Below are 67,779 nucleotides of genomic sequence, written 5' to 3' on the forward strand. Positions count from 1 at the left end.
CTATGGGAGCTGACGCTTTTCATAATAAGATGTATTTCGGGAACCCAACAACCCCTGGGAAATTGGCTACTGCTCCATACAGCTCCAATTGGAGCAGTGGTCAGTTTTCCGAAAGGGTAATGCACCTTTACTGTGTTTCTTTTCTGACTTGGACTCGAACTAGCAACCTCCAGATCCAAGACTCAACCACGATAACCTCTACACTATTGTCAAAAGTCCCTACCACATTATTTAAGAGGAAAAAGAATAAATTGAGATGGAGAGGGAGAGAGAGAGAGATGAGATGAAGAATCCTCTCAGATTTAGTTGTTTTGGTGGATGTGATACTATTACTAAAACTCCCTAATGCAAAAAAAGAAGAGAAGCCCGAAAGAGAAAGAGTAGATAATACAGAACAGTTTTAGTGGATGTGCCAAGAGTTCCATCTATCCTCAAATTTTCGAATACTCATCTTACTCCTTCAATCGAAAGAAAAATACTACGTGCCTTGAATATTACATTTTCACGATACCCAAGACTTATCGCACATTGCATAACTACACCTTCAACACTTTTTATTGAAGGCGTTACATGACATACCTAAATATCTTTTCTACTTGGTAAAATTGACACATCCACTAACCAGTGGAAAAAAAAACTTGTGTGCTTTCCAACTAAAAGCATTGGATTCATAACTAAGGTTTGAATTTCTTTATTTAATTAACCTTTTATTTTTTAATTAATTTATTATTTTTATATAAATTTCCTTTAGAGATGAGGTATTCATTTCTTTTCTAAAGAAATGTGCACCTATAGGTACAATGTATACCTAGGTATGTAGCTGAAGTTTGGTAAACAATGACTCGTAATTTAAAGGCACAAATTAGTTCCCATGTCAGGATGTTTAAATTTGCTGTATCGACAGTTCTACTTTGTCACATTTTTCCGAAATGAATGCCATATTATGAGTTGTTTTAGAGTCATATTTTGCCCAAATGAGTGCCATGGTATGTAGCTGAAGTTTGGTAAACAATGACTCGTAATTTAAAGGCACAAATTAGTTCCCATGTCAGGATGTTTAAATTTGCTGTATCAACAGTTTTACTTTGTCATATTTTTCCGAAATGAATGCCATATTATCAGTTGTTTTAGAGTCATATTTTGCCCAAATGAGTGCCACATTTTACCTGACTTTACCTGTCCCTAATGATCTAAGTTTTAAACGACGGACTTCGATCTATGTATATGCAAAGGGGTCCAGGAAAAATGTTGCGGCTCCACAGGGTAGTAAATACCGCTCTGCATTAGCTTCACCAAAAGATGTTGCCTCCATTTTGTGTAGTTTCCACCCGGTTTTCAGAATGACCCTCCCACCAGCTGGATTTTAACCTGAAAGTTTCTATTATCAACCTAACTATTTTATGTATAGCTAAATTTACTCTCACATGTTACCTACAAAAGAAACGACCACACTCCTTCGCTTTATTATACGTATTTTATTAAACCTATACTCATAGTATTAGGTATAGCCTGAGAGGTTAAGTTAAACCTACCCAACTACTACAACTACCTCCTTAATGAAAATATCCAAACCCGATACGATCCGAAAAGTTACCAAAGAGACCTACCTGTGAGTTCCAAGTATTTATTTTTTCTTCTGGGTCTCTGCCCCTATCTACCAATTGAATTTTGAATAACATTATTTATTCAGACCAGAATCATAAAGTCAACATTTTTATTACTTCTAAATGGACGATGTTCTCTAGAGACTTCATTTTGAATATTTTAGAAGAGAGACCCATTACATCAGGAGACTGACTCTACACTTAAACACATCTCGTAAAATAATTTAATTGTATAAAATATTTAATCTCGAAGAATAAAAGTAAATAAACATTCTGGAATGGTTTCTTTAACTTAAATGCAGATGACAAGATATTCGTTTTAGGTTTTGTGTGTGGATGGAAGGACATATAAAAACAGGATGGGCAGTTTCTATTGGTTCTCTCACCATTTGGTATCTTGATCTGACTAGGCCCATTACACATTATATGGCCTTGCTTTTGGGAAGAAGGAACCGAGGGAACATTTAAGATTAATGATAAGCATCACACATGGTCTCAGTGGGACAACAAATTAGAACATTTTTAGAGTAGATATACCCTTTGCCGTAGATCCTGATGAGATAGGTAAACATTGAAAATTTTGAAAGTAAAAAATGTACCTACCTACTTTGTACTTGTAGCCCCCCTTTTTCTATCCGTTGGGGCTACTTTTCAAGATTACCTCAATTCACTGACTTTTAGACTAAATTAAAATTAAAAGTACCTACAAAGACCCTTATTTTCTTAAATCTCTCAAAGTCCCAATAGAACGTGGTGACCTATGTAAGCTGCCTACTCACAAATACAAATTCAATACCTAAATATTAGGTAATTTCTACTTTCAAATTCGTAATAGATACCTATCACAATTGGTTTTTGTAGGGGAAATTAAGAAAAATTGATCCCAGAATCTGTATAAAAAATGCTAGGTAAAGCCTCCAGCTAATCTTTAATCTAATTAAGAGTTTATCGTTGAATAAAATTATTTCAATAATAAAGAATATAGAAAGAAAAATGAAAGCCTCAAATCAAAATGCCTGGCCCCTCCGGTCCCTGGTAGAGTCTGATATGATCATTAAGAAACAACTAATAAAGAGAGCCATACAAGTTTTCAATTTTATGGTGAACCCTCCTCTTGTATGCAGGTGTGTTCAGGAGACCACATGCCTTGATGTTCTTGGACCAGCTGGTAATATATATTGTTCTATAAAACTTAATTTTCTACTCTTGCCCAATTTACTCGTGCTTTGGCAGAGGTCGATTTACATACAAGAATCGTACGACCAATCCACTGTTTGTGTAGGAAAGAAAAAAAATACCAAACTGAATAGGTAGGTTCTTATTGTATAACTTGGATGTTTGTTTGTTTGTTTTTTTTTTTTTTTTTTTTTTTTATAAAAAGGTTGGTTTTTTTTTTTTAAATTTGTTGTTTTTTTTTTTTTTTTTTTTTTTTTTTTTTTTTTTTTTTTTTTTTTCTCTGCTTCTTTTTTGGCATTACCAGGAACACCAGAGACATTTGCCAGAGGTAGTGGTTTTTCGTCGAATTCGAGTTTTTTTTTGTTAACTCTTTCAGGGAGTCAGAGTCATAGTGACTTTGGACACCGAAAAATAGAATAATGATGATTCTGAAAATTGATATTTTATTCTTCTTTTCAATTTGATAAAACTTCAGAAAATAATAATAATAATAATAATAATAAATGACTAAAAACCTTCTAGAATCCAAAGGGAATGCTGAATATGGCCCTGACTTTAGCTCTAGTCTTTTTAGAGGCTTCCTATATTATGAAACACCAATACAAACAAAGCTCTTAATAAATGAAAAACATCTATCAAAATGTCTGAAAGTTTTAAAAAATAAAAGCCGTTAACACTATTATCAGTAATGGTGAGCATACATTAATATATCAAATTTTATGTTCAGCCTTAATCAAAGGAATTGGGCAAACACGGGTAGGTGAGTTAAAATGGGTACCTATTTTCACATTATTATTTCCAAAAGTCCAATTATCTAGATACCTTTATACGTCAAAACAATACAAAAAGTTTTGAACAATAAATGCCTTTAGGTAGAATTTTTTCAAGAGGTTTGATAGAGAGAACTGTAACTGCCAAGGTCTTATCGTCCCAAAAGCGAGGTGAGAAGGAAGACAGGAGAAAGCCAGCCGTTCCGAGAACGAACCTAATCTGTTTAGGATAAAATCCGCTCCGGGCGGGAATCGAACCCGCAATCTATTAAAAAGCTTAAATAATGGATAAAAATTCTCCTAAATGGTCAACTCCGGACGTAGGAATTTCGTAAGAAAAGACCCCCATTTCAATGTATACGTAATGGAAACCAGCAAAATATCGTTCGCGGTTCCCCGAGTAAAAGTGCCGGTTTTGTCCAACTTTCCCCTAACTGCTTAATAGAAAGAGGAATAGCAGGGCGATAATTTATAAATGGCCAACGCCTATACAAAATGAAAGCATCAGGGAATTTCACAATAATGTAGAGACACAGGTAAACAAAAGCTTATTGTATGTATGATGTTGTAAAACGAACAAAATAATAACGGAGGAAAACATGGTGAAGTGATGGTGATTTAAAAACTAATATAGAAAATAAGTTGGGAAAGCTCTCCAGGACGAACATTCAAAGGAATATCTCAACTTTGAGCTTAAAATTACTTCATTTTTAAAGTTTCTCGCCCTAGTTTTCACTTCTAGAGCTTTTTTAAATTTACTTTGCGTTAAACCTTTTAGAGTCTCTTCTCGGTTTTTTGCCAGTATCGTCCCAGCCATCACGAATTGGAAAATCTGGTTGATGAAATTTCCATGTAAACCCGGTTTCCATTGGTATAGGTACTTGGATTTATACCAGTCAGACAGCAATAAAAAGGTTTCGGAATTTCAACCCGATACCACCAACATAATGATAATTGAAGTCAATAAATTATTAGGGTTTTATTAATTGATCAGTTAATTAATTAATTACGCGCGTAGAACAAAATGTACCCAACAATGAATAATGACTTATTATCAATATCAATAGTTTCCAATTTAAAACTTGTCTGATTGGAGGTAGGTCTGATTTCTGATTATAACTTGGTGTTCTGATTTCTAATCTATGTTTATAGGGTATCTACCTTTTTTTTTATTTTAGAAACTGTAAAGATTTGTTACGATCATTAGGGAACAGAACAGAATACCAGAGAAATATTCGATTTGTCTGTGTTGAAACGGTAGTGGTTCGTTATTTTGTGAACGAGAGGAGAAAAAAGTCACGATTTTTGGGCTCTGTGCTTGGGGGTGTGCGAGAATCACTTGAAGCGTTGCAAGGACAATTGAGTAGCTTCATAGTGAGACCCTATCAGTGGCGGCCTTAAGTCATTGCAGAAATAAAGAGGAAGTCATCTTAAAACGGAGTAGAAAGCTGTAAGTGCACCTCACAAAAGTCACCAAGCACAAACTCGAAGAAAACTTCGACCTTGCAGGGAATTGAACCCGAACCTCCCGCGTGCAAGGCCAGTGTGCTGACGACTAAGGCACGCCAGGTTGCTTCCATTTAGGTATAATTGAGGTAGGTCATTATAATACTTATACAGCAGTTAATCATAATCGAGTAATTACCTTGGTATCTTAAGAAACAAATTGAGCAGGCTTTTAGCCAAAAGCGAATAATCAGAGCTGATAATGATGATTATGTTCAGAACTTTGAAAGTTTCCTCGTAATGATGTTCACTAAAGTTGCGTCTTGCTCTGGTACAATTAATTAATTATAAAGACATATTAGTCGACGACTAATGGTGTCTTGCAGATAGAATTTAAGTTTCCTGGAACTTTATTGACATTACAATCACTTTATAAGCTATGCTACTGTTTCTGCGATAATTCTCTTGCTCATTAGATAATTATCAGATTTATCTAAAAGTATCTCGCTCAAGTTGCTCATCACTGTAATTTCTGTTCTGTTCATAGTTTACTTAAGTACTTACCTACTTAGTAGGTACTTTCATATTAAGTACTCATCATATCTAATCTATCATCCTCTAGGAAGAAGAAGAAGAAGAAGAAGAAGAAGAAGAAGAAGAAGAAGAAGAAGAAGAAGAAGAAGAAGAAAAAGAAAAAGAAGAAGAATTATTAATGGAAGTGTCTTTTTTCCGTCAATGACGTTCTTTGTATCTCCTTCATATTTTAGTTACTTATTTAATTTACTAATCATTTTTTCTTTACTTTTGGCCTTGAAATCCATGAAGTGTTGAGCGTGAAAATGAGCTAGTAAAATTGAGCCCTAAAGACCGCACAGGGACATAGTGCGGGATCAGGGATGATACAGTAGATAATATTATGAGGGATGAGGGTTACAAAAACAGCATATGCTGTGCCTTACCGTTCTGTGGTGGCGAAGGGATGTTCCTGTTATCATTTTGTATCCCCTCCCTGTAACAGCTGCGTGCCATTTTATCAGCCAATGTAGTTTCAACAACGTAATGGATCCTCTACTTTTCATCAGCATTCAGGAATAAATACAGGATGTTACAGTTTTTCTTCCTTCTTTTCTACTTTTTTTATGCTTATTTAATTTGAATTTTCATATTGGGGATTTTTTTCATATCAGTGTTTCTCGGTCTGTATACCTATTCTTTTTCTTTTCTTGTGGTAATATTAAGCTCGTGATCAGAAACCGAGTAAACTTCACAAGCTACATTTTTTTCTCTTTTTTTTATTAATAAAATCAGTGATAATATTGAATATGGAATCTCAATATGATTTATTTAGAAAGATTGAGCTAGGACTGACTTCTGGTAGAAATTCAATCTTTCATTGATATACCTATAAAGAGGGTAAAATTAAAATGGTGAAGATTGCCAAGCTTTTGCCAAGTTCATATGAATTTGTGAAAAAGACCCAATTACTGAATTGAATATGGAACATTCATGTGAGTTCTTACCTATTAATTTCGATATCTTCAGTAAAAATGTAATACCTACCTACAAATTCGGGTGGAATTATAATAATAATAATAATAATAATAATAATAATAATATAAAAAATAGTATTAATGATGATATTTTTTACATAAGAAAAAACACAGAAAATCTTCTCATTGCTTTCGTGTTTCAAAATTTAGGGATTCAATTGTTGAGAATTTTTATACCTTGATTCAGTCCAAATTGAGCAAAATGGTGTTGACATTTAGAAAACATTGAGGAATTCATTGTAAAAACACCGAAATGATCTCATTAGCGGTCCATTTCTCAGCGTATGTTGTCGGTGTTGGCAAAAATTTGGTAGTTTAGATTCAATTTCAACAAGACTAGCTAACCTCCCATTTACTAACTTAAAGGTGTGTCCAAAGTCCATACATCGTCGACTGCATCGATCGACGAGGTGAATCTATGTTGTCAAAGCTGTGTACGGTTTCAGTCGACACCGTCGACTATATGTGTCTACACAGCTTAATGTTGGATTGATGTTGACTTCTGCGCAAGCGTACAGACTTGAACAATGTCCAAAAGTTGACCAACATGGAGTTAACATGAGACTGTTGTCCCGCGGAGGTATGCTTTTCTGTCGCTAAATTCTATTTAGCTTGATCAGTAGGGCTGATATGAGAGAGATAAAGTACATACTAGCCTTAAAAGGAAGTTATCCACGAAAGCCATTTTTTTACCCTAGATCACATAGGTTAAGCTACGTCGAGTAAGGCGGCTAATAGAATGGGCCGCGTAACACCGAATGAGTATAATAATTTAAATAATAATAATAATAAAATCAAGTTATCAATACGTAAGGTAAAAGATATAACAGATATCTATGTAGGCAGGCAGAAAACATGTCTATTTGTTTGCTTCACACGTCATGCGATTTACTAACTCACCAGCAGTATCTGAGAGAAGTGGATATAATTAGTATTTATCGAAGGTAATCATAAGTACTCATAAACGTACAAGTAGAAGATTTGTAATGTCTTAATCGAGACGTACAATTGAATTTGATCAGTTCCAACAGCTTAGAACAACCTGTCCCCCAACCTGTTCTGAAACCTCAGAGGTAGCATGCGGTTTGCCTTCGTTAAACTTATGAATCCAAATTGGATTTTATAAGTACTTTTTGAGTAAATTACTAGTATTTTTATTTATAAATATCTACCTTTTTTAGATTTTTTGAAGTAATTTACTAGAGTTCTATTTTATAAGTTGGTATCTACATTTTATGATCTTTCTATAAGTACTTATTAAGTAAATTCCAACTTTAAGTAAATAACTGGTTGGCTAAATGTCCATCACTACACCACTGGAGTGCAGAGTGACTTATAAATGTTTTTACCCCTACACACGACCTAATATTAATGACAATGCTGAAAAATATTGACAATAATATTGATCATTGACAGAGCTTTTGTTTTGATATGAGTATTGGCAAGACGATTGACATATTGCTAGATTAGTACTGTCAAGATATTGATCGCGTGCGGGGGTTCATCTTGGAAATTAATCCATCACTTACCTAGGTTATGCTTTTGGTTGGAAATCTCGTACAAGTTACTTACTAAGTTTTATCTTCTTGTTTGAGAATTTGACCACAATCATAGTACCGTCAAACGGGGCTATTTGGACATAGTACTGATCGCGTGCGGGGGTTCATCTTGGAAATTAATCCATCACTTACCTAGGTTATGCTTTTGGTTGGAAATCTCGTACAAGTTACTTACAAAGTTTTATCTTCTTGTTTGAGAATTTGACCACAGTCATAGTATACCGTCAAACGGGGCTATTCGGACATAGTAGCCAACTGTAAGAACTCTTGGTCCGGTAAAGGGGTTTTCTAGTCCTATAGATCCTTTCTATACTTTTTGGTCCTATATTATCAGCATTTTTCTTGCGTAGGGTCGTGGGTTCTTTTTGTATCCTGTGTTTCATTTGTACACCCTAGCTCACAAGTGAATTTTTTTGCGAAATCGAGTTATGTGTTAAAATGGGTTAATTTTTACGAAGTATCCTTTGTTCTCTGTGTTTATAAACCTTTCATTAACCCATTTTAACACATAACTCGATTTCGCAAAAATGTCACTTGTACCCTTTGTGAACTAGGGTGTACATTTGTTGTACCTACCTTTCTGAATTTTAAGTTTTCTGTAAAAGTGATGCATCTCATGCAGCCCGACAAGTAGGTTACCTCTATTTTAATATTTAGACATTTATTTTATTTTAATTCTTCATTAATTGACAGAACAATACCCCGTAGTACATGCATTTTCTCTATCTTAGTTCAACTGAGTAAAACTAAAGCTTTATCTAAGAACTAATGAAGATTTAAAAGCTCCTCCTAATGGCGTTGGTATTGTTATTAATGTTGTTATTATAGCAACGAGTAAAATGTTTGTAATAAATAGTTCTAAAAAAATTACTTACGTAGGAATAGAAACGAGTATAAAATTGACTAAAAAGATAAGAAAATAGGTGCATCTGACATTAGCTGCCCCCTGGTTGAGACTCTGGATACGCCCTTGCCTACATTATCATTATTATCATAATTATTATCATTTCCCCCTCTCCCAAGAATTTCATTTCGAAACTAATGCTCTCATTATGAAGACATGAGTTTCAAACTATAAGAAAAGATTATTAAGTACAATGAATCATCTAGGTAGGTTCGTATCTCTGAACGTTAAACAAGTTATGAGCCAAGTTCAGCATTCAGTGTGAGAGACTGAGAGCTCAGAGCAAGCATTGAACTAAGCAATTCTGGTGTATAGAGATTTATAAGATGGGATTGGGGCTTCAGACCACCCAAGTTGTTGAAGGCGGTGTTGTAAACTGAAACACCAGGGAGTTTTTTTTTTTTTTTTTTACTTTATATATATACGATTAGAGAATCAGTTGATGGTACCACCATTTACAAACATTCTTTAAAGAACCACTGCGGGCTATTTATGGTGTACTAGCCATTATCGTTTTAACTTATATTTTTTTTTATCCTCCCCATGATACCTATAATACAGAATACAGGTACACTACATGATGTACACAACACCAGAGCGTAGAAGTAAGTGTATTTTGTTGTGTAGAATATAGGTAGATAGATACATACTATATTTTCGTTTGGACCTCCTTGGTTTTTATCAGTGGTGGTGTGGAAAGTCCGGCTGATTTACTACTCTCAGGGATCAAATATCTGGCATTCGTATTTTCAGCTTGAAAACTCAAGTACTTTCTATTGATTGTAGAAACTCTAGAGATGACTGAAATGAGACATCATTAGAAGGTTATAGAAGGTCAGTGATTCAATTAGTAATGACTTCTGCCAAAGTGATTTTCAAGGTAAATATCAAAATCTCTACCAAGAGAGGTCTGACAGTTTGAAAACCTCACAATCCGCGTCTAACTTTTTATTCTTCACCTGAACCAAGGTAAATATCAAAATCTCTACCAAGAGAGGTCTGACAGTTTGAAAACCTCACAATCCGCGTCTAACTTTTTATTCTTCACCTGAATAAAATGGAGTACAATTTTCACGTTGGACCTTTAGAACCAATCATTCGAACTCATCAACTTTCTCGGGACGAAGTTTGTTGATTCTGGGTGGCCTAATTAATGTTTTATCGACCAGGCAGGTTACGATAAGAGTTTGCTGGTATAGGTGTATTTATCTCAAGTTCTTGAGATAAAGATTGGCCAGGTGGCAGAAACTGTGTAAATTTATTCATTTTTTTGTGTGCTATGCCAAAGACTTGTCACAACTTCAGTAGGTATCTCTACTGAACTGAAAACTACTAGCTCCTTCTGTTGCTTTGTTTATATCGTCGGCTTAGGGCTAGGTAGTCCCATTACGTTGTTGTATTTGACATGTCGCTACTCAATGGTCCTAGTAAGGTTGATTTCTCTAATTTGGGCTGTGTCTCGGGAATTGAACCCAGGACCCCCGGCGTGAAAGTCTAGTCAGTCTACACATAAGTGAGTTTGCTATAGGCGGTAGAAACTACCTCAGATATGACTTTGTCTGTTGATTTTTTTTTTTTTTTTTTTTTTTGTCTATAGGGGGGAGAAACCCCCCCAAAAATGGCTTTTTTTTTTTTTTTTTTTTTTTTTTTTTTTTTTTTTAATAATAAAATTGTTGATTATTCTCACATTATCATTTCATCCTGCAATCATCTTCAAATGAAAAATCTCCTATTATATCACTTTTATTAATTAAAAGTATCTTCATTGTTACCAAGCCATCTTCCGGAATGATTACAACTGCGGATAAAATGTCTTCCGGGGAAGGTATAGGTATCAAAATATGTCGGGGCACTAATGAACCCCATTTAGGAACCCCTACAATATAAGGTGCAAGGATATGTATTTGACAGTGAATCCTTAAAGTATTTGATAGTGAATTCATAAAGTGATACAATTGGCTACCAACTTGGGGCGGATGCCTATTTGTCGTTAAAAGCTAATGATTGACAATATTGACATAGTTTGGTAGATGTTAGAAAATAAAATAACAAACCCAAACATATCTCAAACAAACACGTAAAGTAAAACAGCTCCTATACATACCTGTAGGTTTCTTGTATGGTTTTTAAAAATTGGCCTTTGATCCGGTAATTGGTAGGTATAAGGCTTTATTCATGAATAAAATACCCAATAAAAAACATTTTTTAAATAAATGTTGACTTTAATTTTTATTGATTCAAAGTGCCTACCTACTGCGTGTATGCAAGTACCTCCAATGCCTCATATTACTGCATATAAACTTACACGGGCTCCCGGTACATAAATACTTACCTTTACCAGATCTACGAGTATACATTACTCAACAGACTCTTAGACTTGTATGTTGGTCTTGCTTGACAAATGAAACTGTGTACACATTCTAGTGATCTAGTGTAAACACTAAATCTTGGTAGCTCTTTATAGTGTCAGCCTGAAAGTTAGAGACAGGATTAAATTTCACATTTACTCACGTGGAATAAATTGTTATTGTTTAGTGCTTGTGTACTTAATTTTGTCCTCAGCAAATTGCCACTACCCATGGTTTTGTCGGCGCGGCGTAGCATTTTTATCAGTTTTTTTTTCCAGTCAAACTCTAGTCTGTGGTAAGATATTGACTTTGCTAACAGAGAAGACGGGGCAGATAGCAGTTCAGTCTCTTAATTTTAATAAAAAAAGTCTCTGTAGTTTGGCAATTTTCGCGATGTGTTTTAAATAAAAATAAAACGCCTAACTTTAAGAAGAAAAAAGTCCGTGTTATCATACCTACCACTCCTGACTTTTGGGGTTTCAGGATAGGTAGGTATGAAATAAAATTATTATTTCTTGTGTCCACTCCACAGGATATTAAAAAAAAATCTCCGCCCCCAAATCTACAGCGTACTCTGACCCTCGGACAAATTGGTTTATCCCAGGAAACATGAAGAATTTCTTCATGGTAAATCCAATTAAGATAATATCGAGATTGGCCTATCTATTGGTTCCGTCCGTCACTGTATTTTATCGGTTTTAGATTCCATGCTGCATTACCAGCGTACTCTGACCCTCGGACAAATTGGTTTATCCCAGGAAACATGAAGAATTTCTTCATGGTAAATCCAATTAAGATAATATCGAGGTTGGCCTATCTATTGGTTCCGTCCGTCACTGTAACTTTTTTATCGGTTTTAGATTCCATGCTACATTACTATCAGCAGTATCAGCAGGTTGGTCTTCCACACAGCTTTATTTATTTCTAATGAATAAATAATCTTTGTCCGAAATTTTAGGTTTAGGATGTCCAACAACTGCTATGGGGGACGATAATTTATTCGTGAAAGAAATAGAATATGCTGATGGTGCCTGAAGACCATGAAGCTTGGAGGTAACATTAATTTGATATTTTGATTTGATTTTTGCTTTCCTTATTTAAATTATTTTTTTCTGGCCACTGTTATCACACAAAATGAGTTGCACCCTAAAAAAGTGCATGAAAATGCAATTTTGGAATCTGATATCAATTGGGGCATTCAATTATTAGATTCTTCCTTTTTTTCTCAATGATTGTAGATTTTTAATCGCATTTTACAGTAAATTAAACTCAACTTTTTTTATTCGACATTCAAATGTAATTTTAAGAAAACTTCTGAAATTAAAATATACGAATATCAATGAATTGATGTGGAAAGATATTTAAGGAAAAGCTAAAGGTTTATCAGCAATATGCTGGGGTTGAATAGTTGATCTAATAAAAAATTGAGGGAATCGAATTTAATAACGTGTAAAGAAAAATTACAGACCCATTATTGAAAAAAAAAAGTATAAAAGTAAAAATTGTTTTATTTTTTAACATTGGTCGAATGTGTTATCAAACATATCTCATGAAACACTCGTATTAAATATGGTTCTGCCTTGCAATCAGAGGGAATATTTGAGTCATTTTTAACACTCTGAAAAATTAATCCAAGATTTAATCTAAGCAAAGCATGATTCAGCATTTTGCTGCATTTGTATATTTACTTGACTTACGTAAGTTAATTAATTATATCCTTCACAACAATATAGGTAGATAGTGAAATCCAACAAGTTAGGTAGCCATACAAAATTACGTCATTGTGACCATTGAATCCATTCACAATAATTTATAAATTGAATTTTAGAAATTAGCTCAAGTTCTTGATGTGTACCTATTCTTACTACCTAGATAAATAAGTACTAGCGAGTAAATAAGTACCTATAATGTTGTACCTACCTATACTTAGATAAGTTTGTCTAAATACCCAATATGGCGATGGGTTTTTTATGGTTTGAATGCTTGCGATAGGATTTTCTCTTCATCAAATAGTTCTGTTATACCTAATTAAGCAATTTAGTTTAAAATTCAGAAATTGCTTTAAAATTGTCAAAGCGTGATGTAAATATAAAGTTACTTTGAAAGTTTTCTCTCATTTTGACTGGGCGGGGCGCACCACTATCGTGCCCATTAATCTTGTATTATACATGTATATGGCGTACCTATATGATGGTAATAATATTAATCAATTTTATATGAACAGCTTTTAGATCTCAGAATCGTATAAACTGTTTGATAGCCACTTTTATTGGTATTAATAAAACAGACCTCAGCTGGGGAATGAAAAATCCTGTTACCTCCTTTATTACTTCATTCAATACACGTATTTGTAACACCTACAATATTAATATTAGATACCTACTCATCAAAAGTAACAAGCGAGATATGCAGGTATTAAAATATAAATTATCATGTTCATTATAGGAGTGAAGACAGGCTTGGAGCTTGCATCTTGATTAGGAATTCATGAAGTGGGGTTCTGTGAAGTGGCCAATCGGCACAACACTTGGTCAGTATATGAAGCTTTTTTTCTTGTGGAGATTTTCATCACTTCATTCAGTCAGTGTGAAGTACATACATATACCTACCACTTTGTTTGTATACCAGACCTAACTATGTATAAGTAAATATATAAAATAATAATAAAAAAAAAATCTCCAGAGAAAGGATATCGGAAATGGTACATACAAAATGGCCGCGCATTGTAAAAGTAAACCTGTACGCCTAGAAAAAATACATGTCTTAATTTGTCCAACTTTATAGCTGTCCAACTTTTCTTTTCATCTTTAATATAATAGCCATGGGTTGGAAAAGACATGTTAAACTAGAGATCATGCCTCAATTGGAGCCAACTCTCAATATAGGAATAGAATAGGTAGATAACCAAGGCGAAAAATCGAAAGAAAAAAGATATGAGAAGTAAAATAATTCCCAGACAGAAAGACTGGCATTGCTTGTTTGAAATTTTACTGTGTTGAATAACATGAGAAATCAAAATATTTTTTTTTTTTTTTTAAGTGCAAGTACCTACATCTTCTTATTTCTTCCAAAAACCTGATTTCTTTTTCCAGAGGCAATATTTTACCCAAAACCCAAACAAACGAGCGATGCGACACCTCTAATCAGTCAGATATCAGATCAGAATGATGTATCTGAATGATTTCAGAGGATCACATAATGAATTAATGACTAATCCGACTAATGAGCTAATGATTTTAATTAATTATTATTTATACTGAAGAAGAATTTGGGAGGTTTCCTGAATCCGATTATCCGATCTTGATTCCAAAGGGGTTTCTGGAGGAAGAGAATAACTAGAAACAGGAGACAGGAACTTTCCCTTTTGACTTATTTTGAATTTGAACATAGATAAGGTGATTGGGTGGTTCATTGTAAAACAGTTTTAGGTTTTCAATCTATCATTTACTACTACATAATTAATTAATTATATATTCTGTGATAAAGCAGAGCCTTCTTTTAACATGACTTTTTGCGGAGAAGTAAAAAAAAAAAAAAACTTGTAAAGATCACAGCATTATTGAGTGCCTCCTTTGCAATGAATTCCCTTTCGAACTCGGGACCTACGCGCGGTGTGCCAGACTAGGTGTGATATACACTTGGCCACGGAAGTTGCTTAGGTTTTCAATCAGCTGTAGAATTTCCGCGCAACCTTTACATCTCATCTGTGGAACTCTTAGCTCTATTCTAATAGCCAGCAAGCGAGGGTATTCGAGGAAAACTCATCTTTTACCAAGGGATTACGCCCGGTGTGAAAACTGCCTAACAACAAGAGAAGATGAGTGAAATTTAGAATAACAAACTCAGAAACTACCTCGCTGAAAATCTTCCTGAAATGCTCTCCAGATGAAGTAACCCCTCCCTCCGCTTTTCTTTTACATCAAATTGAAAATCGAGGGGTTTTATTCAAAAAGGGATCAACTGCCTGGTAACACTTCTTTCAGTAATTCTTTCAACTGCAGGAAAAGGCTGGTTAGGGGAAGTGTTGACTTGTGTTATAAGCCTCACATTATTATACAACATTATGTTCTTCCAGGGAGAGAGATAACTTGAAGGGTGAACATTCTTTTAGCTTACATAAACTTGTGTGAACAAATAAATAAATTAAAGGGATGATTTCGGGCCGATGATAAATGCTGTAATTGTTTTGCTAATAAACTGTTTAACACTCTTCCACCCTTATATTCGAGTATGTCAGAGAGGAAAATATGAATAAGCAACCTCCGTTGCAGAGTGGGAGGTCCGGGTTCGATTCCTGGCAGAGCCGAGGTTTTTTCCGGCTTTGTGCTTGGAGTTCGGGGTGCACTCAGGCTGAGTAGCTACTTTAATCGAGTAGCGACTAGTAGCGACATTACCAGTGTAAAAAGATGATTGAAATATGGAAAATGATTGCAAAGGAGGCACTTAGTAATGATATCTACAAAAGTTGTGAAAAAGCTCTCTGCTCTACCGCAAAGAATTTGAGATTTGATTTGATTTGATTTGAATAGTAAAACAGTCTTGGACAATATTGTTCTGTTGTCATTGTTATGTTTGGACTATACAAATCGGGTCGGTTTATCTAGACAATCTTTTGACTCTTGAGGAACAAAAGCCTGATTTCTTTTGATTGTTGTATTTACTATTATTGTTTATACAATAAGGCACAATATTTCAATGGCACAGGTTTAGTAGAGATATATTTTTTTCTTTTTTTTTAATCATAGGTGATGTACCTACTCGTTACTGTAACACATCTGCGTTACAGTGTTCGATTTTCTTGCATTTACATGTAGAGTAGGTGCATTAAGTGCTATTAGGTATACTGTCTATTTGCACAGCTATTAAGTGACGGTGAGCACTCTATTTTCATCCAAGTCGAGCCTTGGTAGACGGTTCATGAGTTCATAATTAAAATGTGAATGTGCAAAGTTTTTACATACCTTCATGAGTTTGTTCATATTTATTTTTTTAATTTGTACCTACCTATATCTATCGGCATGCTTTTGTCGGTATGTACGGTCATGGATTGATGGAAATATCCTAATAATTAGGTACAAGCGCTGCTTTTGAGAGACTAGTACTAGTCGCAGGGTTTAGCAAGTCAAAAGATAGATAATTACCTAAAACTGTGGAACAATTTTATTTGACTTGGAAACATGTCACGTTAATAATATTAATCATATTATGAAAAAATAATAAAAGTAAAGTAAAAAAATAATATTAAATCATATTATGAAAATAGAAACGTAAATTTTCCTTGAAAGTTACCGTAAGGTCTTTTTTCCATCAAGATTCAAGATCTTCTTGAATATTTTCAACGTTCAACTAAAAAACATTATCCGTCAAATCTCGTCCTTTTCTCAAAATTCAAAGTAACTTTTAAAGCTGTTTTTCCGTCGTGGCATGTTTTCCCTTTTTCTTCCTTTTGTCTCCTTCTCTTTCTCTCTCTCTCTCTCTCTCTCTCTCTCTCTCTCTTTGCCACACCTTACACAAATAAATTAGTACAATAAGTATCTACCTACCAATGTGCAAACATTGCAAACAAATTCGTGATATTTAGGGTTGAAATTTTCCAAATGAAAAAGCTGGAAGGGAAGTTTGTTTGGGATTGAAATATATGTTGACACGTCTAGTGTTTATATTAAAACTTGATTCTCAATTTTGAATACTTAAACTTATCTCCCCTTTATTTCAATTTATATAAAATTCATGCCTGTCATTGTATAATTAAGGCCGTAGTAAAATGTTGCTATTCAGAAAAGCTACGGTCACAAATTGCTGAAAGTAATCGACAAAGTTTTATATACCCACTTGAGTTTTTAGCATTTATTAATAAAATGAAATTTTCTATGCTCTGTTGTCTCAGGCTGTATAATTACACCTTCATGTATCAACTGACCCATTAGAGCCAAGCGTATTATTAATCCAAGCTTGTGCATCCTACAAATTCAGCAATTATTTGCGCATTTTATCATTTGAAAATAATCTTAATGTTGAGCTCTAAGCATACCTACGTATGAAAGGATGTTGATGATGTGGTACGTTGGAACGTCGCGTTGTGTCGGTAATTTTCCAAATCGCCTTTAGATAAAACTGCAGTATCATGCATTTATCCACTGTTGAAAAATATACCAAAATTGGTAGCCCGAAATTTCCAATTGAAGCCTATCTTCCGATGACCAAACATATTGCTAAACTCCTAAGAAAGTGAAAACATCCGAAACATCAGTGTCTGTTTCACACAATCAAACCCTAGAAAACTTTTCGTCCTGTATCAGTTTTCTCCAATCTTCCCGAGCGAAGAGATAAAAGAAAATTGGGAAAAAAAGAGAAGAAGACGAAAGGGAACAGAGGAGAAGTTTTAGTATTTTGTAGGAGAAAATATTTTAATATAATGAAATTAAATACCTTGGAAAAGTTGTCACAACCGTTTTAATTAATTAAATGAGAATGTCTGTCTTCTTAGTGATGCTCACACTACTTGCATTTTCCTACCAGGGAATTCATTATTCAGGATGAGACTCCTTTACAAAACGGGATTTCTTTGAAAGCTGGAGAGAAAGAGTGGGAGAGAAAAGAGAGACACCGAAGGAAAGAATTCATACACCTAAACCAAAAATCACTTTTTTTCAGTTCTATGATTCTACCATTTTTTTTTTTTTTCAATAAGAATGTTGCATCCATGCCTAACCTGGATTAAGAAAATTGGACAGAAAATGTTTGACCCAGTCGGGGATTTGAACCCAACATCTTCGGATCGAGCGTCAATCTTCTTGACTACTCAGTCTGTCGGTCACAGAAGCGAGCTCTCTTTATTTCTACCGCCAGAGTAGACGACTGCTAAATCCCTCCATCCCGGCAGTCCAAACAAGGTATTTGAGAAAATTAACCACCAAACAATTCACTACTCGAGACCAGGTTAGAACAATTCTTTCTATGGATAATAGAAATAGACAGACACTCGTCTCAGTTCTCGCTGAGGTGAAATATCTTAATAAGCAATTCAAACGATAATAGACACTCTCGAGGTCATTGAAGAAATATTGTTCGGAATACTATACGATATAGCCATGTATAATAAATAGAGCTTCTTATATTGTTACATAGGAGTATGCTAAAACCGCAAACGGAAAACTTGATGTGTACAAAAACTAACGTCAAGACAAAATTGCCTCCTGAAGTAGTGGTCCCACCCTGCCCGATCCCGAAATGGTCCCACCATGAAAACCCATGGTGGAAATAGAACATTGGAAAGATCTACTCTTTGAAGGGACACCAGACGGATTAACCAAAAATTCTAACGGGCGATTCCAACCCGCAACATTGTTATAATAGGGAGCTTTTGCAACCATTATAATTAGTGTCCCCGTTGATCGCACTGCGCATGTGTAGAAACGAGTTTTCTTCAAATAACTTTGAAGAGTTCAGTTAGAGACGCTAATCTTGGTTGCAAAAACTCGCTTATGTGTGGCCTACAAGGTAAATGTTTTTTTTTCTCCTTCTCCTTCTTTGGGTTCTAAGCGCTACTAAATGTCGCGCGACTACGCTTCCAATATGCGACGAACCTTATGCGACCGCGACCGGAAGACTTTACCCAGCATTCTCGCTTGAACACAAAAAGTCCCAAGTGGCTGAGGTGTAAGGCAACCCCAATCTTGAGGAAAAATGCTGTTCGAATACAACTTCCTTGCTGCCGTGGACTCACAGAAGAACTTGACGGGTCTTGACGGTTGCACCACCACCGGCGACGAGACGGTTGCGCTTGATTTACAGTCTGCATTGAATAGACAATAATTATAACACTTACCTATTATTACAGTATTGATGACTTATTTACATCGTTTTCCATCAATGGTGGTAGAAAACTGGATCAACGAAAGCCGAAAGAAACAAAGAATGAAGGGCCGAGTCCGAAGGAAAGGAAAATTTGGATAGCTGGTTTTTTTCCTTTCTTTCTTTCTTTCTTCCATCTTCTTCTTCTTCTTCTTCTTCTTCTTCTTCTTCTTCTTCTTCTTCTTCTTCTTCTTCCTGATCAGGTGTACCTGTCAGGTCTACCTGATAGTGAGTGGCTGGCCTTAGGAACGTTGTGAAGAACACTTGGATTTCATCGCAGCATGTCTAGATTGTTAAGATCAAAAATTTAGATCTGAGACAACCAGATTTAAGCCTAATGACTCTAATGAGATTATGTTTACAACTATACCCGAAAGATTACTTCTCAGGAGTATAAATAATGTGGCTGAGATGATCAGTCAGTGCCAGAACGCGATGTCCAAGTATCCCTTAGAAACAAGGGCTATGTGAATCAAAGTAATTTACTTAGTTCGATAATATTATGATAATTTGGTTTACAGGAACGCATTAGAACCCACCTTTATTGGAGATAAGATACCAACAGGAACTAAACAAATACTGTGAGACGAATATCAGCAAGGATTCAACCTCGATGGCTGATTTCTACGGTCACACTTTGAGATTAGAGTTAATCCAGTTGGATTAAGGAATCTGAATTAAAGAATCTGGTTAGTTTTAGAATTTTCTATGCCAAGGGTCACTAGGTCTAAATGCTCCTTTTAGAAACGATTTATTTTGGGTGTCCGTGGGATGAGCTTTAAAAACGATGATTAGTGGAGATGCCAATTTTCCCTAGAATTTAATAAGGTCTAAATACTTTGAATCATTTAATTACCTTATTTAGTATCAAGTGAGACTAAAAAGTTTACTGTCTTACTCCTTTGAGAAATAATTTTACTAGTGGAGATGCCAAATTTCTCTGGCTTACAGCGAAGCCTTGTATTTCAAGTACCCAAGTCCACTCCTATCTGTTAATTTCGAATAGGTGCCTGGGTTCCCCAGTATGAATTTTTTCCTCATCTAGGTCTGCTTCTTTAACGAGGAAAATCTTGGTGTGAAGTATTAGGACATAAGGGAAGTTTCCGTATTAGGTATTTGTGCTCCCAGATTACCAGGCAGTTAAACCCTAAACTCGTCAAGCGTAGACCTCAAAGGATCAATTACAACTTTCTAACATGGTCTTAAACACTTGCAATAACTAATAGGTATGCTTGTTTTTATCGTACTTAAGTCTTTAAGTACCTAATAAAATATAAATATACATTGCTAATTATAATATATTATGATAGGAATATTAGTCCAAGTGGTTGCACGGCTAAGTACCAGGTGTATGGCGAACTGCTACATCATGGCTAGAAAGGGATTCTCTAATGTACATTCACTACGACTACAAATTGATCAGCATAATTATTATCTAAGAAGGCTTAGGGGATTAATCACTCAATCTTGAGCATTTTAAATTTTATTTTACCATGGAATAATCTCCCATGATGTTTAGGTTCCCAGGTTCGAAGAAAAGTTCAAACATTTCAAGAACTCGTCGAAGAGTATATAAAATCTAGTCTAGAACTGCATGAGAATTAGTTTAGGGTAATTTTTTTTACAGCCGTGCCAAATTGGTTGTGAAAATTTCTTCAGGAAACTCTGGCTGAGGTTCGAACCCCAAGACTCTGGATTAAGCGTCAATGTTGTCGTTTTCTCGGTTACTAAGGTACCTTGGCAACCTGATATTTGTAATAATAATAATAATAATAATAGACTCTTGAGTGGAAGGTAACCACTAGGCGAGGTTAACGCCTTAGGCGTTCTCTACCACCTAACCCCGAGAGCTCCATTATTATGTGGTCAAATTCTCAAATAAATAAGGATAAAATTCCATACCTCGGCTGGGATCGAACCCACGCCCTCCTGATTACCAGGCGAGCGTCTTGACCACTACGCCACCGCCATTTGTTTATTTTCGTCTCCAACAGCTCCCTTGTTGAAATCACCACACCACTGTCCTAATCATTAGTCAAGATCTGAAGATCATTCAATAAATTTTCTACAAAAAGAGAAGAGAACCTAAATTATGTCACGAGGGATGTAGTATAATTAATTAAAAGTCCATTACAGGAGTGATTATTTGATATTGATATTGGAGAAGCATATCGATAGCCTATCACTTATCAACCCCAATATATTGGAAACACAGCTACACCACATTAAGAGTCTGAAGATCAGTGATACACGGTTCACTCCCGTGTTTACAGAGCTCAGAATATAGGAGAGATTTATGACGAGAGAAAGAGAGAGAACAAGAAAGATAACAACGTCATGCATAGACCACCCAAGTTGAGTAGAAACAGAAATATTGAAATCATGTAGCTCTTCGTGTTGGAGAATACGCTCTCAGGTCCTGCAGACAAAACTGATATTAAGGAGCTCATTGACACTTAATTTGAGATTTAAACGAGCTTACGAGCTGAAACCATCAAATATCCGGCCCGCCCAGGGAAAGGCCACCAAATTTCAGCCGCCATCTTTATTTTCAAGACTTGGGGCTCACGAAAGAAGAATTCGGTAAATACTTTCCTTGTCTTTCTTAAATTTCAGCCGCCATCTTTATTTTCAAGACTTGGGGCTCACGAAAGAAGAATTCGGTAAATACTTTCCTTGTCTTTCTTAATATGTATAGGGTGTCTAGTCGTACCTTGGCCCCCGTTGTACCTTGGTCCCCTGGACTTTTCTGGTAACTGGCGCCACCTATCGGGTCCGAAAAATATGTATCTGATGCGTAATTTCACAACGAGCTCATAGCAATTTGATTTGTAAACAAATCAGTTGTCGTTGAGAAGTTAATTAGGAAAGTCGTGTTTTGGTCTGTGTTTCGAACATTTTTTAAAAAAAATTGTTTTGATTGGAAGGTAAGTTATTATTACTTTATCTAACTGAAACCGCTACCAATCGGTAGCAAATTTTGTAAGGTTTGGTTTTCTTGGTATTGCAATTTGATTGCCCAATTTTTTATAGTAGAATTTCCCAGAAGTCCGGAAAAAGTCACTCCTTTGTACCTTGGCCTCAATGAACCCTTTGCACCTTGGTCCCCAAATTCAACACGTCGTACCTTGGCCCCCTGGTATACTTTCGTACCAGAATTTCCTCATTCAAAACGGTACAACATCCTTAGGGTTCAAGGTACAACGCCCTGGGGGCCAAGGTACGACGGATAAAAAAGGTGTAAAAAAAAAAATGTTGGCCAATTTAGTAGAAATTTTGGGAGGTATTAGTTCTCAATGAGTAGATGAAAAAAGCTATAAGGCACGTAGTCCTATCTCCAACCCTTCAACCCCAAATTTGCCCTCAAAATTTGAAGATTTTTTCCATTTAAAATACATTGCGACCAAGGTACAAAGGGTATGGGTCCAAGGTACATAGGGTAGTTGTACCTTGAACCCCAAAAAGGTGGTGTCGGAAAATTGGGTATATCTCTTAATTAAAAATTAGTAAAACAATCATTGCTAATTATATAGATAGCCAAGAAAATTTCCTTTCTAAATCAATTAAAATTATGCCAATAACATTAATAGAAAAAATTAAAAAAATCAAAAAGTGATTTTGGGGGCCAAGGTACAACCAGGCACCCTACGTGTACTTACTTGGGGTTTTTTTTTCGGTTTGGTTTTAAGTTGTAAGTACAAACTGGCACTATCGTATGTTACGAAAAATGTAGCCTTTGCCCTCGGAAATTATCACGACCACTCGATTGGAATACCAACGAGCTGATTTTATTATCATAAACACAAGAATTTGTTCATTGTTTACACAAACAGCTGAACTCGAAGTTGTGACGTGATTTTAATAGGAATCATGCTGGCTAATTGACGATACGACGCCGCGGTAGGTAATTAACAAATACACTTACAACTGAGAAGGTCCAGCCGTCATACAAGATGGGAATAAAACCGTCATTCAAGAGTTAGCAATAAAGATAATGGTGAGAACATGGCTGGTGAATTACCGTGTACCTAGACACCTACCATTTTATTTACTTTAATGGTCAAAAATACCATTCCTTGCCAGTTCATCAAGAGGACGTTATCAAGTTCACCCGTTTTAGTTTTATCCACGCTCTACGCTGCTTATCTTCAAGTCCTGATGAGATCTCTGCTGTATTCAGCGTGATAAACGTGAGCTCACGATTACAAGACGATTTACAATTTTTCTCGGCTCAAGCTTTTACTTTCTCAAGTCTCGTGACAAAAGATTCCCGTTTTTTCGAACTGAAAACCTCTCGACCAGAAACACAGGATTGGCGAAAACTGATTTAATTTTTAGATGCGATAGGAAATTGTCTGTCTTTGATTAGCCTGAAAAGATTACATACAGTATAGAGCCCCTATTCTTGGAGCATCAGCCAAAGGCAGTTTCCAATACTTCTTTTCAACTAATTTGCCTGCATAATATTTTCATTTGTCTCTACAAGTAGGTAACTACTAATTTTCTTGGTCAAAAATCTTGAATTGCTCAAGAGATCAGACTTATAATTATGTTGAAAATTTCTCTTAAAATTTTGTAAGTAGGTATGTTGAGAAAATACTTCAGGCCTAATCATACCAATGTCTCCTAGTTATGTCATGAAAGAAACATACCTACATAATGAACCTATATTATTCATTTATTTATAGAGTTCTTTCCTAAAGTCATTATTATTTCTATAAAAAATAACAATAGTGAGGAGTAACATGGGTTTCTTTTCTTGATTTTTTTTTTCTCTTTTTGTGTTTGTGTTATTTGTGGTGTTTTGCCGGCAAAACATCACAAAAACCACAGGACATTATGAGATATATTCAGATAAAAGATTTCCTTTTTATTAGTTGTACCTACAATTGAGAACAAGATCGTCTATGCCTTTTCTCAATTTGTGAGACCTAGATGTGATCAATGTCCATTATACTTGGAGTCTGGGGTGATCGGTATTTCTTTCTTGACACAGGAAAAGGTAAATAATGGAAACTATCAAGAGTATATCTAGTGATTGTAGATAATCATATTAATTTTCTTCGATGAAGCAACCAACGTATTTGTCATGCAAATTTCCATCTGAAGAAAAGCCCTAAAAAGCTCTACTCTCTTAGCATGCACATTTTCTGCTTGATTTTCATGTTTAGTTTCCGTGATTAGGCTCTTTGATTATACTCGTTTAGTTCTGCCTAGCTTTACTTCTGTCTAATGAAGTAATGCTAGTTTTATTATTACAGCATTACAGCCATCTTTAAACTGAAAGCACTCATAATTAGCTACTCTAAGTACTCTGGTCTCATGTTTAGATTTTCCCTTATGCTATCATTTTCTGAGTTAAGTAGAGCACATACCTTTATTTCATTTCCTGCCTATAACCGCTCGTTTCTTTTCTGTAAGTATTTTCTAACAAGGCATTTAGTCAATATTTCCACCATATTGTTTACTTGAGATTTCTCATACTCATGTTGATATTATGTTGAGCTATCACAAAATAAATGTTAAATAGATTTCTTTTCACCTTGCTTTTACCTGTGTTCACAGTTGGATTTCTTTATTTAATTTTATGTTTACTTTTTTAAAAATCGTTGTGTGTTGAAGATAATTTATTGATTAGCATACAAATGTAAACAGCTATTGACATTTTATTGTTGTGGTCTAAATCGTATGAATCAAACTGACCGATTTCGATTTCCTGAATGATCAAATGAAACTCGAAGATGATGATGCTGTTTTATTTGTCTTTCCCTAACTATCCCTCTCTTAGAATATCGAATTCATGCATTAAGTATATTGGATTAAGTTGACCTTTGTGTGATGTATAAAATTCACAATAAAAGCTCATTAATGTAACTGATTTTATTATGGCCCCCATCCATCTGTTTTTGTGATTGGAAGAATTGGGTACTGATTTTGAAACTCACGTACCAATTTTGCTAACAGCACCGTTTTGGCCATTTTGATTTTACATTTTAATCGTCTCCTCGTAGAAAGTGGTAAATAAGTGCTCATCTGAAATGGCTAATTTGATTGGATTATACAAACATGTGTAGGTAAATCTCTCGAGATTTTTCAAATTTTGAATTAATTCAGTTTTAATCCAAGATTTGTATGCGTCGAATAAATTTGTTCCCTGTCGATATTAAATTTAAATGGTACGTATATTAGGTTGGTCCCGATCCTGACTGAACTTAGATTGGCATTGATTTTTCTTACAAAAAACTACCTATTTGATGATTTTGTACCTTTCAGATACTCTTTTACTTGTGATTTATTACAGATGCAAATATGTTTATCTGTTTAAAGTTTTAAACCAACTTAATGTACACATTTGCAAATGTATTACCTACGAGCCTCTGGTGCAAGGATTACATTAACCCTTGAATACAGCTCGTGCATGAAATTCCGCTTTCAGTATTTCTCAAACGCATTTAGAGCCCATCATTTGTTAGCACTTTTAGAACTAACTTTTATTTAGAGAGCTTGTAAGGACTAAATTAATTTTGGGGTACACATTTTGTATTTTGCATCAGTTCCTATGGGAACTTGGAAAAGTTCTGGACTAATAATGGGTATTGTAGTTTTTTCCGAGTAGAGTTCTTTTACTAGCATTTTTTCCCCCCTCACAGCCTTGAATATAGTTAAATAGTTCCTCACTATTTTATTTTTCACCAATTCCGCTTATTCTCTCTCTGCTCTCTGTAATTTAACAGACTTGCAAAATTTCCTATTTAGCACGTTCAAGATATTATTTTTATCAGTTAATTATTTTTTACCGTCTTCCATGCCATTTATCTCTATGCATTAAAGGGTTGAAGACACTTAGTCTCGTATTTTAAAATATAAAAGCATTTAGAATAGTCCAGGGCCGGTGTATGAAGGCTTTCCTGAGCAAGGATATTAAGATCTGTCTTTCCTCCCTCGAACCATATTACATGCGACTTCATATGATTGGTAAAGATGTTTTCGTTGACAGTTTATGGCGATTTGTGTGCAAGGATTTGTATACCTACTAGGGAGATGTATCACCTGAAAAATATGTCTACATACCGGCCATCAGGTATATTTTGATTATTCTGTGAGTTCTCATCTCCCAGAAATATCTTAGGTTTCTTATGAGTTAAAATATGGTCCTATTTTAAAATATACAACACCTTTTTAATTTTTTTTTTTTTTTTTTTTTAGAAGAAGACGAAGAAGAAGAGGAAGAAGGCTTTAAATATTTACATGCAAAAATCTAGGTTCACGGTATGTAACTACGTGCTTTAAAAAAGTGTGACATCAGTAGCTTTGAAGCTTTCTGACATTGTACAATTTCAGTTGTTTTTAAGTCCAGTGATCTTTAAAATGGTGGATTGTACCTATCTTGATTTTTTTTTCTACGTACCTAGCTCATAGATAGGTCAATGATTTGTTTATATAGAATATCCATAATATTATGTTTCCCAAAATGAAAATCTCTTGTCTTTGCCTCAGCCAGTTGGCTCTCTATGCAGGCTCAATAACTTACACCACCCTTTATCCAGCCCTGAAAATATCATAAATTCATGATATAGTTATAATTTGCATATTATACCTACTTTTTTTTAGCATGCATGTAAATAGCTCATAAAAGATATATTTTTTTTAAGCCATTGCTAATACAATCTATTTATATTGTATGGCATTTGTTTTCTTCAACAATAGTTACATGCAATTTATCATTTCCGTATTTTCTCTCTAGTTGTGTTTTGCTGATTTAGATGTCTGCGAATCGGCAGAATTGCTATAAAGTAGGCTAATTTTTTTTTTGGTCAAGGCTCAGGGAGGAAATTAATATTTTTACTAGGTTTAAAGTGGAAAAAAGTTGATAGAATTCCGTTTCTCAGCCCAGGATTTAGCTCAGTTGTCTCTTTACCAAAAAACTCCTGACACTCAGTCTTCAAATGAAGATAAAATAAAAATTTTGCATTATAACTACATAAACAAAGGACAAAAAACCCTGTTAAATATGAATGCTTGTCACAAATGTCGTTCCTCGATTAACACACGCTAAAATTTATGACATGACTTGGACTCGAACCACCATCCTCCTGATGCAAAGTTTACCGCGTCAAAATACGTACCATGGTAATAGGAAAAACCATGTAAAAACAAGAGAAAGAAAGAGATTAGATTATCTTTCAAGAGACAATAAAATTAATGGATAAAAGGCACTAAAATCGAAGATGTAGGTAATAGAGAAAACAAGGGAACACACTATGCATAGTTTAAAAAGGAATTGGTAATAACTAAAAGTTACAATATAGAAAACAAAAACAATGGTTCTTCTAAACAAGCTCCTATTTTATTGTAATGTATTTTGTTCATTACAATATTGAAATTTTGAAATAAAATTTACTTTCCTGAGGGTGTGATTTATATTTTACCAAAGAAATTTATTCGAAATATTCAACAGGGCCTAAGTTATGTGGCCTTTTCGCAAATGCTAGCAAATTGAATTACCTACAAAAGGGTTTTCATGGAAAATAAATTTGAAAACAAAGGTCTACATGAAATTTGGATCGGCGAATTGGTATTATCAGCATACAAAATAGTAGGATGTTAGAAGTTATAGCATATCCGGATAAGAATATTTTGAGTTTTGGCATCTCCACTAATAAAGTCAGTGATTTGCCACGCAGTAAGAATAATGAAAAATTGGGAAGTTCTGGCATCCATACCAATCAAATCAGTATAGGTAATTTGTTTTGGGAAAATGAAATATTGGGAGTTTTGTCATCTCCACCAATTAAATCAGTAATTTGCCGTAAGAATAATGAAATATTGGGGATTTTGGCATCTCCACCAATTAAATCAGTAATTTGCCGTAGAAATAATGAAATATTGCGGATTTTGGCATCTTCACCAATAAAGTGAGTAATTTACAGTAGGAATAAGGAAGTATTGGGAGTTTTGGCATCTCCACTAATATATTCAGTAATTTACCGTAGGAATAATGAAATATTGGGGATTTTGGCATCTTCACCAATAAAGTGAGTAATTCACAGTAGGAATAAGGAAGTATTGGGAGTTTTGGCATCTCCACCAATAAAATCAGTGATTTGCCGTAGGAATAATAAAGTATTGGGAGTTTTGGCATCTCCACTAATATATTCAGTACTTTACCGTAGGAATAATGAAATATTGGGAGTTTTGGCATCTCCACCAATGAAGTCAGAAATTTTCAGTAGAAATAATAGAGTATTGGGGATTTTGGCATCTCCACTAATAAAGTGAGTAATTTATCGTAGGAATAAAGAAGCATTGGGAGTTTTGGCATCTCCACTGACAAATTTTATTCACGAATGTAGGTACTATTAGTAAAATAGATTTTTGCGAGTTCTGCCATGTCCACAAATAAATTTACTGGGCTTCGAGTTCAATTCCCGGCTAGTTGGATTTTTTTATGTACATATAAGTATACTGTATTACAGACGTAATATTTTGAGGATTCACAATTCTAATGCATAATTAATTTGAATAAATATAATAATCACATGAAAAGTTGGTAACTACTTCATTAAGCTAGACGCTAGGAATTACCATAGTATCACACAGAAAAAGTAAGAAGGGCTGCTAGCATCAATAGAACATGGATTTAACTATTCACACTGCTATACCTACAACACAAGCCTTATTTTCTTCTTGTGTTATAAGAAAGAAAGAAAAAAATCAACAAGACACACATCATAAGGAAACAGCCCATTGTTTCCTATTGAACCTGTAGGTAAATGATCAAATTGTAAGATCTCGCGCAAAACGAGTCAATCAGCTATTGATGTCATAATAATTGATACGTCTATGTATTGAACATTATTATGCATCGATACATTCACGCTCCTAGGCACTCAATACCCTCGGAGAAGTGAAAATATTTTCAAAAATCTTTTGTCAGATTGGAGAGATCTGAATTTACAAGATACCGGCGTAGGTAGGATTATACATAGCAACAGAAATTTTGGGAGTTCAGACATCTCCACTAATTTTACAAAAAAAAAGAAAAAAAAATCCCTTTTTATTGAAGAGAAAAAATATGATTATATTTAGATGCGTTAATTGGATTCCCTTTATTTGTAGGTATATGTTTTTTTTTTTTTTTTTTTATTTTTAGATGGTTTATTGGGTTCCCTTTTTTTTGGTGTTTTTTTTTTTTTTTTTTTTTTTTTTTTTTTTTTTTTTTTAATAGTAATAACATCCACTAATTTATAAAATAAATGACACTTCTGTATGGAGAATTTATGTTTGTATTTGTACAATTGTAGGTAGGAACACAACAACTTGTACATCCCTACAAGAATAAAGTGTAATTGCATCGTTTTTACATTGATACTAATTTCGTAGGTAGGTATATGTTTTCCGGTATATTAGAAAACAGAACATATTTGATAGCTTCGTACCATTTACACCGAGTGAGTTTAATTAATCTATTTTTAAAAGAGAAGAAAAACGTTGAAAGGTGTCGGTCTATTAGCTAAGGTGTTTATGTTTGGTGTGATACTCGGCCATAGCTATAGTATGAGACTACTGCAGTACAGTAACCTGACTTACCTACCCAAGTACAAATTATAAAGCTACCTCTGTTATTTCAATATACAAATAATGACTCTAGCTGATTATAAGTGTCTACATATGGTATAGATTTAAGCACAATAAAGTGATCGCAAAGAGTGAGTAGTACTCACTTAATGCTGAATCTTTGAATTATCTTGTAAAAATAATTAAATGGTATAGCTATAATGAAGTAATTAATTAGAAATGTACTTACGTGTCGTATAGCTATTATACATTTTTACCTGTCCTGCTAATCACTTCTTTTTTCTCTATATATAAAAGAGAGAGAGAAAAAGAGTGTTGGAGAGAGAGAGGAGAAAACGCCCCTGAATCTCCATTATTTTGTTTCTATTCTTATTGGCTAAGAGGTGGAGTCAAGATAAACCGAGATAGATAAAGCCGTTTCCTTTTATTTTGACATTAGGTATCTAAATACAAGGCGGAGTTTAGTCATACTACTGCCGATGATACCCATGATGATGATGCCAAGAATTGGTATTCTTAACAGCTTTTTGATAGAGTCAGTAAACTTACAACTCGTTCTTAGCACGGTGGGAAAGGGGTGAAGAGTTTTCGAGATTTTTTAAGGTGGACCCGTTTTTTTTGTTTTTTTATTTATTTTTTTATTTTGAAGTCTTAGTTTAGCTGTCACAAAACCTGCTTTGCTTTTGAAGTGTCTCTATCATATTATCGCACATCCGAGCTAGTTGTTTTATGTTAAGTAAGATTAAACACAATGATTTGTTTACATCAGAGTTCATAGTAATGACTTCATAAGATTGTGCTTTTTTTATAATTTTTAATCGGTTTTAACTTTAATCAATTTTTAGTGCAATAATAAATTTTAAAAATAAATATAATTTTTTTAGTGTCCACTTTCAAACATAAAATAAAACACAAAGTGAGATATTGTATGAGCGAATAATGCAAGTAACTATAATAAAATAAAAAAGTGTAGATGCAAGTGGCGTTGAGAACAAGCAGTATGTTGAGTGAAACTTGCCTGAATTCAAGTTATGCTATGATTTTATTACAAGACCACACACAGTGTTGAAATGGCTCTTGAGACAGAGAGGTGCAGTCCTAGTAGTGCATCTAGTCCTGGACCGACCACTAACCAGAGGCCTGGCTCTCAAGGGGGAAGCTCCTCTCGTTCATCTCCGATCTCATATACAGTGAAGAAAAAAATTAGTGAAAATAATTCATCAAGTAGTGATCAAAAATATATTGACCAATCTCCACCACTAAGTGACCGAATGTCTCCGTGTATAAATAAAGTGAATAATAGTGTTAAACAAGTTCCTAATAATACTCAATTAGACAGGTTAACTAAAAATAACAACTGTACCGGAACAAACAATAAAATTAGTATATGTTTACCTTTGTTAGACCGATTTTTAACTGATGCCAAAAAGAAAAAGGAATCGAGTGATTGTGAGAATGAGTCTGAAGATTGTGAATCTCCTGAAAATGAAGTTGAAAGGGACAAGATGGTGAATAACAATGAGAATGCTAACTCTAGTATTAACAATAATAAGTTCAAGATCAACTCGTTCCTGTGTGACTCGGATGCTAGTGTTGAGAATAATGTCAAACTTTTGTCTTCTATCAACTTTAACTACATGCAGAGACAAGATCCTCATCACCATCATGTCAATCCTGCAAGTTTGAACCCGGCTCTATTCTATGAGATTAGTATGATGCCAAGATTTCCTGTGATCCCCGGGCTAATGTACCATCATGTTCCTAGTGCTGAGGAGTATCAATTGCACATGTATGACTCAGCTAAGCAGAGACCTCCTGATCCCAAGGTTTCCGACATGGAATCTTCCTACCCCACGAAACAATCTAGCTGTAGTCCCTGTAGTTCTAATTCTCGAGAACCCCGGAACTGTTCTTGCTGTCGATCTCCATCCCCCCGAGTATTATTTAGCCCCAACAATCGCCATTCTTCATTACCTTTTTCTGTAGACAATATTTTAAAGCCGGAGTTCGGTAGTAATGCGTTAAGTTCGACTCGACATAAAAGTTGTAGTAATGAACATCTGAATTCGAAATCCAACTCTACCCCTTCAGCTTCATATAAGAAATCTCCTCAACTAGATCTTCCAACTCTTCCGAAGAAAGTTCCTCCCCCTGCCATGAGTAGTGCCAGTTCTGTAACGTCTGATAAGTCAGAAAGCCTTCCAGACAAAGACTCAGATGGTCAAGTATGGCCTGCCTGGGTTTACTGTACAAGATACTCCGATAGACCCTCCTCTGGTAAGTCAAGAGTTCAAATTAGTAACCTTATAACTAGTAACTATTTAATATAGAGGTAGTAAGTTATGTATTGCTCCCTGTTATATTCACATTTATACTAACTATAAGAATACTAACCTATAATAATATTATACTAGCAACATGTAACTAATAACTATACCTAACTATATTGAACAAAACCATATCATCCTATGTGCCTATGACTGTGTTAAATTGGGCTGAATTGTTAATAAGAGAGGACACAGCCTATAATGATGATAAAGGCTGAATCATCACCATTATCACCTCTATAGGAAGGTTCATACAACAATCAATAATTGCTGTACTGTTGTAGGTGTTTTAATTTGGAATTCTTCAGAATAGTGGAGATGACGGAACTCCCATTAATATCCGACACTACTGAAAACATGTGAGATATCTTAGTATCATGAATTTACCCAATACCCAATGAGGTAAAACATGAATTCACCCAAATGTACAAGGAAAGTTGACTCTCCCATGAGCCGTTTATTAACCCTGAATTTCAAAAGGAGCCTTTTATTTGACACTAGATCCAATCAGTTTATAGAGGAGTTCTCATCTCCACTAAATCAGACTACTACTTATCAGATTATGCGTGTAACTTAAATGATTGCAATATTTTATTTTATTAATCCCTACAACTAAGAATTACTCAAACTAACCTAAAATAGTTGGCAATATGCATAAGTAGTTGAAATATACTCGTAACCTACATAAAATGTCTCCAAGAACTGAGAAGAGCTCTTCCACCTAACCAATTATTTATTGATGGTTCTTATCAATAATTCGGAAGGAATGCCTTCCTGTTTTTAATTCTGAGTAGGTACGTAAGATTCATGAGTTCCTTTGTACAAAATGCTAGGCACATCATATTTGGGGATTTTGGCATCTCCACTATTAAGAGAAACACCAATTAATAAAATTAATAAAAGAAACACGATGGGATTTGATATCCCACTCCTCTGAATTAACTTGGGATTCAGACAGGATAAACTTGGGATTTAACATCCCACTGTTAGCACGCGAGTGCCTTTGTGTCTGTTTGTCTAAGATCTACGGGTGTTCTCCTTATTTCAAAAGGTATTAAGGAAATATACAATGGTCATCTTTTTAAGTCACCTGGTCAGGGTAGGTTTACTATGTAGAACCTAGTAACATATGTAAACATAATTATAATCATGTGAAATATGTAAAAACATCTGTTTATCTGTTTGAATAATAACTGCTCCAGCCCAAACGGTAACAGATAGAATAGAATAGATTAGAATATAAGGAGACAAATAAATGTAGGTATTTGAATCTGTCCTAAGCGGTAAAACCTAGTAGAGCAAAAAATCTGGAAGTCCAAAAAGGTCCCAGGAAATATTGTAATATGTATAATCTGTATTGGATGAAATTTTGAAGGTTCTACTGTAAATTTTCATCCTATTCATAGGACATTTTTATCATGGTCAATTTTATCAACAGTCTAAATCTAAATAACTGTGGACTACCAAGCCTGGGGTAAGAGGGGTTAAGAAACTTTCCAGTCTCATTTGAGAGTAAAAAAATAAGGTACATTCTTTAGTTCAATAATATTCCATGGACCTTGTCGGTAAGTGTATAGGAACCTTATAATATTATACCTGAGTACAAAGTAAGAACATCTTCCTATGAACTAATCTAAACGTAGGTATTAGAATGAGGGTTGTTTCTCCAGCCATATGGAAGAAATGAGATCTGTGACGAATTCCAAGCCCCAGGTTACAAAAACAACGTTCAAATTCAGTGTTCTGAACGATATTTTTCCCTGTTAAGCATAATATAGTGGAAACCATGGGATACTTACACCTTGCTTGGAAAGAAAAGGAACCGATATCATTTCAAAATTGTTTGGAATTTGAAAAGGACGTGGTCTTTATCAAAAACAAGAGACTTTGAAGTTGAAAATGAGTACAAAGCGAGGTTTATGCCGAATGCTTTTGCCTGAAACATTTTTTACTGACTAACCCAAACCATGAAGATCCTTTTTGTCCTCGAAAACGCAATCAAATTTATGCCTCTGTCGGGATTGAACCTACGGTCTACCAATCTACCGAACTACCGCGGAGCCATCCACTAGACCCAACGTAGGTTTCTGTGTGACAAAGTTCTGTGTTGAAAACACCATGGAATACTATGTATCTTACTAGGAAATTAGTAAATGTGTATGTAGTGCCCCATAATTTTCCCAAATAATAATAGCTAGTCTGATTCTTCTTCTCAAATCTCATTTACTCTCCAACACGAACCCAATGTTTCCACGCACCCAACATCTATTAGATACACCCTAATATAAATGTTGGGATTTTTTTGGGTTAGGTACCTACACATCATCAGGAATATAATGATTAAATTTATGTATTGAAATCAATAGAGCGCAGGATATGGGAGGAGTTTCAAAAAAAAAAAAAAGATTTTAGTTAGTAGGTATAAGAGAGATAAGGTAAAAACATGGAACCTTTCTTTGTCAAGGATTTCACCCCTCGTTTCCATTGGTTGAATAAGAATAAGTGAAAAGGGGCTTCCTTCTGCATCCCTCTTGTGCTTACTCTTAATTTATTACCAGCATCCAGACATAAAAATAAGCTCTGATAATAGTACTTGTAAACTCTGCATACAAACAAGCGAGCAGAATTGAAAAAATCCAAATTACTTACTTTGTGTAATTTGTTTTTTTCCTGTGCTCTGCGAAAGTAACAATTTTATTGTTTTTAATTAATTATTTATTAATTATCTTCTCGCTTGTTAATTTGCATAGGGTGTGTCACAAATAATGTGGGTATGATCTTGAAATGAGATTATCCAGAACTGCTTAGCCTATTTTTAGTAGAGACCTGCTTATAGATACTCAATACTGGATCTACAAACATGATTATGCCTTTTTCCTTGCTGAAGGACTTAGGACAGGACTAGATAGAGTTAAAAGCCCCTTCAGCCCTAAATTGATTTGTCTCTAAGCGCAGCAAACTTAAATTTGACGCCAGAAGGCTCTGACTTAAGTCACACAAATCTTACATGGCTTTCCTGCCTGACTGTTCCTGCCTGCAATATCTTTCTATACCTAATATCTGATTCTAAGTATCGCCATCTTAGGTTTGGTCATTTCTTCGATGGAATTTCGCCCAAGACAGGTTACCGAAATACCAAATCAGTGACCCCCACAAAACCTAACACAATGCTTCTGGAAACAACTTAACACGGTTAGTGTAATGCCTTATTTGGCCTCAACGCCGAAAATAGAGTGAAAAAAGAAAACTGATATTTTTCAATAGAATATTGATTGATTTTTTATTTGAAGCCGGCTTCTAAGCCGCACACATTTAACTCTTTGAGACAATGTCCAATGAACATCGACCATTTCTGTAAGGAATTTGTTTTCGGGACTTTTTATGTCCTGTTGAGTTTCTTTTAAGGAGCAGGCCATACAAGAGGTCCTTTTAGTGAGAATAAAGACCAATTAAAATCAAAGCCTTGGTTATACAAAGGAAGTAAAGAGACTTTTTAGTCCTGGAATGCCAATATAAACAAGGTGCACCTATTGGCATTCTAAATTAGTGTTTGTCTAACCTTGATTTTGTTTAGTTTGAGATAATGGTCAAGTACGATATCATACATATTTCTGGACATGGTCTTCACTTGACTGGAGTGGATTGTAATTTTTTATTTAGTTGTTCTGATGATGGCCATAGTAATGGTCGAAATATATCAACTCGTCTGCCCTGCAAGGATTTGTATACCTACTAGGGAGATGTATCACCTGAAAAATATGTCTACATACCGGCCATCAGGTATATTTTGATTATTCTGTAAGTTCTCATCTCCTAGTGAGTTAAAATATGGTCCTATTTCAAAACTCTCCGTTTAATACACCTCGATACATTTTATGACTTGACTTGGACTCGAACCACCAACCTCCAGATCTGAAGTCCACCGCGCTGACCAAGTGACCACTGAGGTTGGTAGGTATATCTCCCAAATTCAACACGTCGTACCTTGGCCCCCTGGTATACTTTCGTACCAGAATTTCCTCATTCAAAACGGTACAACATCTATTTTAAAATATACAACACCGCCATGTTTGAAATTTAAACAAGGTTTTTATAACCTAATCCAAACGTTGAAAACTATACGTACCTGCCTAAATTACATAAAATTTAACTACCTTCCTCTGCGTACAAGTATTCTTTCTATCTTGTGTAAATACTTAAGTACCCAAATGGTACCTAATACTAATATCTTATGAATATCACATGACTTTCTATTGTCTAAAATTTTAATCATTCTTTAAAAATTCGTTGTTTTGATGAACCTTAAGTACCTAAAGCTGGGCTAAGTAGGTATAGGTTACTACTTAGTTATTAATTTATTTTCTTAGGCCTGTAGTCACGGGTTGATGATGGTCTATGCAGTCGCTACTTCAAAATTTTATAGGGAAAAGCAATGTATTGGTTTTAAAAACTGGATTTTATACCGACTAGGTTCTAACAAAATCTCCATTTTCAAACTAATTTTCTAAACAGAACTCCATAAAAATAGGTAGAATGTTCAGTCACCTAGGGAACAGCGAACAGCTATTTAACACATCAGTATAAAGTGGTTTGGGCAGAAACACCATCAAGTTTTATAATCTTCTAATTAATTCAAATTTCAAAGTTTTTATAGTGACTACTTTTGCCCCATATTTAACATCAAGTCCCTCAGATAACATTCTTAGGACCTGTTTTTCTCTTTCGTTTTAAATAATATTTTTAATAAAAATAATAATGGTTGCCTATGAATAGCCACGTCTTAGCATAATTATCCAATAAAATATTTTTTTATTATTGTACATGTAGGTAGATGTACTTAGTACAGCTATTTATTAGTACTTACATACATACTGTATGAAGCTAAAGCAAGCATACTTAAGTTTAACTGCCTATATAAAAATGAAAATGTGTGTGAGGTTGAAATATGATAACATTAAATATAATAGTTTAATGAATTATTTAAAACACTTACGATTTTAATAAATAATCAAATTATAAGTACGTACAAGCTCATAAGTGTAGCACATAAGTACCTGGCTATTTATGATGCGAACATATTTTTTCTACTGGGTGTCGATATTGCATTAAAATTCATTTATATTTTATAATGTTTGAAAACGAACTGATTTCTCTCTTTTCCGTTTGAAAAGTTTCTTGATCATTTTATGTAGGTACCTGGTACACACGTGTCGTGTAACAATACAGTAAAATACCCCCCTAATATAATATCAGTCTACAATTATAGTCTACATACTACGCGATGGGCATGTTGCGACACAGGCCCCTAAAGTCCAATGCTGGTTCATTGCTACGAAAATGAAACACCCTGTATGCATTAGTATCCAATTATTATTTTGAGTACCTAGTTTGCATCAATTGCCAAAAATAGATCCATGTTCCATCATCATAATTTTAAAGTTATCTCGTAAAAAATATTAAAATAAAACAAAAATTCTGGTACAATATCGTTCAATAAAATGGAACCTTTACCTATCCAGGGACAAATTTTATGTGCCTATTGAAATACCTGTCTACATATAGGACCTATGGGCACCTCTTATAAATATGTATATTCTAAATTCTGATATGGGGAGACTAGGAATAAAGAAAACGGAACACTCCCCGAAAACTATTCGAAAACCAGATACCTACTTGATATTCGAAATCTCGTAAAATTTCAAGATGCATATCTACCCACTACTCATTTTTTTGCGAAAATAATAAAATTCTGTGCGTAAAGATTACACACACTAATTAGGTCTGGATAGATGCCTATTCTAATTGCCTACTCAGAAAATATACATTTTGTATCCTGTTGCTATTATATTTTAGGCACATTTTCAATTAGGTACTGTTTGTGTTTATGTTTACATTTTAAAATTTTAATTAATTGTTCAATAGATGTTATTAAAAATATGTTGGGCAAAAAAATATATCAACTCATAAAAATTAATAATCTGAAACAACATTCGTTTTTTCAATGAATATGAATTACGTTTGTTCTGAGTATGATGGAATCTATAAGGAAGTCAGGAAGTCTACAATTAAAGCAATTATTATTACTTTGGACCTTCCCTTGGCTATTCTAATCACTCAGAATGCTTCATGTCAAAACAAAGCGCCGAAGAAAGCCATTTTTGGAAAGATGTTCTTCAGGGGTATATTCAAATAAAGCTCTAAAGTCCTTTTTTTAGCCTGAGAAACTCTTCAAGTGGGTTCATTTGGTCATTTTGGTAACAAACTTGGAGAAGCTGTCAGGCTAAAAAATAAAGAAAGAAACAAAATAAGATGAAATTAACCAAAATTACTGAAAGATTCAAGAAAAGCTCTCATAATGACTCTATACCTCCCTGTTTGCGCCATAAAATGTTTAAGATCTTGTTTTAACCACAGGGGTTTAGGGACTTTTCAGTCTGATCCTGGCAGTATAAAAAACAAGGAATATTGTATCCTCGAGCCAAAGATACAGTGTGAACCAATCCATCTCACTTATTAGTTTAAACGCCCAAAACTTTCAAATACCACCAAAGAGCTATACCTCCATCAGTTAACATCTCCTTTGATAATTTTGAATTTCTTTCATCTTGATAACTTTGGCCAATTATTTAGTAATTTAATATTTACCTAGCCGGCTATAACATGTGTTGATAAGAGTTAACGAGAAGTATTTTGACACTTGCATGAATTTTGGTTTCATGCAAGAATTTTACTGCCTCAGAAAAAGTTGTACTTGATGTCTTAAAAAAATGTTTTTACCCATTATAAGTGTATTAAAACATTTCATTGAAGTACATTTTTACTTACATATGCAATTATATCCATAAAAGAAAAGCACAAAGCCGAGAGTATGAAAATAATAATCATTATATTTATGTATTTATTATAACGTCATTAAAAAAGTTCACATTAACCCTTGAATACAGCTCGTGCATGAAATTCCGCTTTCAGTATTTCTCAAACGCATTTAGAGCCCATCATTTGTTAGCACTTTCAGAACTAACTTTTATTTAGAGAGCTTGCGCCAAGAAGGTCGTCATAAAAGTTTAGGGACAAGAAATCCAAGTTTCCAATAAATCTCCTCAAACGAATCCACGATATCTGTGATCACTTAGAACCTCTGTAGTCTTGTTTATTAACGTCTATTAGATAGGGGACAGTCCGTAATCCACTCCAGTCAAGTGAAGACCATGTCCAGAAATATGTCTAACCTTGATTTGTTATCCCCAGTAGGTATGGCTAGGTACAAATTATTAGCCTTAGTATACTCTACTTATAAACTTCTATTTCCTCTAATGATTGCTAATACTCATCTACGAATTCCATGAGTAAGCTACTGAATTTGCCTTACGAGGCTTGACTGACCCGTTCAATCCCAGTCGAGAAGTGAAATTTTAATAAAATTCCTTTCATCATTTTAAAATGTCCCAGGAAGTGGTTCAACCTAACTTCCATACTTCCATTGTAACCCAATTTAAAATTAGTGGAGATGCCAAAACTCCCGAGATTATGCTGTTTGGTAATGGAATATGTCTCAGGTTACAACTCAACACAGCACAGTGTTATTGGTGGAGATGTCAAAACTCCCAATATGATGTAGTGATGTACTACTATTAAAAGAATATCAAATTGTACCTAATATTATGTCATAAAGTAAATTTTAACACTGAGCTATAAATAGGCCAAGAAGGTCGTCATAAAAGTTTAGGGACAAGAAATCCAAGTTTCCAATAAATCTCCTCAAACGAATCCACGATATCTGTGATCACCTGATCACTTAGAACTGAGTGGTCTTAACTTAATACGAGCAAATCCTACAAATTTTACGATTCCATCATTCGAAACAACAAAGTAAAGACGATGACAAGTACAACCAGACTGGGTCCGCGTAATATGCAGACTGAGTCAGTTTATCACTTGAACTTGGCCCGTCGCACTACCGTGAGTTACCTGGACGTTTACAAGCTCTGATGTTCAATACACAGAACTGCGAGACCCCACAAGAGTGGAATTCCATACATATTTGCAGTGTTTTTACATGATCTTAAAAGTCTTGATCTACTCGTATTTATTTATGCCATACAGTGTGACCGGTTGTCAGTCAGTGACCTTGTCCTCATGCCAAGTCTGACTTTACTACTAATCTCTCCACTGAGTCATCCTTTTTTTCATTGATACTGAATATCTGATACTGAGGGTGTCTGCATTTTTGCATAATAAGAACTGACTGCTCAAAACTGATCTAATATCAGGGTACTTTCAGGCAATTTTTATTTCCTATTTTCTTTTTCGTTTCCTGACTTCTTTCATTACTTTCATTGAAGTAGAAACCTAAATTTGTATTTAAGTCCAGAAGGGGGAGGCTGAACATACCGTGACTTATGTTTGGTTCAACATTGTCTTTCAACTTGGACATGAGGACATGCAACTAATAGCTCTACTGTATCTATTTTGCGAAATACAACATTTGTCAACTGGCAGTAGTAGCGGACTGCCCACGGTTTCTTCCGGACCTGTTTGTGAAGCCACCCTATATGGAGCTTTATTAGTAATTGTTAGTACCTATGGGGTTATGGGTATACACTTGCTTTGTGTATAGTTTATATGGGACAGTAACGTCTCTAAACTGGACATTGTACCGAAGTAGCTCTGTGAGTTCTTAAATGCAGTTGTTTAACTTAGTAAAGACATAAACTTACATGTAATAGTATCCTTCATTCACACAGTAACTTCACGTCAACTTTTTCTCTTCTTTTTCAAGCATTAGGTTTTATACCAGGTGTGCAAATTAGCATCAAAAATCTAGAACGCTCGCTATCCGGCCATTTTAATAAACATTGAAAATAAATTGAATAACTGAAAATATTTTGGAATACATAGTAGTACTTACGTTTATTTGACGCTCATCCAGGTTTAACGTGAAAAAAATTTGGACGTGCAAGTTTTGTAAGTGAATTTATTACTGCTATAGTTTCTTATAGTTCTAAGGAATATTGGGACTCTGGAGAATTCGAACTGTTTTACCTAAGGAGCTAGTCTTAATCCGACTCTGAAATCCTTCTGTTTTTCAAAGTCATACACATGAATTTCTTTTAGTGTTGAATTTCTCCTGATTTTGCCGAACCCTGTATGCCATATATCATGTTCCAAGTATGTTCCTATAATGTATGGACATTGTAAGTTCACATGTAGACATATGGACATACGAGATCCGTGAACTTAGTCTTGTATGATTGAAAGAGCTTATTGGCTTCTATTTTCAAATGCAAACGAGTAATCCAATATTACTTTAATTAGAGTCACAATGATAAAAAATAATATGCTGAGTGCTGACAAGACTAGAGCTTTTCATAGTTTTTCCTGCTGTTTTAATCTCGTTTTTTGTTTCCTCTACCTAGACTCCTGGACGTATTCTAATATTACCTATCGTATTTTAATATCACGCCATTCCAGGTTGCTTGAATTGAATAGGTAAGCAGGAAAATATAGGTATGTATCACTGAGAAAAAAACCAGGGTGACGGAAGCCCAATCGAGTGACTGGGTTCTGGAACTCTAATATTGATCTTTATATCGGGAAGCTCAACATTATGATTATGATATAGCATTCTAATAACTAATAACCTAAATCAGGGGAAGTAACCCAATAATAGAGTTCTTCCACCCTAACTTGTAGCACCCTATCACTATTTTTTTTTCTGAGTGTACTAAGTTGAATTTAGTAAAATATCTAGGAATGATATGTAATATAATATTGTAGTATATTTCAGTTGATAGTTTACCAGCTGAACGTTCTCTACAAAGGTCTCTTTACATGAGGATGGCTTCAATATTTGAGTAGGAAATTTATTTTACGCGTAGATAGCTAGTGCTTTCAAACTTAAGACTTGGTTATCAAAAGTAAGCATTTAACTCTATAAACCGATTCCAAGTTGAAATATTCAAACATATTCCCATCGTCACATCAAGAACACCACGAATGAGTTCCAAGTAAACATTCTATCCAAAGCAGTCACACAAAATAGGAAAGAAGGATTAAATTGATTTCCAGCTCCATTACCCTTTTACGTTTTACCACTGTAAACAATTTTGATAGGAAGACATAAAAACTTGATAATAATAGAGTTAATATCGAGGCATGTGTTGTGGTGGGCTTTCCATTCAACATTCAAGTCTAGAATACTGTCAGCTGCTTTGTAAACAGGGGCACTAATTGTACATGAATGCTTTTCTACAGAGGGTTTTACTATGCTATACCGTAGGGAACCTGTAATATATGAGGTCTCACAGGGGTTTGTCCTTGCTCAATAATCGCTTTAATTCTCTCCTGATGGTTTGAAACCATCATGGCCACCACCCCAATATAGTGAGCATCTTCTAAATTACCTTGATTTAAAAAAATGGAACCCCTATATCTTCTGATACCGGGAATAACATTCGGGTAGAAATTTTGGGTTTATTTTATTTCTGTAGATATTCCCGATCCAAGTGATCCTCTCGAAAGTTATCTTCAAAAATTATATCGTCTCCAAAGACTCTCGTGTTAGAGGGTTTATCTAATTTTCACAAAATTGCAAAAAATTTCACCTACCAAGAACTTTTATTAGATTGCTTTAGATGGAAAGCGATTGGACTGATAAATTTGACATCAATTAATATGCACTGAAACAATCTACAAATTTTCATATGGCTATATTTCTTTTAAAATTTACAAAAATAGCTCATATATCAGCCAGCATTTGCAACACTTTCTATCACGCTGTATGTCATTTTGAAATTATCCTTCGTTGGTTGACCATTGACCAATTCATTACAAGAATTAATGGGAAAATTATACTTCAAAAAAACTTGAAATTTACATTCAGTTAAAAGGCATGATATTTTTATCATGTATGTTATTGTTGGGTTGCATAATGATATAGCTAAGTAACTTCATAGAGAGATAGTCACGTAGAAGTGAAAAACAACGTATATAAAATTATTAGGAATAAATTAAACACGAAATGCTTGTGCTAAACACACAAACTAGGTAGAAATTAATATTTTACCCTTTTACTCCAAAAGGCGGTTCTCACGAATCCTGAAGCTTTCAGTACGAAGCTTTTAATATGAATTTTATATTCTTCATTTCAATTTTCCTAATAATATAATGTTTGATCCTAACATTGTGAAAGCACTGTACTTACATCACAAATAATAATCGAATAATTAGTTTAGAGCATCCCAAAAATAAAGAAGTAATAAATCAGGACAATCTGACTGATTCTATAGAGAGATGTGTCTCCAAATATTCAACTAATAATCTCCTAATAACCGTCATCTCTGCATCAAAAGCGATACCAACTAAAATCCTTGTCGAGTCTATTAAAGCCTAGAGATAAGAGTGATGTTAAACAAATTGGCCAAAAAGAAACAAATGGGAAACAACGATAAAGGAGAAAACACACCCACAGAGCACACACACCATAAAAGTTTCTTTAAAAGCCATAACCCCCTCACACACTCGCACGAGCTTTAAGTTTTATTGGATAACGGTTAGCTTATTAACTCCTTTTATTGTTTAAATATTTATCAAATCAAACGGTGATTATAGGGTTAGATAATGTAATTTTCCATATGTTTCTGCGTTGTATAATAGAGTGGTAATTTAGAGTGTCACAAAGTGGTCCGAATGAGAGGAAAATACGAAATGGGTTTTCTTAGAGGAGTGTAATTAAATAAACCGTCTTTACGATGATTATTCAACAAAAATCGTTCAATGATTTTTGTTGAAGAAGGAAAAAATTCTATAGCATCACCGTTAGTAGATCTAAATCCCCGGTATGGTTGGGTATTTCGTAAGAAAAAAGTTGAAGTTAAGGGTATGATATGATTTTTGGTAATTTTTCAACCGGGAAAAACAGCAATAGTGCTCAAAAAATAGTCATCCCAAGCAAATTATACTTTCATTCAACAAAAGACTGTCATCGGACAGGGCAGTCCCTGAAAAGGAAAGATCCGTCAGAACGATTCTACCAAGATCGTCACTGTCAACTGCAGCTCCAGCATAATCAGCACAAATGAGTAATTACTAGCGACTAGCAATACATCCCAGGATACTAACGTGATGGTACACAATCTCTGTGATTGTTTTTTGTTCATTAATAAAGATTAGTGTAAGTTTAATGCAACACACGATGTCCTCTTCATTCTTCAATATTTGAGGAATCCCATCTCTGAACTTCTTATAAAAGTTTCATTTTTTTGAGCAGATGTAAGTGGACATTTCAATGCTTTTCAAAGTTGGTTGGTATAATCAAAACTGACTTTGAGTTCTGTTCATCAAGTATACAGGTTACCAAGACTAAATCAAAATTTACGAGGCCGTCAGTGAATGCATAGGTACACGTATCAATGCGAAACGAACTCACTTTTGTATAATCAAAACTGACTTTGAGTTCTGTTCATCAAGTATACAGGTTACCAAGACTAAATCAAAATTTACGAGGCCGTCAGTGAATGCATAGTACACGTATCAATGCGAAACAAACTCACTTTTGTAAGTAATCTCAGAATGATGCAGCCCCAGCGGTGGTATCATTATACCAATAAGGCTTATAGAAGGTGCTTTATTGCTGGTCTGATCAGAACTAATGTCCTACTATAGTGAAACACTGGAAGTATGACAAGATTGACGAGTTTTGACATTCGCTACTTATGTAAAAAAAAAGTTCTGCGAACCGATTCTATCTTCATGAGTAAACCACCCAAGAAATATTTCCTAGATTCAGAACTCCCGACATTCGCTGCATTCTGAACAACAGTAATCACTGTGATGTCATTTCGGGAACAAATTTTCAAACTTTACACTTAAAGACAAGGTTCCATACCCAAATTTTCTGTTCTGATAAAGTTCCATAGGTTCCAATCGAAATAAAGATTGACGGTTTTGACATTCGCTACTTATGTAAAAAAAAAGTTCTGCGAACCGATTCTATCTTCATGAGTAAACCACCCAAGAAATGTTTCCTAGACTCAGAACTCCCTACATTTGCTTCATTCTGAACAACAGTAATGACTGTGATGTCATTTCGGGATTAAATGTCCATACTTTACAAATAAAGACAAGGTTCTACACCCAAATTTTCTATTCTCTTAAAGCTCTATAGGTTTTAATCGAAATCATCCCAGGATACTAACGTGATGGTACACAATCTCTGTGATTGTTTTTTGTTCATTAATAAAGATTAGTGTAAGTTTAATGCAACACACACGATGTCCTCTTCATTCTTCAATATTTGAGGAATCCCATCTCTGAACTTCTTATAAAAGTTTCATTTTTTTGAGCAGATGTAACTGGACGTATTTCAATGCTTTTCAAAGTTGGTTGGTATCAAATGGCGACAAATGCTGAGACTTGACTATCAGATCATTTTTCTCCACTTTTCAAAGTTAAAGCCTTGATGTTCTCTGATCTGTCTGCACATTAATAAACGTCCATGAGTTGCTGATTTAAGAGAACTTATAGAATTAATACTTCACAATATGAATGAGTAAAGCCCTCATACTATCCTATGTTTGGTTTATGGCTTTGTTTGAAAGATTGTTCATTAAAGTTCAAGTTTCCAGGATACACCTGATTTCAGTGAAAATTCTATTCCGATATTGGTATCAATTTCCTTGCAGGTTCCTTCTATGTAGGTATCTAAGTAGGTGATACTAGAAATACACATAATCTGTATTCAAGTGCACGTTGGAAATTTTCAAGAATTGAACAAGTACCTACTTGGATTTCTTGAGAATTGTGGAAAAAAATACAATTTACTTGGGCTTTTCTTCATCTTATGAGATCTAATCAGGTCGCAGTGAGATCTTGATCAGCCGATGATTCTACTTTTACCAATAACACTAGGTTTCCCTTCTGATTTTGGGCCCGAAAAGTATCACTTGTTATGGAGTATACAAGGACAATAATATTCAAACGAATGAGATAGTATTTTCACCTTCAATTCCATCATGCTTATGCCGAGAACTTTCAAATGATTTTTGTTGTTAATTAAATCTTCCAAACAAGGATTTTCATTTGATCAATCTGTCAAATACCACAGTAGCAATCATGCCTTTTCTATAACTTCAAACAGTTATCGTGTACAAAAGATGTACTCGTTTGATGTACAAAAGATGTTCTTACAATTACAAAAGAGCAACACGTAGGTACATAAATAAGTTCAAGATGAGATGAGAGTTGGTCTTGTTGATTTAATTGCAATGCCTCTCAGTACTAAACAGGCTGTGTCATATGAGTAACGTGTGTGGTCCAAAGCTCTTTTATTTGCCGTGTTACATTCCCATTTTATTCACATATCTACTATTTATATTTAGAGGGATATGTAACAATTAAAAGATTCCTTCTCTGCAGTCACATATATAGTTTCGAGTACTTCGTATCTGGGTAATTAGTACACACTTCAATGCTAATAGGACCTGTTGAAATCAAAACTTGTGTGTGTGTGTGTGTGTGTGTGTGTGTGTGTGTGTGTGTGTGTGTGTGTGTGATAACTGATATTTATTCAAATATCACAGACTCTAGGCAGAGTAGGTGACAGATAAAAATTGATTGGGGAACATACATATTGTTCAATCCATTCAGGGAAGTAAGGAATTCGATCATATTAAAAAATGCTGATTCTTTTGATTAAAAGATGTTATAAGGAAAGTTGGCCATCTAATTAATTATTATAGTATCCTTTTAAGTTTTTACTTATTATTATTATTGGCTAATGACTCAAAATCTCCAAAGAAAGCAGAGTTTTATCAACCTTGAAATGAATGCTTCTCCTAAATTCTAAGACCAATCCTTCAAGTAACTTTGTATCCTACATTTCTATTCCAAATTACCTTTCAATGTTTCTCTAAAAAAAACTAAAATTCTGCTTTCAGGGAGAAGGCGTAGAAGAAAAAATGTCGAACTAGACGAAAATTTGGACGACCCTGATGGTACCTATGAACTTTTCTATATTTTAATTTTAGTCCACACATTACAATTTCTTTCGAAATAATATTCAATTTTAACAAATCCCAACCAAGGTAGGGAATTTCACCCCTCGAATAATTTATTTGAGAATCTGACCAAACAGAGAGCTCTAAAAGATAGATTCAAATGATCACATCTATTCTCTGCGAAACCTCACCAAATTGCTCTACATTTTTATTGCGGGGTCAATTTTATAAGGGGAAAAAAGAGTCATTGTTCAGATTTTCTCGGTCTTCGAGCTCTTTAAAATGAGTTCCCTCTAAATTTTCTGCAGAGATAACTTGAGATTTTTTAAACTTGTTTTACCAATAATAATAAAGATTGGAAAAAAAACAATAAGAAACTTTATGAACTGAAAATTGAAACACATAGAAGAGCACGACTTTGATATTGATCCTTTATTTTGTTGAAGGGTAAATAAATAATTGCATGAAGTTCGGAAAAAAAGAAGCTTTCCTGAGGGTTTCAGTGTTAGGAGGGGGAGGAGGAGGAGGTGGGAGTTGATTCACTTGAATTTATATTGCTAAAAAAACACGTGTTTTCTGTGTTACAATTCCTTAACGTTAAAGTTTTTATTTCAACAATTTTCAAAATTGAATTTTGTTTAACTAATACGTTCCGCACCTTTTCTTTCATCACAGAACGGGAGGAGGGTTTGAGAACTGTGAATGATTTTTTACTTTTTTTTTTAGTGTGACATCAAGACATTTATTTGAAAAGAAGCTTGTCCTTCTACCTCGTGAAATTGCTTCTCTTTGAACCTCACTTGTAACAGATTATTAAAAGCTAGTCGGTCACTCGATTAAACTCGAGAACTTCACTCTCTTTTAATTTTCTTCAAATCAATACTGGCACGATGATTGGATAAATGTTCAGTGAAGACTCACAAAGACTTGTACGTGTATGAAGTCAATTGATACCGCGACGCCTAGCTGTAACGGAAACATATTGTGAAAAGTAGCCAAATAATTAGAAGGAAACTTATTAAAATTGAGCTATTTGAATTCAAATGAATTCGTGACTTTGGCCCCGTCATGTAGGAAGTAAAAAACGTTTGTCATGGGTGTGGTGCATACCTCTCTCGTGGCAAGTATTGGGAACATTACGGATGAAAACATTATGGATGAGGACATTATGAGAACATAATGGACAGTATTAGGTTCTGAGTTATTAGTTCCGGATACGCTAAACCGTCATGACACGCACAATATGCGTCAACAGAAGTATAACTACCAAGTATACGTACACGGAACATGCTTTACCTCGACAGTCTAAATAAAATACTAAAAGAACTTAATGACGAAAAGGATAAATGTTTAAATGCGATTCGTGGAAACGGTGGAAAAATCTGCAAAAACTGTTGAAACAGTTTCCATGAACACTCGTGGCAGTGGATAATAATTTTATTATACAATTTAAATATGAAAAACAACATGCAACAATGCAATTTGTAAAACGTACCCCAGACAAAGTGGGTTTGTTAGAATTTGGGGAAAAGTGAACGCTCCAATTGCAAGGGGTTTGGGACTTCGTTTAGTATTGCTGTATTGTAAAAAAAGTAAAATATTATTTTAATGTACCTAGGAACTCGTATAACCTGTGCTATCAAAAGTAGGTTCATGCTTTCCTTTCTCACAGTTAAATTTACTGATATCACTCCGAAAAGTTCCCATATTGAAGCAAGGAATTTCCACTAATATTAACCCTATACAAAATAATATACTAATTCGGGTATGATTAGTATTAAACACACCTTGATAATAAGTACCTGCTCGCACTAATAGGATAGGACTGAAAAGTCCCTAACCAAGGTCTTCTACATCCTAACATTTCATGAGATGAATGAGAGTGATCAAACAAAGAGACAATGTTTCGCTTTTATACAAGAATGTCGGTAGGAAATAATATTAAAAGATAATCACCGTGGTATCAATATGTAGATAATGTTTATATGGTGTCGATCACTTTCATAAAAAACCTTCGGTACGTTTACTTTATCTTATCTGACTCTGTGTGATGGTAGCGGTGCAAAAGTCAAGTTCAAGAAATTGGGAAGCTATCTTCTGTAATTGACCAGTTACGAGTCCGGTTTTTCTCTCTAAATTTGACTGGCTGGTTCCGGTATGAAAATGGACAACCAAAAAAATAGAAAGCTCAGTTTCTAAACAATAAATTTAACCAAGTGAGATTTACAGATATATTTAGCTACCAACGAAATGAATTCAAAATAAATAAATAAAATATCAAATTTGCATTTTTAAAAGTAGACCTAATACTTGATCTACATATTGATAAAGTTTTAAATCAAAATATTGAAATCCGTAATTTTAATAACCAAAGATTATATTCTTTATTCAAGGAGTTTCATAAAGTAGATAACAACTTCACACTTTTATTAATTTATCTACCAAGTCCAATAAAAAATAATTAAAAGCTTTTAAATATGAAAGAACACAATCTACACAAATCAGGCTTGTTTCAAAATCCTCCATTTTGATAGTCTCCGACTATTTGGGATAGAATCCAGTTAAAATATGCTCATAAAACTTTGAGAAAGATATTTTTCACAGGTCTAGTTTTTATTATTTTTTCTGGTAAATTGGTCCTAGAATCTACGGAGTCAGTTGTGAAGATGACATTTTGTGTTCATCTATTTTGGGTGTGGTGAGTTTAGTGACTACATTAATCGAGTAGGTAGCAGTAAAACTACTGCTCTCTTTGATGGAATATTTTATTGTCTGAAAGACATTTTGATGGGACAACAAGAAATTTTGGTGAATTTTGTTGTTTTGATGTCTAATCAAAAGTCCTAATTTTAGGTTAATTATGATTCTACACTCTTCCAAGAGTTCCAAGTGTTTTGTTTACCATTTATCAGTAATTGCATTTAAAGGAGACACTTCTTTAAAAGCGCAGACACTCGATGGTGTAGTGGTCAAGACGGTAAATTCTATCCTCAAAATTACCTGAGAATTTGACCACAATAATAGTAGTAGCCTACTGTTGGGATCAAGGTATTCTTTAGTCCTATTCGAGTAGGTAGTACCTACATCAAAAAGAACTCTGTATTCGATCTGTGCATACCGTGATCTCTGTATCCCATTATCTGTATAAATCGAAATACAAACTTGGAAACAGTTTATGTCCTGCGAAAAAAAAAGTGAATGTTCATTGAATCGACAATGTTATAATAATTAATACTAGATCAATCACACAAAGAACAAAATCACTATTTAACATGTTAAATTGAATAATGCTATAATAATGTCTTGTTGCTTAGCCTTAGTTGTACCAATTTACGGTACATATTTATATCCTATAGAAATACGGGGTCTTACAAAAGAACTACATTTGCCGAAAAAAAATTGCAACTCGGTAATTTTGCCCTGGTTATTTAATTTTTGAATTCTACTTTTTTGGAAATAGGGGAAACTAAAGTTGAAACATTCGGCAAGTCTATCTGCCTAATCGATAACAGGTGAAATGTTGCAAACTAATGATAATACATAGAACATTTTTAGATACCATCACTTAAGTATGTATGTAATGTATGATAAGTCCAAAGCCATTTTAAAAACTACCTAAGATATCATTGTGGCATTTTTCTCTTCTTTTACATTAGGTATAACTTGACAAAATGAGTGGCATTTTCGAGAGGAAAAAAGTCGGTCTCTTTTGAATGACCCTGTATAAGAGGTAATTATTATCTTCAATCTTATCTTTGAAATTCTGTGCACAAGACTTTATAAGGATACCAACTTCTATCCAGTTGTACTCAGGTATACGTTGTTCTTGCTGAAGAGCGAATGAGCTATCTTAATTACCGTTCTTTAAAGATCAAATTAGTAAATACTTCTTTCCATTTGAATTTTTTTCTGTAGCCTAGAAATTTTATTCATATAAATCATGTTCTTTAAAAATTATTTATTGCTGGCATTTTATATCTAAGGTATTATAATTTTCATAATGATTAGTGCATTATAATCTATAAGTAGATTAGCATGAGTAATTCATATCATTTTTCATCTTACCTACCTCACATAAATCTAAAATCGTACAAACTTGAATTTCCATAATAGAAAATTCCTAGATCTCTCTGATTGCTTTGAGAAAATTCCAGCTAAAAACTAGTCTTCACAAAAGAGTATTAAAACGGAAAATTGGAATTCAAAAAAGATTTTAAATAAAGTTTCTGTTGTCATCGTAAAATCCCCGGTTTTGGATGGCTTCGCTTATGCCTCAAATTTTGTACTTGTCCTTGTCTTGTCTTGGATCTTCAACACGACATGTTTTCTTGGGATTCTACATTGTGGGAACTTAAGGATGGTCGATGAAGGATTAAACAATTTCGTGTTTAAAACTAATGTATTCCGAGGCATGTCTTTGGACCATCGGATTTGAAAAAGGAAGCTTGTATGTCTTTACGTTCATCGTAATGCACATTTTCAACACCTAGCACTTACATAATGTATACAGTCTCATGTGTCACTAGTGCGTCTTGTTTCTTCGAAAAATATAAACAAAATATTGTTTATTTCAGTTATTAGGTACAACAATTACACATGGTGTCATTGAGTACCATTCAAAAAAATCTGGCGTGGAAGAATGAAACGCCAGGAAAGAGGAAATTAAATCCAATTTACATGAGAAGGTTGATTTTATTATGTCTGGCAGATTGGTGTTAATGTTAATCGTTAGTCCGGTAGCATTAACTGATGATGTCAGAGTTTGAATCATGTCCATTTTGTCTTTCTTTGATGATATCACTAATTTTATTAACCTTTGACCTGGGAATCTAAATTTTGCAACGTACCTATAGGAACACCTGAAGTGTATGGCACAAAAATCTTCTATCAGTACGTATTTATCGAATTTTACCGTCATTAAAATGATTAAATTTTAATTCAAAAATCAATTAATATCCGTGTTAACAGTTTTTTCCTCCCTTCGATTCCTTACTTTTAATTATTTTTTTCATGACTCACAGAACGACACTGTTTTGTTTCATGTAAAATAACTAAATTGGAATACACGGTAAATATATGCACATTATGTGCTTAGTGTTATATGAGGCTTACTATTTACAATTTACATGCATTGACCCGCTCAGCTAATTGGCTTCGTAATGGCACATTGCCGGGTTTTTTCTCTCCAATATTTTAGTCACCTTGTTTTTAGATAACACTCCTAATATCTAATTAAGCGTACGATATGGGATATTATTATTTGAAACATGATTGTCCTTATTACTTAGCACACATTATTATTTAAACATAATTATGCTTATAATTACTTAAAACACATTCTTACCCCCCAGTAGTTCTGTTTACATTCGAGGTAATAGTGTTTTATCTGTATAACATCCCATGATTCTTAACATCTCACCTCACGGTTAAATAACATAATCAATAAGAGCAGCCATGTTTGAGAGCAGGCCTATAGGCACACATTTGATATTGTTAGGTATTATTTTTAATAACGTCATTAGAAAGTTGACGTTCGAATTCTTCCCCCGGAGACCCTGTATTTAAATTATAAAAGTTACTAGGAATATTTTGTGAGCTAGTTGAGAGTAACAAGTATTATCTCGGAAGACTATTGACCTCAGCATCACCATCATGTAAGGCATGTAGATAAATGGAACGAAACTCCTAGGTTATCTCAGCGTCTTCTCAGGCCAGGATTTATAATACCGGGCGGGGTTCTGAAACTTTCCTAGAATATTTTTACTTTTTATTACTTTCTTTCTATTTTCTATTGTTTTCTTTATGAGAAAGTACCTATTGCAATCGGTCTTTATAAGAAAGTACGTATTGCAATCGGTCCGAAAAATTTCCCTAGAATTTTTCTTGCTAGGATACAACTGAAAAGTTCCTCTATATATTTGTTAAGGCGGTTTCTGTTTAATAGATCCCTTTACAGAATTTAATAAGGGATTTTCTTGAAAAAGCTTAGGAAACATACCTAGAACAAAATTGACCAATTGAGCTTTTTTCTAATATTCTAAATTAAAATACAAATTAGGAAGAAAAAATTCAAATTATTTTCGAAGGGTGTTGTAGTAACTTTTTGTATTCGAAAAGATAAGCGTAAAGTTCTCCTTTTTAAAATGTGTTTGAAAATAAACACAAAATAATGTCGGATGACATTTGTGTTGTGGAATGTGGAACGTATTTTATCAAATTAACATACAGAACATTGGGGGGTTCTGGCATCTCCACTATTGAAATACATAAGTAGTTTGTTTATCAACCCATTAGCTTTTTCGAGGAGGTTCAGATTCCTAATTTCAAACTTTTGGTCTTTTTAGTCTTAGCCGACAGTAGGTATAAATTTTTATGAATTTGAGAAATTTACGACAGTAGAACAGTAGTGCCTAATTATTTTATTTATCGACAGTTTTTTTTTCTGTACCTACTCGTTCTTTTTGGTAATTTTCACTTAATCTTTTTCACTTCCTTTCAGCTCTCTTTTTTTACGAATTTCATTTCCCTCTTCTCTTATCCATTTTTAATTTTCTATTACTCATTCTCATTATTGATCGTGTTCTTCCGATGATCGTCCCTGACTCACCTATACCTCCAAGTTTATTATATGTCTAGTTGTCTAGGTACCCAATCTTATAATTAGGGTCTGAGCATAGAAAGAAATGAAGCCATTTTGTTTTTAAAAACATTCGAAAGAAGTGGAATGGTACATCGTAGAGCGTTTCAATGAAAACATAACAGATAGGTAATCAAAATTGAGAAAATAATTATAACCGAGAATCCATCCAGGTTCATCTTTCTTTACACACAGACATAGCTAAGCCTCCTATCAGATTTGTTTCTTACATCTCCCAGCTCTGTATCCGTGTTTGATGATTTGTCTAGCTTGTAATCATATTTCCATTAGGTTTTGGAATGGAAGAAATTAGTTTTTGTATCTTTTATTACTTACACTTAGATAAATAAAGCATACATTCTTTGTATGTTCGTCGGAAGTAAGAAGGGAATTGTAATCTCATATGATTTTGGAATTGCTGTACGTTTACTTTGATGCTGTTCCTCGTGTATTCTGGTGTAGATCTGGTTTGTATCGATTATAATATGCTAGCAACTGGATTCCTGTATGAGCGACGATATCCCAATCTAAACCATGGCGGTTTAAGAACCATAAATTAGTTTTTTTTCTATAATTAATTCCTGTATGCCTGTCTGAAGGGTGGCGTCCTCTATATTCCTGACCCATGTTGGTGGTCGTAAGTGACAAAAACGTACAGATATGATCGTCAAATAAGGGGAAAACAATCTTCTTCTTCCTCGCCTTTTCCCGTGTTCAGACGGGGTTGGCGTTTTTCTTCAGCCTCTCAATCCGCCAGTAGCTCAAAGAAACAATAGGTAAAGAGTTCATACATGAAAAATTGAAAATAGAGGTGAAAACCGTACAGAGATGAAAACCGCACAGATATGATCGCCAAACAAGGGGCTGAATATGACCAGGGCCCCTAGAAGTTAATTGAAGTCTGCTAGGTTCCACTTGAATGAAGATTGATCAAATCAAGGACGTAGCAAGCAATTGAAGTCCAAACTTTAAATAAGTAGGTACGGTACCAAGACTAGACAAGTTTTTTTTTCCAATTTAAATCCACGCTTAACTAGGAAAATAAATTGTGTTAAACTTAACTTCTTGTCACAAAATGTCATTCCCCGCTAATACACAGTGCTAAATTTAATGACTTGACTTGGACTCGAACCACCAACCTCCAGATTCAAAGCCCACCGTTCTAACCACTACATCATTGACGTTGGTTATCCACGCTTAACTGAATGATCTATCGAGAAGAGACGCACTGGAGAATTACTTCCCAATTTAATCCAGATATGTTCCTGATTAGATTCTTAATTGGAAGCTGGAAGCCCCTTTTTTCATTAATTAATTTTTACTTTCTGTTAGGGGTATCCATAGACCTCACTCGTTTAGTTCAGAAGAGCGGTGTGATCCCTTATAGGGAGCTTCTGACCGACTCTCCTCAATCGAATGGAGTTATCTTTATTGAACAAAGCAAATAGCAATAATCAAAATAATTAAACTAGCTATTTTCCTATTTATGATTGTAAATAAAAGTGCATCGTGTTCAAAGTTCTTAAATCAACAGAACAAACTAAACTAAACTGATGACTGATACCACAGTGGTGAGATCTCATGTTCAAATCAATATCTTGATTTCCGGACTTGAACACGTTTGTGCTTTTGTTGAATGTACATTTTAAGTTTCAAAGGTATGTAATGATAAATGTGTCTCACTGAAAATACGGTGTGGATTTCAATCTAGTCAACAAAATTTTCCATTAATTTTAAGATTAATTACAGAGTCACAAATGTATTATAATTGATATTTTTAAAAGTAATATACTTAATTGTACTATAATTCAAATAACGAATTGAATTAACTGTTCTCAATTTACCACGTATATGTCAAATGATGTGGCTACCAGATTTTTCTACTTAGTTTTAGTTTTCATTAAAAGCTTAGTACTTTAAAATTACTCTCATTACTTATATTTTCAAATGTTGATGTTCTTTTTCAAATTTAGGAATCTCATTAAATTTATATTAGTGTAATATCGTGAACATAATATTTTTTTAACAACCTCGAACACCATTTTAACAAGTTGTTCTTCAAATAGTCTGTATCTTAATTGTCTCAGGAATAATGCCAGTTTATGTTTGCTGTTTTTGAAAAGATTTTTTTTTCTTTCCTACATGCATGCAATTAAATCAAATGTCAATAGCAAAACATTCAATAATGAGGCATATTTATTACTCAGAGTAATGTTCAATTACCTACGAACTAATGATCAACAGAATGAAGTGGAGTTTGGGGAAATTAAACCAATTCCCAATTTAGAAGATTCTCCTATTAGATCAAAAATTTACTACCCCTGATTAAGTTCTGATTGTTTATGTTTCAAGAATAAATAAAATGATAATTTTAATTTTCTTTTATGTAGGTACATTACTTTTCCTTGTTTTCCCTGTTGTTATAAGTAGGCTGTTGGCCTTAATGAAACAAATAATAAATTAAAAAATCATTATATACATCTTGTAAATTTCAATTTCCTTCCGACATTCATTTTAACCCCTTTTTCGTTGGCTCCCAATTCTATCGCTGAATTCAACAGCCACATTTTCATGCCTATTTCTACTTCGATAAAACTATGACCCCGGACCAAAGTCCTTTTAGTTACTTCAAACTTTTATTTAATTGAAAGGTCTCATATTTGACAGTCGAATTGTATTTTGGACATTCAACCAAGTACGAGATCCTTTTTAACTTTTAATGGTTGGAACCACCTATAGCAAAAAGTGACGTGGGTTCTAAAGCTAAATTTTTCTGGCAGTTCTAGAATAAATAAATTAAATAATAATAAAATTGATTAATATTGTAAAGCTTTTCAAGTACTGGCTAATAGGAAAACTAAATTTGCAGATTTTCTTTATACATAAATTTCGGCCATCATGTACAGTAGGTATTGTGAGGATAGGGCGTAATGTAGAGTTTAAAAGTTCATGAATAGTCTGTCGAAATCTCGATGTATCACCGAGTTCGTACATATTACTGTGTTAGTACAAGTACAAGACTAAATTATATTTATTGTTCTCTAATACAAAGTGCGGTATGGGTGAAGGACAAAAAAATAATCATTTTAAAACTTTCAAAGTAAAGAAGAAATTTCAATATCATTGGGTACAATAGGTACCTCTTTGACAAATTTTCCGAACAAATATTACCTACAAAAAAAAAAAAAAATCAATTGATTTAGAAAAAGGCCCACAAAAGTTCAAGTTGAACATCCACTAGCTAACTATTACCTAATTACAAAACAATGATAAATTAATAAAGAAATAATGTTTATTCGACAAGAAGAAAACAATTTTCTCTTTTATTACCTAGCTATGTATTTTATTATCCTTCATAAAATGTCCATTATCAGATTAAAAGGAAGTTCATTTAAAAGATCTCCTGGTAACACAAATGATACTGATTGTAATCTATCAGTGTTATTAATTTATAGGTAAGTATTTCAATCTTGATTATAACAAACAAACTTTCTTCTTCTTTTGAGGATTTTCTAGCGTCAAAACCATCAATTCGATGTCCCACAGCTTCGGAACAACTAGGAGATGATATTAGAAAACATAAAATCAAATCCGAGTTTTCGCCTTTTCATTAGGTAACATTTATTGACTTTTGTACCAAGTCCTTTGCCGCTTGCACCCCCTGAACATAATGGTCTCGTAAAAAAGAAGAAGAAATACATAAAAAGAATTCCGATTTGTTTAGAAAACCAAAATCCAGACTATTATGATTCTGTAAGATCTCAAGGTATAATAGGTGTTAGACCTATAATACCTTAAATTTATTAAATCTCTTTACAAACTAGAAAACATGCCTATTGGGTTTTATTTTCCTTTATTTTGACAATAATATGACAGAGTATTGATTATTTAACCTATTTCTTGTATACCCAAACAATCATTAATTTGTAAATGTGTTGTCCTCTTGGGGTCTTCAATCCTGTGAAGTATTTTTTCTCTTCTATATTATAGGCATCTAATTATACCAACGGGCACGTCTGTAAGATCTCTAGGTACAATCTGGATTTTGGTTTTCTAAACAAATCTATGACAGTATTATTTTTTAAATTTACATCAGGCCAAATCACATGGTCTACCTGAGATCTAACCTTCTCCCAAGTGAGATCTGGAGTTCGGAGACTGTTCTGTAATTTTTCGAAACAAAGATCAAATGTTGTCATAAATGTCACAATAAAAGTAAACTGAATTCAATAGAACAGTTGCGCTTACTTGCTTACTTGGGTGAGATTACTAGGTCAAAGAGCAGAAAAATGAGGAGCTAGGGAATTTCTCTTTTTTTTAATTCTGCGACTTCTAGATCCGGCGATGAATCGATTTAAAAAATAGCGGTAAATCTTAAACTCTGACGTTACGGCATAAGCTCCCAAAATGACGTCACTACTCTTCGAGCTTTTTCATTAGATCGACAAATGAAAATTGAATTTTCGACCTTTTAAATTTACTTTTTCGGAGTTTTGGCTTCAGATTTGGATTTTTCACAACGTTTTACGTAGGAATCGACCTTTTATTCATAATTTTTACCCAACTGCAACTGCTCCATTATATAGGGTCGGCGTTTCTTGTCAGTCTCTTCCAGGCAGCCCTATTGTGTACCTCATGTCCTGTGTAATCCAAGACTTAAAGCAATTTTAAACTCAGCTTGTGGTTCCGATATACCTGAACAGTAAAAGCTTAGGCGTATACAATAATAATAAATTAGAGAACAGCGTTTGAAAATCTTAGAATCAATGACTACAAAAGAAAGTAATATTTGAACTAAAGAAAATAATAATGGGGGGTTTTCCTCGTGAAAAGTGTCACACTTCTTGCACGCACATGAGTCTTTACCTTTAATGACCAAAAAACTAGCTATTTATTTTTCAAGCTTAAATAGCTTTTAGAAACACATTAAAGTTGAAACGCTGATGAAAAACTAATTCTTCCGAAAGTTAAATCTATATTCGTGTATTGAGAGGCTTTCAAGCCAGCATAGTAAGCTTGGGTGGTAGCGCGTCTGCCTTTGAAGCGCTAAGCCGCGTCGATTACCGCCCGGGGCGGATTTTATCCTGAATGGATAATGTTCGTTCATTCTGATTCTGACATGTATTCAATCAGTACCTGAGTATATGGTTCGTAAATTTAAGACAATTCCAAGCTCAGGGAAGAAATTGATTTTGTCAGTACACTATGCCATTGAGGCAAATGTCTGCTTGAAATGACGTGAGCCATTTTTCTTTCCAAAATAATTGGTAATTACTTACTACGTAACCATCACAGACCGCGAGGGTCCTTGACTTCAGCCACCATGCTCCTTCAAGTAATATTAAGTTGTATTCGATTATGTGACTTTTAATTCAGTCATCATACAAAATTTCTCTTTGATTTGACTAGTTTGGACAAAAGCACTCTATCATACCGCTGCCAGTCCAAACTAGGCCAAAGAGAATTTTCGTATAATGACTGAATTAAAAGTCATATAAAAAAATACAGCTATAATTAGCGACGAAAAAATGGCTCACCAAATATAAACAGAAAATAATACAATACTAAAAATGAACACAAAAAATGTCTTTTCATTGCTACCAATATTTTGTCAGAGATCCGTTCACACGATGAACATTCATCGCGTTGTTCGGGTGACTATTTGTGGTTGTTTTGGACTTGAACGAACATCGTGTGAACGAGATTTAAAAATAAGAAGTGCAAATAATAGAGAGATTTAACACTTCCCGAAAAAATCAACAAAAATAATAGCAAAGTTTAGTGTCTGTTCATGCGCAGAAGCATAAAAGAGGTTATTGCTATCGTTTTGGGCAATTTTGGGGAATAGATTATAACCTTGCTTATCCTGCTCGAATGAGACTAAAGAGTCCCTTTTGGGGGAAGTGCAAAATCTCTCTCTAGCATAAACACTGAATCCAAAAGCTTCACTTGTGGCGAGGGTACGAAAGCCTTTGATTGATTTTTCGCCATTGAGATATATAGTGGATTTCACCAATGACTTAATGAGAGATTTCACTAATGGGATAATTTTTAATGTTCTAAAAAGGAGTTTTTAACTATTCAAACATGAGTTTTTAAAAACTCCTCCTTTTTATTTTTGGATCATTAAAAACTCCTTTTTGGATAACTAAAACCTCTTTTTTGGATTATTAAAAATTCTCCCATTAGTGAAATCTCTCATTAAGTCATTGGTGAAATGTTGTCATAAATGTCACAATAAAAGTAAACTGAATTCAATAGAACAGTTGCGCTTACTTGCTTACTTGGGTGAGATTACTAGGTCAAATAGCAGAAAAATGAGGAGCTAGGGAATTTCTCTTTTTTTAATTCTGCGACTTCTAGATCCGGAGATAAATCGATTTAAAAAATACCGGTAAATCTTAAACTCTGACGTCACGGTATAAGCTCCCAAATACAACTGCTCCATTGAATCAATGTGTGCAGTAGAACATGATACAAGGTCCCAGAGTTGACAGTGAGTTTCGTTTTATGTTTTCGATCAAAAGTGTTCCTGGGTCGAGAATCGAGGAATAGAATATACCCTGTGTATACTGCCAGAATGAGACTAAAAAGTCCCTTTACTCCCGCGGTCTAAACAAGGTCTTATGTACTTGGCACAGAATAGGTGTGAATTGTATAATTAAAAAGCCTTGCTTGATTAAAAATTTTCGGCCATTTTTCAGGGCCATTTACAACTTGAACAATAAATAAATAATAATATGGTTATAGGATTTGTTGTGACTTACCACATCGATTTCAGTATTGGAATGTCCCATGTTGCACACCACACAGCCGTTCTTCATCTTGTCCATATGCTCTCGGGTGACCACATTCTTGTTGCCAGTTGCCGTTACTACAATGTCTACCGTTCTGATCACCTCGTTCAATTTGACAACACTGAAGCCATCCATACTGGGGAAAAGAAATTGGTAATGATTGGAAAGAACTAGAGTTTTTTCGAAGTTTGATGGAGGGAACTGTAACTAACTGCTAAGGTCTTTTCGTCCCGAAATCGAAGAGAAAAGAAAGAGAGGATAGTAGAAAGCCAGCCGTTTCGAGAATGAACATTATCTGTTAAAAAAATCCGCCCCGGGCGGGAATTGAACCCGCGGCCTAGCGCTACCAACCAAGCTAACTAGGCTGACAACTAGAGGTTCAATCAATATTGTAGAACTCAGCATAAAGGCCCCTGCGGAATTCCCATAGGCCTGATGGTTCCCAAAATACATAGGTATAAGAAGCAAATATCCTTAGCCAAGCCCAATATCCAATATCTCAAAGGTAGTACGTTTTGACATGTAGTCCGGGGGGCTGCAAAGCACAAATGGTATTACTTACCAAGCTTGCAAAGCACAGATGAGATTACTTACCAAGCTTGCAAAGCACAGATGAGATTACTTACCAAGCTTGCAAAGCACAGATGAGATTACTTACCAAGCTTACAAAGCACAGATGAGATTACTTACCAAGCTTGCAAAGCACAGATGAGATTACTTACCAAGCTTCCAAAGCACAGATGAGATTACTTACCAAGCTTGCAAAGCACAGATGAGATTACTTACCAAGCTTGCAAAGCACAGATGAGATTACTTACCAAGCTTGCAAAGCACAGATGGGATCGATTTCAGTGATATAAATAACACAGCCGAGACCTTTGAGTGATTGACAGCAACCCTTACCAACTTCTCCATAGCCACAGAGAACTACCTGCTTTCCTCCAAACATTACATCCGTGGACCTTTTCAAGCTGGAAAAAAATCACAAGAGTTGTCTGTTGAGACCGATTTACTTGGGCAGAACATAAGGGCGTAGTTTTTTCAGTACCAACAGTCTTAACAGGATAAACAAACAACGTATAATTTAGCATTATTCAACATCCAAACTAAACCAAGTTGACTAAAAATACAATATTCTATATGCTAACCATACCACGGTACCTAGATCATACATGCAATATTCCATCCTAATAAATCACTGAGCACAATCTTAGTTTAAACTTGGTTCATGAATAAGATTGACTTTTGGATTAAACATTCTGATTATGGAGTTCAGCTGAGACCTATGGGAACTTCGTAGTGGCCCTTAGGCTGAGTTCCAACATTGATTGAACCTCTGGTTCTTTCCAATCAATAACACACCAATGGAGCAGTTGCAAATGGGTAAAAATTATAAATAAATGGTCGATTCCTATGTAAAAAGTTGGGAGAATCCAAATCTGAGGTCAAAACTCCGAAAAACTAACTGTAAAAGGTCGAAAATTCAATTTTTATTTTCCGTCAGAGTTCAGGACGTCAGACTTCAAGAGATGCGCAGAAACGTATGCGCACAAACAGATTAATGTGTTGCCTGCGAGGGAGCTCTGCTCGGGACATTTGATGTGACGTCATCGCGTACGGGAGCGTATGCCGTGACTTCAGAATTCAAGATATACCGGCATTTTTAAATTGATTTATCTCGGGATCTAGAAGTCGTAGAAGAAAAAGAAAAATTCCGTTGGTCCTCATTTGTCCTGCTCTATGACTTTGAAACATCACCCAAGTAAGCGCAACTGATCTATTTCTTTTCCCCCAGTGGGCTTGTATATGGAGTCAAGCTGATTATCTTACCTATAATAGCTTGGCTTGAAGGGCCCCGCTTTGTTCAAGCCCATGTACTTTGCTTGTTCATCACTTAGTTCAGTTAAATGAGCATCGAACGTGGGAAGATGAAGGCTGGCGACATATTCGTCCATCTTCTTGGGAAGTAAATAGACATCTGACTTGTATCGGCCGGCAGGAGCGTTGAATAGTTCTATCAATGCCAGGGCCTGGGGAATAATTAAAGGGTTAGACCGAATGCATACTGGAGAAACGCGCCTCTTGAAACCCAGTGTCCACTGCACTGTGTTAATCTCATCTATCGGGTTCGTGAATTTCCAGTTTCTTAGTTACTGTACTTACGCATAAATAGAATTTTAGATAGGTACACAGTAATTCGTGTTAAAAGTCAAATGCATGAAAAATGCCTAAGAATGGATCAACATAAAGTCATCATAATGAGCATCGAACGTGGGAAGATGAAGGCTGGCGACATATTCGTCCATCTTCTTGGGAAGTAAATAGACATCTGACTTGTATCGGCCGGAAGGAGCGTTGAATAGTTCTATCAATGCCAGGGCCTGGTGAATAATTAAAGGGTTAGACCGAATGCATACTGGAGAAACGCGCTTCTTGAAACCCAGTGTACACTGCACTGTGTTAATCTCATCTATCGGGTTCGTGAATCTCCAGTTTCTTAGTTACTGTACTTGGGCATAAATAGAATTTTAAATAGGTACACAGTAAATCGTGTTAAAAATCAAATGCATGAAAAATGCCTAAAAATGGATCAACACAAAGTCATCATAAGCCATTCGGGGTAAAAAGATCCCCTTCTGTAAAAGGTGCACCGGCTAGTGGGTACCAAATAGACTCTGGAGAGGAAGGTAACCACAAAGCGAGGTTAACGCCGGAGGCGTTCTTAATCACCTAACCCTTCTGCCCGCCAATCAAACTCAAACCGTCTTAACGTGTGTGACGGAAAAAGCTTGAGACTCAGGTCAGACATTCATGCTCAGACTGTGTGACAGACGGCGATCTGTGAGACCTAGTTCTGTCAGACGGTCTGAGAATGAGTGGCAGGCATTAGAGCTCCAGTTATGCAGTCGAATTCTCAAATAAATGACGGTAAGTTACAATCCTCGGCTGGAACCGAACCGGCACGGATAAAATATGTATTGATCAACATATTACAAAATATAAAACTGGTCACTGCTCAAATTGCGAAAGCTCCTTTTTGTGTTTAACCTAACCCTATAATAACACTGGTCACTGCTTATTTGTGACAGCTCCTTTTTATAGCTATTTTCCATTGACGTGACTCCTGAACAACTACCAATTATTGTATATTTCTCTTCTATATTATAGGCATCTAATTATACCAACGGGCACGTCTGTAAGATCTCTAGGTACAATCTGGATTTTGGTTTTCTAAACATCTATGACAGTATTATTTTTAAAATTTGTGATCTTGATAAGCGAGAAAGTTTTAGATAACACTTCAGTCGTTAATTTGAGAACGGTTTTAGCGTCATCCATGTTAAACTACGCCGAGCAAGGCCAATAAATGGATGGGTGACTTAAACATTATATTGGTAGTTATTAGGAAAATTAAAAGGAATAAAGGAAGAACGGGCTCTAGTCTTGATTTTAAATTATTACATGAAAGATACCGCGCATACCGCGAACAAACCGCGGATACCGCGAACAAACCGCGGATACCGCGAACAAACCGCGGATACCGCGAACAAACCGCGGATACCGCGACAAACCGCGGATACCGCGAAAAAACCGCGGATACCGCGAACAATCCGCGAATACCGCGAACAATCCGCGAACAACCGCGAATACCACGAGCAAACCGGGAATAGGTGACTTATCACAGAAGAATCGATGAGAACCTTCCACTTATGAAAATGAAGGGGAAATGAGTAAATTAAGTCCAAACTTCAAATCTATGGTCAAAATGTAAGAATACCACGAGCAAACCGCGAATAGGTGACTTATCACAGAAGAATCGATGAGAACCTTCCACTTATGAAAATGAAGGGGAAATGAGTGAATTAAGTCCAAACTTCAAACCTATGGTCAAAATGTAGGAGAATCCTCCCCACCCATATATTTCCCCTGACATCCTACATGGTTTTTGGTAGTAGGGGGTCAAGGGGAGGTTTCTTCGGACCTAGATTTTTGTCAGAGCTCATTCTCTCTTCTGCTTTCAGGTTGGAAAGTTCTCTCTGCTCCCTCTCTACTCTCTGTGATATCTCCAAATATTTCAACATGATTTTATTTCTCCTCCTTCGCTTTATCCTCGTCCAAAACTTTCAGGCCGTCTTTATCAGGTGAGATGTCTTTATTAACGTAACGTATTTAGAAAAAAGTAAGTATTTTATTTTTCTCCTCCTTCGCTTTATCCTCGTCCAAAACTTTCAGGCCGTCTTTATCAGGTGAGATGTCTTTATTAACGTAACGTATTTAGAAAGAAGTAAGTATTTTATTTTTCTCCTCCTTCGCTTTATCCTCGTCCAGAACTTTCAGGCCGTCTTTATCAGGTGAAATGTCTTTATTAACGTAACGTATTTAGAAAAGTATTTTATGTATATCTTCCTCCTCCAGCTCCTCCTTTATCAGAAGAAATATCTTTAGTGAAAAAAGGTCTTTATATCGTGAAATATCTTTAGGAGAAATATCTTTAGTAAAAAAAAGGTCTTTATATCGTGAAATATATTTAGAAGAAATATCTTTAGTAAAAAAAGGTCTTTATATCGTGATCGTGAAATATCTTTAGGAGAAATATCTTTAGTAAAAAAAAGGTCTTTATATCGTGAAACGTACCTGTTTATTAAAGAAACAACTTTCAATTAGGTCTCAAACCACCAATCTTCAGATCCAAAGTCCACCGCGTTAACCACTGTAACACTAAAGTTGGTTTTTCGATACCTGATACAGATGTTGATTAAAACCAACAACTGGTTTACTGATCTAGTCTTGGATTTTCGCAAGTATCAAGTTATATTTCACAAGTTATTCCTACAGTGTTCACTGAACTGGACACTTATCCAAAGAACAAAATGCCAGCCTAAGTTGGTTGGTAGCGCGTCTGCTTTGTTAGCGCCAGGCCGCGGGTTCGATTCCCGCCCGGAGCGGATTTTATCCTGAACGGATGATGTTCGTTCTTGGAACGGTTGGCTTTCTACTATCCTGTCTTCCTTCTATTTCCGATTTCGGGACGATAAGCAGTTAAAATTATGTATCTCTGTCAAACCTCTTTAAAAAAAAAAAAATGCAGAACATGATAGAGGGAACTGTACCTAACAACGGAGGTCTTATCGTCCCGAAATCGAATAGAGAAGAAGGACAGGATAAAGCCAGTCGTTCCGAGAACGAACCTTATCTGCTTGGGATAAAGTTCGCCCCGGGCAAGAATCGAACCCTTTTTTTTTTTAAATGTGTGTTTTTTTTTTTTTTTTTTTTTTTTTGCTACAACTGCTACACATTAGACTGGTGTGTTGTAGCATGCCCATCCCGTAGTATACCTCTCATCAGATGAGCGAGAAGAGACACAATACTTCCCATTTAGGTAATGGGTCAACACTAGAACACCATTGTGTAAAAAGAACAACAAAAGCTAAATAATTTGAATTTTGATGGTTTATAAGTGCAGTACAATCCAAAAAGGTACCTGGATGAGGGACTATAAACAGTAGATCAGAGTCTGGATGAGGGACTATAAACAGTAGATCAGAGTCTGGATGAGGGACTATAAACAGAAGATCAGAGTCTGGATGAGGGACTATAAACAGTAGATCAGAGTCTGGATGAGGGACTATTTCCTTATCCTATAGGAAGGAAAGTAATGTAATCGGGTCAAATTTTCGATGGTCAGTTTTTAGTGTCAAAACACGTTAGGATGCAACACAAAACGTTTGGTTAAGATGGTTGCTGCGCTTGGCGGTATTTTGACCGCTTTTGGTAGGCCAATAAATGGATGGGTGACTTAAACATTATATTGGTAGTTATTAGGAAAATTAAAAGGAATAAAGGAAGAACGGGCTCTAGTCTAGGAAGTCTAGGAAGTAAGGAGGAAGGACAAATGCTATCAAATTTTGTTATTATCACTATGTATTATCACTATGTATTTTACTCTGATTATGTAAATCCAAATTGTACCTTTGTTATTATTACCTTCTTCATTATATTGTATTATAATCAAAATAAAGAAAAAACTTTACATTACATTACATTACATTACAGTCTTGATTTTGAATTATTACATGAAAGATACCGCGGATACCGCGAACATACTGCGGATACCGCGAACAAACCGCGGATACCGCGAAAAAACCGCGGATACCGCGAACAAACCGCGGATACCGCGAAAAAACCGCGGATGCCGCGAACAAACCGCGGATACCGCGAACAAACCGCGGATACCGCGAACAAACCGCGGATACCGCGAAAAAACCGCGGATACCGTGAACAAACCGCGGATACCGCGAACAAACCGAACCCGAACAAATAGGTGACTTATCACAGAAGAATCGATGAGGACCTTCCACTTATGACAAAACGGTTAGAGATATTGTAAAAGTTAGGGTAAAAGAACATTCAAATAAGCATCATTCAATAGGATAAGGAAAGTCGTGTGATGTTCACACCAGATTTTTTCTCTCAGTGTGGGTTTCACCAACCTTTTTTTTAGCCCTGTTAGCTTAACAGCCCTGTTAATCTAACAGGGCTGTCAAGCCTATATGAATCCAATGGAACTTAACTGTCTGTTAGCTTAACAGACCTTCTAAGGGCTCGAAAAATATTGATGAAATCCACCCCAAGTCTTACTCTCACTAGATTTGGGCTTGAGACGGCCTTCAGGGGCCACATATTGGCCTTTTTCCTAGAGTTCTTCAGCTCATCGAAAAACTAGTAATAAAGAAAGAAAAAAAAAAATCTTTCCTCTTTTCATACAACGTGCTCCTCCTAACTCCGCTCTTATCAACGATTGCATTTGTGACCTTTCTATCTCTTTTCCTACAGGTAGATATAGGTCCTCTAATACATACCCATTGTCACATAGCGTGTACAATGTACAATTGATTGCATATACATACATAATCTCAAGTGGTCCGCGAGATTTTTGGTTTATCAATAGTGGTCCGCCAATTCTAAAAGGTTAAGAACCCCTGATCTAGACAGTACTAGCTCTACGCTCTTATTTGCTGAATTTCCTCAGACGATGTACGTATCCAAATACTTATTTAGAAAGCTCTTATATTTTTACAATAATAAATTTTACAACAGAATAAATTATACATCATGTTCCTTTTTTCGCTCTTTCTTCGTTTTTTAATTTATTTCTTCTTCTCCCTCCCATAGTCCTTCTCCGTTTTCTTTTCCACCCCATTCTACAAGATTATTCTTGAAAATTTATAATTT

At 34.8% G+C, this 67,779-nt stretch overlaps 2 protein-coding genes across 2 annotated transcripts in view; one reads left to right on the forward strand and one right to left on the reverse strand.

Annotated features, from left to right (window-relative positions):
• Positions 1-11,366, reverse strand: part of LOC108252374 (UDP-glucuronosyltransferase 2B31-like) — a 42,536-nt gene extending 31,170 nt beyond the window's left edge. The window contains exons 1-2 of the mRNA XM_017444006.2: positions 11,342-11,366; positions 9,677-9,810 (exon numbers count right to left, since the gene is read on the reverse strand). Coding sequence (XP_017299495.2) covers positions 9,677-9,810; positions 11,342-11,366 — 159 coding nt within the window. The remainder of the gene's footprint in view (positions 1-9,676; positions 9,811-11,341) is intronic.
• Positions 11,367-30,346: 18,980 nt separating this feature from the next.
• On the forward strand, positions 30,347-55,197 carry LOC103508822. The gene is made up of 3 exons (XM_008473403.2): positions 30,347-32,066; positions 47,053-47,109; positions 55,082-55,197. The coding sequence occupies exons 1-3, from the start codon at positions 30,860-30,862 to the stop codon at positions 55,195-55,197; spliced, it is 1,380 nt and encodes a 459-aa protein (XP_008471625.1). The 5' UTR covers positions 30,347-30,859.
• The last annotated feature ends 12,582 nt before the right edge of the window (positions 55,198-67,779 follow it).

Source organism: Diaphorina citri, unplaced genomic scaffold, assembly GCF_000475195.1.
Source record: "Diaphorina citri unplaced genomic scaffold, Diaci psyllid genome assembly version 1.1 scaffold21, whole genome shotgun sequence".
Classification (NCBI taxonomy): Eukaryota; Metazoa; Arthropoda; class Insecta; order Hemiptera; family Psyllidae; genus Diaphorina; species Diaphorina citri.

What these genes read in the sequence shown, in the direction of transcription:
- LOC103508822 (XM_008473403.2), top strand. Translation starts at nt 30,860, where the DNA reads ATGGCTCTTGAGACAGAGAGGTGCAGTCCTAGTAGTGCATCTAGTCCT. An exon ending in CTCCGATAGACCCTCCTCTG is followed by an intron (nt 32,067 to 47,052) that starts GTAAGTCAAGAG and finishes TTCTGCTTTCAG; the next exon opens with GGAGAAGGCGTAGAAGAAAA. An exon ending in AAATTTGGACGACCCTGATG is followed by an intron (nt 47,110 to 55,081) that starts GTACCTATGAAC and finishes ACTTTCTGTTAG; the next exon opens with GGGTATCCATAGACCTCACT.